The following is a 70620-nucleotide window of genomic DNA, read 5'->3' as shown; positions in this document are numbered from 1 at the left end:
AGCACCAAAGGCACTTTATAGTGTATGGGAATGTCTTTATTTCCTGTAATTGGCATGTGACCTGTCCTGTATCTGCCCTACCTCTCACCCTCAGTGAAGCTCCAGCCCCTGTGGAGAGCATAGAACACAAATGGATGGATAGAATTAGTATAAGACATCAATCCACTTTAGAGGAAATCCATGGTAAGACGAAGAGAGAATAAGGACGACTGCTTGTAGGCGTTCTAGCAAAAGCGTTTAAAGTGATTCCGTTCAAGCTGGATGGGGTTCTTATCATGTAGCTTGTCGTGAGCTAGTGAGTAATTCCCTTTTTCTTTTTCTTTTTTGCCAACAGTGAGAGGGATGAAAATTGTTGAGCGTGTCGGAAGCGAGAACGCTACAATTTGTTGTTTGACAGATGAGAGTGCACTTTTCTTACATAAAATTGATTTGTATCTTTGGAGGTTGGATTTTCAAGTGAGCACAAAGAAACATACTAAAACGAGAAGAGCAAACATAAATAAACAAACACACGATGATGTGTGGATAAAATAATGAGATTACTTTCATTGAGTCGGCCAAGAAGCTGATCCTGTTATTTCTCTTCGACATGCAAATTAGTTAAATTGGACTTAATTCCACATTACCTTGGTCACAGAAATTACTACACGTTTTTTGGCTCTGTTAAATTATTTCCCCGCAGAAAAGAAGATTTTTTTTTTAATTGGCACAAAAAATAGTTCTACCAGTTGTAACTTTCAGTTCATCTGTCAAAGAGTTGGGTTGATTTTGCATTTCAGTGGTACCCCCCACCCGAAAAAAAAATATATATAATAAAAAAATAACAGACAGTTTTTAACCCTATAATGTTAAATGTATCATTAAATACAAGGTATTTTGAGGCCTCTACTTCATGAGTGTAATATTTTTTCCCCATTAAAACCCTGACATATATAATCTGATGCATGCATTGCACGGATAATCCAGCAGTATCACCCATCTGTTGGCTTTTCCAGCGACCTTGCAAGATCGCCACAATTGAGAAAGGAGAGACATCTATTCTTATTAATAGTGGGAAATGTTCTTTCAGATTTTTTGGAATACTAATATGTTTGATATGTCTGTTTAATATGATTTTTTTGACAGTTATAAATGTACCAATTTAAAGCATTGTGACCGGTTGTATCAAATATGACACGAATCAAAAGTCATATGTGGAAGCCAGATTGATTTGTGCTTCACTCAAGGGAGTTCTCCACAATATCAGTCTGGGACTGCTCCGCATTGATTTGCTCGGGAAAAGGCGGGGCATGCTGTACAACACTTTGAGCTGATTGGACGAAGCAGAATCGTGTACCTAACTTTTGTTTCGACCAATCACGGCAAAGGATGAAAATGTCGTCACCGACAAGCGACTGTTGTGACTAGCTGATATCATGGCGTTTATGTTGTCGGTTTTGCAATATTGATATGTAGATACAAGAGAACCGAATTGCAGCGTCCACGCATTCGTCCACCGGTGTCGCCATGTTTGTTTCGTCCCCAGGCTTCTGCGCTTCTTGTTTTCGTCACAGCTGCATATCTCGGCCCCAAATACAATGTCGCTCTGTGGTTGGCCCGAACCACCAGAGGTTCGTTTCGGTGGAAATCAATGGGAGCGGTACAAGATGGATTCTCAGGCGTTTGTGAACTCACAAATACCGCGAGAATACATCTTGCGAGAGCAAGGTTAGAGAAGAATCACGTGGAGGGTTTTTTTTCTCTAATTTCCGTCCTTTTTCTTTTTGCCTTTGTTTCAATTTGTGCCTCGCGTGTGAGTGACAGGTCTTAAAAACAAACAAATATGTGTGATGTGTGTGTGTGTGCCTGCTTGTGTACACGTGTGTGCATTCGTGCGTGAGAGACAGAGGGTGTAAGGGAGAGCAGGAGGCTGCAGAAGCAGAGTGTATCAAGAACAAGAGAAGGCAGAGTATTGGTGTAAGGGGGAAGGGAGAAGTAGGAAAACTGGAAGTCAGAGGAAAAAATACACTTGGGAAAAATTGATTTTGAATAGCCAAGAGAGGTTTCTCAGGAAAGGATTTTCGTGGTAGATCATCTCAACTATGTTCCCAAGAGGTGGAATTTAGAAAAGGGAATGACGTACCCCATCGATAAACTCGACATTTAGATAGCATTTTCATCACGTCTGACTTCTGAATTATGTGGATTTCTCTCTAGTTGATTGAGAGCACACAGACGTTCGTGCAGATAAAGGCCCATTAAGGAAGGTTTCCGCCAGACGAATACATCGCATGAAGAGGGCAGCTGCTAAAACGCTATTACAAAGCGGCAAATAGGTATTTGAAGCTGCTGGTGCCTCTGGGGTCCTGCAAGCATCAATGTGTAGGGTCCACCAGGGGCTTGCAGTTGCACGGAAAACTCATTTTCGGCCAGCCCAAACTAATACTCACAAGCAGAAGAGGCTGCTTCATTCACAGAATGAAGACTCATTTTCAAGCAATATTGCACATGAGTGCCATGTAAGCCTGGATGGTCCACATGGATGGAGTAGTGCTTGTGGCAAATGTATGGCCCGTGGGCCACAACCGGCCCGTCACGGGGTGCATTCCAGCCCGTTGAGATTGTTCTGTCTGTCAGGCATGTTCAGGGATGGGCAGCGACCGATAATTGGGAAAAATATATATTTTAAGTTTGTTGTTATTATTGGGAGGTCTGTTCAATAACATCAAAATTATCCTGCAATGGCTGATAATTAAAAAATTATGCTGACAGTCATTTGCATGGATTAGTTAAGAAAATCTGAGCATATCACGCAATAATTTCTGTTCGTATTCAGCCTAAAAAAATCTGTTGGGATGACACTAATGAACCGAAAGATAATGTCAAAATAATTGGCAAATAGTTGACGCGCTCATCTCTGGCCAAATCAGTGCCCAATTCAACATGCTTTCCATACGCATAAATAGAACATTAATGTCAATCCACACTAAGTCTTATTTATGTCTAGGCACAAAATAATTATAAAGCTTTTGTAGTGGGCCTCATTAGTTTTTTGCAGTTCTTAATGTGGAGGCCTATTGCTTAAGTTGACACTTCTGAGCTGAAGGAGAAATAGTAGTATTGCTCCAAGGAAATTGCCACTCAAATTCTAGAGGAAATGTATGCTGTAATGTGGATTTGTGCGACTCTATCCACATGAAAACTGTGTAAGCAACTCATGTCAACAATAGAAGCAAAATAATATCTATTGGTTTCCATTTGTTAAGCTACGGCTGTCCATCTAAGCACAGCCAACGGGTGATTGTGTCCGAATGAGCATTTTAGATGCAACCGTCCCTGAATGAATGTGTAATATACAACAAGTGCCTTGAGGATAGAAATGTGCTTTGTAACTGGAGACTTTTACCTTTTACAATCCCATGGGTGAACATCCTGCATGGTAGTCTATAAACAGCTGTTGTGAAGAAATTAGATATACAGTAAATATGCACTAAATATGCACTGACCACTTCATTAGGTACACTTGAACAATCTAATGGAATCCAGTAGAATACAATCTGAAAACTGATCTGTACAGAGATAACGAAGCAGTTTTCAAAACGTCACAAACCCGCATAGAAAGAATTCGCTCGCATCGAGTTGAAGGCAAAGCAATCAAGAGGCGAGCAACTGTTGAGCGGGAAAACAGCACGTCACTGAGATAATCAGCTGGTGAGTGGAAGCAGGTGTGTCAAAGTGGACCCAGTGGGCCGGTTGTGGGGAAAAAAAACACTGTTGGGAAATAACACACAGCGGTAGCAATCGGAGTGGCACCACAATGGTTGGCAATATGTCGTACAGTGCATATAAACCTAACTATTGAATCGTAAATATCGACATGGTGCATGCGTCACAATCAAACGTTCTGTGAGGAGTTTGCATTTCCTCCAGGTTCCTTCCGCATTCCCAAAAACATACATGCGGTGTTAAGGAGCAGATCCCACTCTGGATTGTTCGCCAGTCAGTTGCATAGCCAATCACTGAGTGGGAATTTTGCCTATTACATCTGCCATGAAATATTTCACTATGGTCTCTTATTTCCAGCAAATACGAGTTGACATGATCGTTCAATACACGAATACAGTACAGTACAAGGTTAAAAAAAAAATGTCATGAAGACTTATCCAGGTGTGTTTCACTGATATTTTTTCCATTTCAGAAAGGAAAAAGTCTAATTACTTTGGGATTGAGGGAGATTGATCTTCCCACCCATCATCCCTGCCTGTGGGATTGGCAGACGACAAGCTCGGCAGGGAATGAGTTGTGTTGCTCTGCGAGACACTGTTGCACCTCACGCGGGAGCATTCTAGAAAAAGGTTAACACCTGCTCAACCTGCTGAGGCCCATGGGAGGACGCTCTTAAAGAGGATTTAGGCAGGGGCAAATATAAATAAAAAAATAGAAGGACAGACCGATATTCACACACAGATTCAGGGTGGCTTTATTATTCATTTTTACCAAGCCGAGTTGCAAAATAGCTAAACAAACAAGAGTGTGTTTCATGACTTCAATCGTGCACAAAAGCTTTAGTGGACATTTGCGTTTTACGGTCCTGTTTGCTCTGTTGTGAATATCTTCAATACACAAGGACGACAATTCCTGAGTTACAATTTGTATATGGTTGTGCTTATGTGATCGATGCCTTGGTTACAAACCGCAATGCTATCTTGAAAGTATAATTCATTCCATGATAACTCAGCATGGTTAATCAAAGTACCGTGCATTGCACTTAATTCCTGTTTCCCTGCATTTGGGTCCACCATCCCTCATCCACTCACGTTCCACCCTGACAAGTTACTCATTATCAAAACACATCATTGTTACGGTGAGCTCATTAGACTTACCACAACTCATAGCATCGCACACGGAAAGGCAATATTTACCTTGGCATTTGTGATTCACACCCAACAAAGTGTTTTTCTTTTATAAGGCCTCTATTGATTGACTTATGAGTGATAACCAAATGAGGCTTGCGGTCCAGTGTGTATATAGCATTTTTCGTTGTCTCTTTGCAGAGCCTCAGCTGGCCTGTTACATATTAGAAAGACAGAACTCAGTAAGTCGACTCTGGGGAACGGAAGGCTCGTCGAAGCCTCTGTTGTGTTTGTAAGCGCTCACGTGTGTGCTATCTGTATTATACATGTTCCTGGAGTGTACCGGCTGTAACAGGGGACCTAAGAAACACCATCTTATGTTTGCTGCCATGTTCACAGTCAACAAATGGAATCTGTCCTAGTGTAGTTACTCCCTGTGGATCCTTAGTGTTGTGATTGGTGTCCTGTCTGACTTGTAAGGTTTTGTTCGCACCTGCACTCGTCATCCTGTTCCCTTGTGTCATTCAATCATCTCTCCCAGCCACTTGTGTCTTGTCCAGGTGTCTCTCGTTGTCTCGTCAGTTGGCTTGTATTTAGTTCCCTGGTTTTGTTCAGTCTGGGTTGGATCATTGTCGCTGTCACCACTGGTGTTTTGTTTGTTACTTTGGTTTTTTGGTCTTTTCAGATCTTTGTTTATTTAGAGTTACCCAGTACCCCTGTTAGTGTTTTTGTAAAATCAATTATGTTTAGTAGAACATGCATTCCTGCCGTGGTCCTCCTGCCTCCCTGCGTTTGGGTCCTCCACTCCGTTTCGTGACAGAGTCAACTTCAACCGTGACACTTAGGCAACATGGCTAGCTTTGTCGCATTTCCTGCTAGACAGTGGTGCGATAAGGGGAGCCCAAACTAATGGCTTTATAAACATTTTATTGTGCGTCATCATGTTGAAGTCATAGCACAATTCTGTGCTTGACTTGATATTCATTTTTATGATAGTTGTGTTAAACAAGCTTAACTGGGATGTTTTATTCAGCGTGTAATATGTTATCTCATCATACATGTTCCCTCTCAATCTCCTGTGGCTCTGTGTGACTAATCAACCCCACACCCCTGCCTTGTAGGTGTCTGGTCTTTCCCAACACCATTGCAACATTGCATCTTACAGTCAAACACAACACGCATACGCACACACACAACCCTGCATGGTGGGTTGCCACGGTAACAACGCAGCGATTACCTCTAGCGCTCGGTCTTTGGTTATGGCTGTCCACATCCATTCTTATGTGGAAGGATTGATCACTGTTCCGCTTACCAAACGTCTAATCTGGGTTGGCGCCGATGCAGAGCACCTGCAAATGGCTTCTGCTTGCATAAAACCACTTTCTGCTCTTTACGGGGCAAAATGAGCTACTTGAAGAAGAACTCCAATTTTACTGTCATATTGCAAAAGGATGAACGTTTCTTCTATTCTCAGCCTGTACAGAGTGATTGCATACATAACCTCAAAAGCCAGGATGCTCCAGTTGATGGAACAGGAAGTGTGCATTTCTGAGCTGGACTTCCTGGCCGCGTTATCTGCTGGAACGGTTAAGACGACTTACTGCGAGCATCACAGAAGCTAATTAAGGAATTGTGTGTTTGCGCAATTGTACAGCAATGATAACAGTGTTTTGTCGCAGGGGGCGGAGCAAATAACCACAAACTGTTGATTATTCTGACACGCGTGTTTGTGTGCGGAATCGCCCTCAAGAGTAGTGTGTTATTTACCGTTAAATAAAAGGAACCATTTCTGAATGCTTGCAGTGCTCTGAGAGGACGGTCCATGTCTGAATAATTCATCCTAACGACTCAAATGAAACATTTGTGCTCCAACGCCATCATCTGTGACTCCATTAAGCTCCGCTCATGCTTCATTCACACTCAATATTTTGACAACATGGAACTCTAGAGGCTAAAGTCAACTAAGTTATCACCTTTTCATGAAGCTATACAGTTTATATAGGAATTATCTAAACGTTCCGTTGGACAGCATTGCATATTTTGTGTTCAGTGAGTGAATCAGAGCTCGTATTCATTGTCCAGCTGCTTTATCTTAAATACTTCTTATTCGGCATATGACATAAACATATGTGCACCTCAGGCTTGTCCAACACTATCAGATGATATGGTTAAAACAGCTCAGAGCCATGCAGTTTAATAGAATACCAGTAAAGTCAATTCAGGAGAAATTAACAGGCTCTGAGGAAGTGGCAGTAATATAAAGCATACCTCACAAATTAAAATGGAAATGCAGGGTGGGGGTTGGGCCTGGACAATGTTGGAGAGCACTAGTAGGAGCAATCACATGGTCGTGTGCGGGAGCCATTAGCTTGTATAAACAGGTGCTTCCTCCACTGAGCCCCATGAATTGATTTACTGATTATCTGTCTTTGCTATATGGGCTAACATTACACTGAGCGAAGGCCGGTCACACTTTTATTACCCATCCAGCAAAAAAAAAAAGAAAAAAAGATTTGAATACTGTCAGTCAGTAATGATTTGTGCAAGGGTAAAAGAGCAAGAGCGAGTAGATCGCGGTAGAAAATGTCAATCCCGCTGGGTTTTATACTTAATGTTGAATAGAGGTGAAATTTGACAAATTAATGAGTACTACTATACTGTATACTTAGCAATGAAACATTTACCATAAACTGATAACATTTCAAACAGTATTATCATTACAAACACTTTTGAAAAAAGTTATAGAATACACAGATTATTAGATTTAACATTCTCAAACGTTTTGCACAAATTATCATCTAAAAAATGTTTTGCTCTCAAAGTACACGTTTTACATTAAAATCATGGAGACCAGGATTCAGATGTCTTCTGAGTTGACCTCACGGAATCGATTTTTTTTTTTTTATTGCCAATCATAAACTTTTAGTATTGTAAATAGTACATTTGCTGAATTCTTGCTTTCATTTATAATTGTCTGCACCAACTAGTTTGAAAGGGGGGGAAAAATCACTTGATCATTTAACATGTCACACTTCAGTATAATCAGGCCTTGCTGACTTTGGTCAAAAGTGGGGAATTGGTCTTCAAATCTAACACATTAAGTTAATGTGTTTACTCCAATGTAGCTTTGTATGCTGAGTCATTTTCATATAAAAACACTGCTTTGATTAAGTTTGGAAAGTCCGCAGACCATAGGATCCTCTTTTCATTTTATAATCCTTTGTACAAAATTGGACTTGACAATAAGCCCTACGAGTAAACGTCCCATAACACTGCAACCATGGAAACATTACAGCATGGGTATCATGTTAGTGATTGTTTTTTTGTGAAGCAGGTGTTACCTTTGAGTACATGCCTCATTAGCGAGCTGCTTTTATCCAACGATCACCCGCACATCTGTTGAGAAATTGTGTTGGTGCTATTGATTTTGTTTCAGTCATTGTTATAGTGTCCATCCATCCATCCATTTTTTTTATAGTACCTGTCAGTCTATATTAGGGTTGCGGATAAGCTGGAGCCTATCCCAGATGCCTTTAAGCGAAAGGCAGTATGCACCCTAAACTGATCCCTAGCCAATATCAGCCATAGTGATAAAAAAATTAAAAAAAACTGCCGTTCCACTCTATAAAACGTGCTCCTAAAACATTCATGTCATCAAACAAATTGACCATACACATAAATAAAACTCAATGTGCTGTGCTGTAATTGTGGTTAACTAGTAACAAGAGTACTCAGACAGAAATGAAAAGCAAGAGAATATCTTCCTTCTTCCAAGCTGCAGTTCCCGTCCGTCTACGAGGCGAATGCTGTGTTCAGTGAGGCGCCATATCACCATCATCATTAATTTCACAGGAAATATCACAGGGACCTTTGGTGCAGGCTCAACAGATGGACGTGTGATTTTCTGGTTTTCTCTGCATCTTTCCCTGATTCATTGGGGTCCAAACCAATCTGGACGGAGAGGATTGGACACGTTGAAAGAGAATACATCAGTGTTCCTAATGCAGCAACATCAAAACACGAGATAACACATACCCAAATAGCCTTTCGGCGCATGTATCTACAATGTTTTTGCTGACGTTTATTTTACAAGTACAGTGTTAAAACTGATAACCGTGATAATTTTGGTCAATTTGGTGTTATTAAAAATTCATATAATTTCATCTTTAATTAATATTGTATATGAATCCATCTCTTCTCTACCATCTGGCTCTAAAATGAAATCAGCACATGTCGGCAATAACTAATAACAAGCGAGGCATGCCAAACAAGTTTTACCGTAAACATTTCTTGACAAAAATATGCTATATGTGAACCTCACTAGTCTAAACATAACATTCTGATTAATATTACATTTGTGGAAACATGAGTTATGCAGCAAAATCAAGCCGTTTTTATCCATCTTAGGGCTGTCGATTGAAGATGACGTCACAGTTGCTCAGGGCTCAGTAAACAACCAATCACAGATCACCTGTTTTCTGAAGCTGAGCTGTGATTTGTTGTTACCTAAGCAACTGTGATGTCATTTTCACTCGACTCGACTCGAAGTAGCAAATTGGCCGCCTTCTGATATGCTGGATTTTGCTGCTTAACTCATGAATATAAGTAAATCTAATCATAAATAATCTTAAAATAATCATAAATATTATTGTTCAACAATTTTTTTCGGGGTGGGGGCAACTAGTGTGCCATAAAATAGCAGTTGGGAATCACTGAGGTTAGCAACTAGCATACAGCTAGCTTCAACAATTACATTTGTTCAAAGCTATAGCCGGCGGGCTCACAGAACATTCGTTTAAAAGGCTGAATTTCAATTCGCTCACCTGGACTATATGTGATTTAGCCAAGGAGTGCATTTAAGTTCCTTCTGATCTGACTAGAAAGGCAATTTGCTAGTGTTAGAGTAGACAATATTTAGTATTGTACTCTTTGCGTGTTCAATTAACTGAATGGTGAGATTCTGTTGAAGAAGTTCCTTTGCAAAGGTTTTAATTACCAGAAGCTTCTGGTCCACATATGACAGACCATCCAAGCGATGTCTCTGTTCTGATGTGGCTCTCTCTCCCGCTCACATCGTTATTTATTCACAAAAAGGGTTCTAAAAAAAGGTCAGCCCACAACACACCTGGTTACAACTAAATACAAGAGAATCCGTTCCCATGGATATAAATCAGATTAAAAGAATACAATAATAATAAGCCTGACTCCCTTGGTGACACAGCAAAATCCCCGGAACCTCCCTTTAGATTACGGAATGAATAGACAGACCCGTTGCTCTTTCTCATGAAAGTAACACAGATAAGAATATAGGTCTATTCATACAGCCATACTGAGTTAACATAATTATATACGGCTAAAATATAATTTAAAACTAAAAAACAATGTTAATAACTCATCATTCCCTCATTTGAGCTCTTGAGAGCTCAACACATTAAAACATATTTTTTTTTCAATGGTTGTGTGGTAAAAATAATTATCCTTAAAACATCCCTTTAGCAGAAGAGGAGGTAGTTTAGCAATCATATGACATTAAAAAACAATTTGATACATTTAAAAGATTTTTAGTGAAATAAGCATAGCATATGTGAGGCTTAACATAAAATGTTGTTCATTAAAAAGTGTCGCAATGTATCGGCAGACGAATATGTGTTCTTTGAAGCCATCTTGTGATGAAGTTCTTTGAAGGTCTTTTTTTTTTTTTTTTTTTTTTTTTAATGAAAAGAGTGTCGCAATAGTTCGTCTCTTCTTTAAGAATTTGGGGTAGACTACCCAAATTCTTCGATTTGTCACCTGGGATTATTCTGCCCAAAATGTGACTGATCAAAGGAATGATTGCCCAAAAAAAGGCACTTGCTCTTGATCCGTTGACTGATGTCCTCAAACGGCAGCTCCGGAACCGGGCACGGATTCAGCTGACGTGGCTCCAGGTCGGAGGTGATAAGATTGATGCTCCAGTTGTGGAATTTCGTCTCTCCTTTCAACCTGAGAGCATCAGTTGATGAGATGGCCGAGCCTGGCACGTCTCCTTTCCAGTTGTGGAATTTCTCCTCATCAACCCCCTGGGGCCGTTCTCCTGAGTGCAGAAACTTTTCATTTTTAGTTTCTCATAAACTCACATAAATTTTATTTGGAGGAAAAAACCCTGATAGTTTTTGTTAGTTGGGATTAGTAAATGTTATTTGATTAAGATCCGTAGGTCCTGTGCTGTTGGAACAGGAAAAGATCTATTTTTGTGACATTAAAATAGAGCCCAGCCCTTGATTGAGTTGAATGACATTCGCTCATTCATTAATATAAGACAGAGCTTATAAATATTTATCTTTCAAATAGGTTTTGTTCAATAATAGGTAATTTTTTACCATGACTAAATTTGTTCTAAATTTGCATAACTGTGCCTTTCATATCTTATTCTCTTCCCAGAATCCCATGACCGGCCGAATCCTGGCATGCTGGGAAAAACTCACATATATTCATATTATCTATACTCTTTTGCAAACACTGGGCTCCAAACATTACATTTTTCAAATGTGATTCTGAGATAAAAGATATAATATAATATAATTACCTTCATTCGGCGAATATGCATTATTGTCCTTGCTTGCTTCAGACTTACTTTGCGATCGATTTCCTCTGATAGATTTCTTCATATTCAAACTGTAAATTATCATTTTCAAACTCATCCTGTCAATTGGAGTGTAGGCCGATACCCCACAACCTTTTTAATTTCGTTTTTAAGTTTGATTTTAATTTTCTAACTCGTCTACATTGGTTAAATTCTTAAACATAAACTCCCTCATTTGACAAAGATCCACTGATTTTTTCAAACACGTCAAGATAAAGGGAGGACAAAATAGAGACCTCATGACTCAAAAGACGTCATAAATAACTCAACCCTCTAAATCAGGCTATGAGATAAACAAAAGAGCTACAAAACACTATAAAACTAAACATAAGCAGATACAACTTAAGACACTAATATATGATGACTTTGGGGCCATAAAAATAGAGGTAACCATATTACTCTAATTCTCCTAGAGTCCCGAAAATTATTTAAACTGCCAATCAACCTCACCTCTTTTATAGATTAGTGGGGCGGAGGATAAAATCACACAAAATTTACAAATATCTACCATTTCCTAGATTTAATCAAACTAAAAATCATCTTCAAACTGCTAATCTTTCACATATTAGCGGGGCTCATAAAAAACACAGCACACAAAATATTTCTGGGATTTATAAATCACAGTGCTGTTAAAAAAAAATCAAACTTAGCCATCAAACTCTTAGTTAGTCTTTTACTTGTTACTACTCATTTTATTCTATTATTTATTTTATACTATAGCTGCAGCTGGACGAAGTCCAAAAAAGTTCCTCACGGGGAAAATAAAAATATATCATATCATAACATATTAATAAAATTCCCATTGTACCAATTCAGAAACTGATTCTCCCAAAAATATAGGCAAAAATTTAGTAGGCTATAGATTGAAATAAATTTTCTCAATCCCTCATTTCAAATTTACATATGTCGTTTTCAATTTCCTGAAATATCTTGCTATAGATCACAGCTCCCCACTCAACACATTAAAAATGCCTTGCATATCACCATGTAGCATTTTACTGAATGGATCACATCTCATTCCGACCACCAACTTTCTTTGTCCAGACCCCCAGCAAAAGGCAGGACGGCAGCTGTTGTCAATGTTCAGTCCTGGCCAGCATGGCGGCTGTTGTGGCAGCAATGTTCAGAGCAGGCATTTAGATTTCCTCTGGATGCAAAACAGCCATAGGGGAGAAGTCACTAGAATGAGGCGTATACACAGTCACTGGGCATTGAGGTATTTGAACATCATGTTTTTCTTAGGCACAGGACGAGAAGACTGTTGCTCTGCGGCTTTTGACCTTTGATCTCTGCCACATCCATTCAGACGCTGTCTGCAATGTGGATCCGATGACACACAGTCTTTCTGAGAGCTCACCTGATCAAAAAATGCACATTCATTGATACAATGCTTTAAAAATGCCAGACTGAGGATATGGGATCATAGCAAGACAGTTCACTCCCTGCTTTCTCAAAAATGTTTCGTAAAAAACACAGCCTCTTTATTCATTTCTCTTTTTTTTTTCAATACCCCTTCAAATAGCTACTAGCCATACAACGTATCAGCAGCTGGGGCGCATCCCGTTCGCAGTTTGTAATCAGTGAAGGCCATCAAACCCTCATCTGCCTTGGAACTCAAACATCAGTTTCTGAAATGACACACTCAGAGAAAAAACAAATATTAAAAATCATTATCAACATGTCAATTTCAAGAACATTCATAACTCCTTATTCAACTATCTTACTTCCAGCCACAGCTATAAAGATGTAGGCATAATTATATCAACTCTCAAACAAAATGCCATTATTTTATCATTACTCTTTATTCATTTGTCCCGAAAAGGGAAAGTTAACAAATTAACCATCGTCATCAATCATTAAAATGTAAAGATTTATTAGCTCAGTCAAATACTATTACTTATTTTATATTATTTATTATTCCTCTCTTACCATTTTTACAAAAAAAGAGTCCCATTACGAGGACACATTATGCTCACAGCGCACAGCCCAGCCCCCACCTTTTTTTCTAACCTAGAAACGGGGGAAGGGGGGGGGGGGGGAATCTTAACATTATAAATCGCAAAACCTATTTTATCATATTCCCATTAATAAAACAAACGCCACTATCACAACAGTATCATCTCACACAAAACAACACCAAACTTAGTTAAAATATTAAAGAAAAACAAACAAAATCCCCATATGCACACTTCTCACTTACAAACCCCCACCTTTTTTTAGAAGCTAGGTCACACACTCAAATGCATACGCACACACTCTTCAGTCATTATAAAAAAATAAAATAAACGGTGTTATTCCTTCAATTCGTTGTCTACAAATCTTATAGCATTTAAACCGCAGCTTCGTACGGTAATTTCAGTAAACGGGTAACTTTAAACAACCCATCCGTAAACTGCTCCACAAATGCTGGAGTCATTTTAGCATCAAATTCAGCCTTTTTCCATTACCAACAAAGAAAATACAAAAGTCTGACATACCATTTTGTCCAGCGAAAGCTTTGTATACAATCGATCCATAGTTCGTTTTTTCATTGTTCATCGACGCTTTTATTTTTCGCTGAACCGGAAGCGCATTCAGGACAAACCATTCTGTATCCGGGTCGAAATCGCCTCCATTTTGTTTATAGTTTTTGATGTATACATTCGGTTTTAATACAGTGACGTCTCACTTTTAATATTAATAGTTCAATATGTTAACACATATGGCCACACACAGACAGACATAAGAATTACGTGACCTCTCGTTTATACACAGCGGTTACCCAATCCCGCTGAGCTAAACTGTTCTCCATACATTGCAAAATTTCTGCAAGGCGCTCATTTTCAAAATAAAATGTCACGTACCATCGAATTTAACCGTAGAACAAAAGGAATTCATACGGTAATCCTGACCCCAAAACTACAAAAGTAGGAACGCCAAAACTGAAATAAAATCTTTCACGTAATCTCTCGATTGCAAATACAGTGATACAAAAATCCAATCATCGCTGTAATCAACCTGGACCCCTTTCTGTTCAATTTCAAACAGGCGCTTTTTCAAATAAAAGACATATTACGTGTAGAGAACTTTCACACCAAGAGCCATGAACAATTATGTTACTTGTCCTCAAATCCGGCCAAAACTGCTTAAAAAACAGAAGCGCGTACCATAATCTTCGCGATCCTTAGTAACAAGAAGGACTTGTTACGTCATCCGGCAAACCCTTTTATTCAATATATATTATGGTCTAAGGATTCTTCATAGCGTTGACGAAAAACAAAACAAATCAAAAAATTAACCGCTATTTCTTCCTGTACAAAAAAAGCTTCATCACTTCGAGTCTGCATTACGTCACCTTCAAATGCACCACTCCACGACGTGTTTAGTTCAATATCGTCGGAATTATCACAACTCACAATAGAACGACATCAAACTACACTCGTTCACACAGATCTCTTTTTTTAAAATTTAGACAATTTTGGAAGACGAAAAAACCAGCTGCAGCGGACCAGACAGACAAAACTTCTTCTACGTGGATAAAGATCTCCACTTACCGTACTTTATTTATTTAGGCCTAGAAGTTCCGCCCGTCTTTGAACGCCGCAGCTTGTTCCATGTCAGAATAACACCTTCCGTTTGGTTCAACGGAGGAGACCATTCGTTATAATTCAGCGTCGGCGGTCACCATTTGTTAGAGTAGACAATATTTAGTATTGTACTCTTTGCGTGTTCAATTAACTGAATGGTGAGATTCTGTTGAAGAAGTTCCTTTGCAAAGGTTTTAATTACCAGAAGCTTCTGGTCCACATATGACAGACCATCCAAGCGATGTCTCTGTTCTGATGTGGCTCTCTCTCCCGCTCACATCGTTATTTATTCACAAAAAGGGTTCTAAAAAAAGGTCAGCCCACAACACACCTGGTTACAACTAAATACAAGAGAATCCGTTCCCATGGATATAAATCAGATTAAAAGAATACAATAATAATAAGCCTGACTCCCTTGGTGACACAGCAAAATCCCCGGAACCTCCCTTTAGATTACGGAATGAATAGATAGACCCGTTGCTCTTTCTCATGAAAGTAACACAGATAAGAATATAGGTCTATTCATACAGCCATACTGAGTTAACATAATTATATACGGCTAAAATATAATTTAAAACTAAAAAACAATGTTAATAACTCATCATTAGCGACCAGACAATTTCAAGTCAGCTACACCAAAGTTTGTTTGCTCAAATCCAGCTAGTTTATAGCCAGCTAGCATTTTATGCTACATTTGAGACTTCTGAAAATGAGGAGAAAACAAAAAAAAACTTGATGCTCAAAAGGCCACATTGTTACATTCAAACATAAATGACAATCATGGCTGATGGCAGATACAAGCCAAGTCTGTATTTGCTTTGTTAGTGAAGAGACAATATCACTTGACCTTCCTCACAACAATTATGTTTGTCCTTACAGTAATTTGCATATGAAGTGACATTTCACAGATGTTTTCATTTTCAAGTCAAAAAAAAGTTTTAAACACAGGCTGTTGTTGGTTGTCACAGTCTATAAATTTGTGGAAAAGAGTCAGCCACCACATAGATTTTTCTTTTGAGGTTTATTAGTTTATGAAATCCAATATTTCCACTACGTCTGTGGCCATGCCGAAGAAGTGCCCTCAAAGCCAAAAGCAGCTCGCTCTGATACAATCTCGTTGTATTTCTCCTTCTTTTTTCTTTTTATATTTAAGAGCATCTTCGAAATGAAGTCATGGAATTTTGTGAGCTTCATCATCACTCAATGATCATTTCTTTGTACTATTATTGTGGAAAACTGTTGGTGACAAGATTGGATTATTTAAAGTTCTACTCTTTTATGTGAGGATGATTTTTTTTTTCCTTCAAAACAAATCTCTACGAATCCATTGACAATCCGTAACTCAATAAGGGCCTGCACACAAAAAAATATTGCAAGTTCACTTTGTGGTTTTATTTGAATCAGGACTCATTAACATGTGTATATTACAATAAAAATTGTGTCACGCTGTGGGGAGAAATGAAGTGAGCTAAAGTACTTGCCAGCTTAAAAGCTTTCATTGGCTCATAATTATATAATGAACAAAATGTGGCTAGTAGGTTGTCACAAAACCTATTTATGCATTTTTGACACGTATCAAAATGAAATGCCAGAATAATTAAAGCCTCTTTCACACATCCATTAGGGAAAAGCATTTTCACCAACATCATCCATTTTCAAAATCTGAAGTGTAACGTTCATGCTAAATTGGTTTAAGCAGTTAACCAGAATAGTGACATCAATCTACAGTTGCTTTGTATATTCTATTAGCACAAGCTGTCTTGTGATTAAATTATATTCAATGTTCAATATTCAACAGTTAAAATGTTAGCTTACTATATTCATGTTCATCTACAAAACTTTCTTTCACAGGTCCGTACAGGTCCAAATAGGAAGTCTGAAACCTCAGTACAACATTAGCAAAGCACTTTTGGTGAAGATTTTGAAAATAAATACTTAACGTGTTAACAAAGACTTGCATTTCACTAATATTACATTTTACATGCCTGTAGTGTTTGAGGGTGGGCTTAATGTGTAGCTTGTCATGATAATTGATGTAGTAAATTATGTCTTTCTTATACCTCAACGCCCCTGTATGGTTAAGCTGTGAAAATATATTTGCTAAAACTCAGCTGGAATACATCCCACCAGATCGTCGTGGGCTTTCCACACCACGAGAGGCGCTAGCCGCTAGCTAGCTCACGAGCTAGCTCACGAGCTACCAAGCCTCTTATCTGGCCAGCTGGCCCGCCTGGGAATTTAAATAACATCAAACTGTTCTGTAAACTGTGGCACTCAGCAAAGATGCAAGATTTTGGAGTGGAGGCTTAGCTAGTGATGAGTTATTAACATTGTTTTTCAGTTTCAATTTATATTTTAGCCGTTTTGGATTTAGTTATAGCAGTATGGCTCAATGAATAGAATTGTATTCTTATCTGTGTTACTTTCATGAGAAAGGGCAACGGGTTTATTCCATTTGCTATCTTTAATGGGAGGGCTGGTCTCTGCCGGTCGGAAGAAGGGAGTCACAGGCTTATTATTATTGTTTTTCTCTAATCTGATTTATACCTATGGGAACTTGTTGAACTTGCTGATGGGAGGAGAAGGGGGATTTTCTTGTATTCACTGAGTTGCAAATAAATGTACTGTGGGCTGGAGGAGGAGCAGACTTTTGAACAGAACACTGCTTGGGTGACTTCAATTGTGTGATCAAAAGCTTCTGTTATAACTATACCTTTGCAAAGGGACTTCTTCACCAGAATCTCACCATTCAGTTAATTGAACACGTAAAGAGTACAATACTTAATATTGTCTACTCTAACACTAGCTGGCTAACTGCGCTCCGTAGTGGTACAAATGGGCATAGAAAGTACGGTACCTAATTGTTTTAGCCACGCCAAAAAAAGATCAGGAAAACTGGAATGGTAGAATTTTTTTATGGAATTAACTTAATCTTGGATGTATTTTGTTTTTGAGGTTTTTTGTGTTGTTGTTCTTTTTTAGCAATATACTAATGCAATCACACATGAAGGCTAAGTGTTACTTTAGAAACACATTCACAATTCTCCACCGACCACATTTTGGTTGAATTCTGAATTGTACAAGTTCAGGACCAATTTAAGGTTCCACTGTTAACGCATCAAGAAGAGGCAGTGACAAATCTTAATAATTAGCTTAGGCATTCTTGCAGGGACGGAATTATATAGTATGACAGATTCCTTGTGTATTTTCTTGCATGAAGTCATCTTTGAGATGATTTTGAGTTTGGAGCTGGAGCATCAAGAAAGGCCTTAAGAGGAGTTTTCAACCAGATTGCTGCCGAAAAAACAGACACATGCATCCTCAGAACATGCATCATTTTCAATTCTTGTCAGCAGATTTGTTTCAATTTCTCCTGCAGTGCGTGTTTTAATAGCTCAATCGCGGCTATAATAATTCACCCTGCATGTTTCCAAATCCTGTGGAGTGTGTAGGCTTCACATGTGTGGTGGTGTTGGCATGGAAACAGGATTGGCATTGCGATGGATCGAATTTTTCACCCTGAGCCCCCAGTTCCACACTGAGGAATGCATGACACTATCCCCTCCACCCAGCTGTTATTACGCCATGAAGGGGAGTGGGGAAGTGCGGTTGGTAATTGGTCAGGGTTTCAGCAAGTAAGCACGTGGATCGTCCACAACCTTGACAGACCTTATTTTTACCATTCCAATGGTTTTCAACTTCAGTCTTTGAAGGTGTTTCTGGAAATGTTTTATTTGTTGTGCCACCATTTTAAGAATGTGTTTATAGTCCCTCATCTAAGAGACACAAAGTGTTACTGAATTGAATTACACGTATCAAAATTTTGAATGAAAATTATTAATAACCTTTGGAGTCTCCAACAAGGCATTTGGAGTGCAGTGCATAGCTCCCCCCTAAAACAAAACTATTGATACCAACATTTATAATAAAATGTAATTAAAATCCAAATCAATAATTTATGTATTTTTAAAATATAAAAATAAAAACAGATATATACACAGACATTCCATCACAATCATACAGACAATTGACTGTTGAAAGAATAATCAATTCCTTAGTGACATCTAGTGGTTAAACAAGGTAAGTACAGCAATTGGCTCATAAATTATGTCGCATCCGATAAAAACAAAAACAGGTACGGAACTTTGAAGGGGGGGGGGGGGGGGGGCGGTGGGGGCACATATGGATATAGAACGTTTTCATATTTGTGTGACCTTTCTTTTCTTGACATTATGCTGCAAATAATAATTAAATGAAATAATAACAATAGTAATAGTAATAATGGAATAAAGGAATGTTGTGCATGATAATCAAAAGTGACTTAATGAATCGCCATCAAGCCAAGAACACAGTATACAATATACATTACAGTACACTAATTACAACTTTAATTTCTTCCTTTTATTCTTAGTAGTGGCAGCGGAATTAGTAGTAGTATACAATTACCAATACGATATCAATATACCCCAACAGACTCGTCTATCTCAAATTGCTGAATAGAATAAATAAAAAAAACTAAATGAAAGCAAAATCAATGTGCTAACCATTTGCTTTAAAAAAAGAAAATGAAAAAAAGAGACTTTTGACTTCCAATATAGTAAGTATATATAGCAAGTATTTTATACTTCAACTTTAGGTACTTGCTACTTTGTCATGCTTTTTTGTTGTTTTTGTTTTTTAAATATATTAAACACTCATATACAATTTTAAATATTAGCCATTCTGAATAAAGTCACAGATCCAGTTGACAAGTTGTCACATTTACTTTTATTGTAAAGGCAATGTTATTCCAAAATATTAACATGTTAGAGAGGGGGGAAAAAGAGGAAAGGGTGAGGAAAACAGTTTATAAACATCTACACAACACTTAGGTAAGAATCTTAAGATATTATAAAAATAAAAATAAATCCACGAGGAGAGGGGGGGAATCTAAATCTTTAAGAATGTTAACTAATATCCATTCCAAATGTGGTGCATCTACTGAACGACATTGTAGGGTAGAAATTCTATATTGTGTGACCCTAAAACATCAACAGAAGGCAGTGAAAAACATTTGGAATGGCTGGGCACCTGTGCTTTAAATTACTATTGTATAATACTAAGAATACCACAAGATATAATAGGTATTTATTTATTAAATCAATTCGAATAGTTCCAAGATATATTGTACCACAACACATTTACAGTAATCTTGCAAAAGTGCATCAGAGCTATACAGCACAGAAGAATCAGTCTTGTTTGAAGTGGCAGATCTTCATGTTTGTCTCCTGATGATAACTTTAAAACTTCTGCTAGCCTTCAACAGGACGATGGAATGAAACCAAACCCGATTTGGTTGCACTGCTGAATTGTAATGTCACAGGGAAGAGCCCTGAGGAAAGTGGAGTGGACAGCAGAGGGCGTTATTAGAACTTTAAACCAACAACTTCAAATCCCACCCACCCCTGCCATTGCCCCCAATCAGAATCATCAAAATAAACAGAAATTGACTTTTATTACTAGTAGATGTATAGTATGTGACATTAGAGTGCCATCAAAGCCCTAAATAGAGTGCACTGGGCCGTCGGGTGACAACAGACAATGCTTGGTCTTGTTCTGAGCCCCCCATGCATCCTTCTTAGCAGGGGTGCACGTTACAAGCTCGGATCTCCTTTCTGTCCTTGCAGCTGGACAATTGTGCAGTCTTGAACCTTTGCTTCACAGTCATGAGCCGTTCTTGAATACCTCCGCCACACACTTTGGTGCATTCCGTCCAATTTGACCACGGCCGCATTTTACATCCTAGATGAATGACAGGAAGATGGACAGATTGACACAGATGTTTTGTTGAATATATTTGACGTGTTTGTCAGTGAAGAATGTGAATAGCCTGAACAACAGATGGATATTTATACAGACTTCCTTCATAAAACAACACCTATATAGCATTAAATTAATGCACAAATACAGATTTTTTTTAAAAACTGAATAATACACATCTAACCATTTAAAAGATGCCTAGTTAGTCAGCCCAGCAGCTGAAAAAGAAACGATTGAACATGTTAACATGCTAATTAAATAGCGATGTCTCTTTATTTAGCAGTAGCTTTATTTACAACATGTAATGTTACTGCTTTCGGCCCCAGCAGAAACCCTTCAGACAGCAAACTGCTTGGGCCTTAAATACTGGCACCCTCTGCTGGTTGCTCTAGTAACATCAATTGTACTACACTTTAAAAACATTTGGGTAAAAAATAACTCAATTTGGGTCAAAATGAGACCGACCAAAACTTGGGTCAATTTGACCCAACTTTTCATTTGCTTTATACAAACTGATCCATTTTTTAAATATATATTTGGGGGGGGGGGGTGTTACAAAACAACCCCCCCCCCCAACCCCCCCCCCCCCCAATGGGTCAGTTTGAAGAACAAGGTTCTGTACAAGAGCAACCTATAATTACTATTCATTCATTCAATTCTGCATGAAAATCTGTTGGTCAGTAACATGATGACGTCTGTTTGCTTCACAAAAAAAGCTTGAAATGGAAAGTAAAGCTAAAGTGCTCTTGTGGGATGAATAGAGTAGATTAGATTACAATGACTTGATGAGAGACACCAACCTGGATGCTCAGAGGCGACCTCAGTCCTGCCCTGTTTGCTCCTCCTTTTTTCCCGCAGCTCCTTGCGTCGTTTCTTCTCCTCGCCGTTCCCCTGTCCTCCCCTGGTGCACTTCCTGATCTTACACTTCTTCCTCTGGATGCTTTCAGGACAGTGGTCCCCCCCAAACTGAGGCTCCAGCTTGACTGTGCGTGTCCTGATGGTGTGGCCTTTCCCGCAGGACTTGTTACACTCGGACCACTCGCTCCAATCGGACATGAGGCAGTCTATGGCTGACAAGTGAATAAGACAATTAAGATGGCGTGAGGAAAACTGACTACTAGTTTAATTTACATGAAGGTAAGAATCCTGTAAAAAAAAAAAAACGTGAGCTTTTCATCCAGTATTTTTATACCACCTGTCACATACAAATTTGAAGATGTTAAAAACAGATATATACCCTTTCAAGCATCTAAAATAAAATGGTGGTACCGCATGAGGAAGTCTATAGTGGCAGAGAAGTATAGGTATGTTAGAATAGTACAGGTGAGTAGATGTGACTGAGGAGTTTAAGATGGAGGTGGGAACGCATCGGGGATCAGCTCTGAGCTACTTCCTGCTTGCAACTGATGGATCATGATATTCACAGATGACTTTGTGATTCCGTAGTGAAAGCACGGAGCAGGTGGAGGAACATTTAGAAAGGCGGAGCCATGTGCTAGAAAGGAGAGGAATGAAGATTAGCAGAAGTACAGGCAGTACAGTTTGTGCATGTCCAGCTGGGTTTTCGCCCCCATTTATAATTGTAAGTTCTAAAATAATCATAGTAAGTTGACATAAGTGTTATTCAAATTCGAAATGTTGCTGTTTGTCAACATTATCAATATTCTGAGCCCCACAATAGCCTACTTTAAACCCTCTTCTGTCTCCTGCTTCCACAGCTGAAAAATAAAGTTGTTAAACTGACTCGTTAAGCCAAATACAAATTAAGTTAATTAACTTTTTATTACAGGAAACACAATTAGCACCTCATTTAAAGTGACAAACAAGTGAATCTAAGTGGACTTTAAATGTACTGAAGAACTTGGGGTCATCGACTTCTTTTTAGGTCTTGGGGGCACAACGTCCCCAAAAAAATTCTTGACAATAATATGATCTATGCAGCCCCACTAGTCTAAATACAGTATTAATAATGCAGCAAAATCCAGCCATTCTTATCCATCTCGGGGAGGAGGCCATTTTGCCACTTGCTGACAACTGAAGATAAGATCACGGTTGCTCAGGTCTCAGGTAACAACCAATCACAGCTCAGCTTCAGAAAACAGGTGAGCTGTGGTTGGTTCATTGTCTGAGCCCTGAGCAACTGTGATGTCATCTTCAGTCGACAGCAAGTGGCAAAATGGCCGCCCCCTGAGCTGGATAAAAACGCCTGGATTTTCCTCCATAATTTATATTCCACAATTGTAATATTAATCACAATGTCATGTTGAGATTAGAGAGGTCACATATAACATAGTATTGTTAAGAAATGTTTAAGGTTGACTTCCACTTTAACATCAAGTGTACACTGTAACGTGCTTGCATATTTGCAAGTAACCTATACTGTACATGTCAAGTATTTACAACTTACGACATTCCGGTAGCATGCACTTCTCCACCTGATCCAACTCTTCGGTGCAGTCTCCAAGCTCAACAGGCGACTTGAGCATACGCTGGCGTGTTCGTAGACCCTTCCCACACGTGACGCTGCAGTCGCTCCAGTCGGACCACGTAGTCAGCATGCACGGGATTGTATCTATACACAATTACAGTCGAACACATTTGATCTTAAAAAAGATTTGTGATGATACTTGGCCATCATTGGCTGCAGGTGACATGTTACACTTATTGGGCGATGTGCGGTGCAGGAATTCGGTGTGCTCGGTCGTCGACATGTGGCTCTTGTGATGGTACGTCGTGTGATTTTTTTTTTATATTGTAATCCATCTCCCAGTCAATCCTATACCTATGTCTTAAATTGAAATAATTTGAAAATAAATAAATAAATAAATCTTATTTAATTTTTCAATAAAGAATGGTTCAGTGAATGTGCATTAAGTAAGTTAAGTAAGTAAGTTTCATATTTGATGAATATTTTTGCATAAGGCTTTTCTCATTTACTCACGACATTCTGGCATCATGCACTTCTCCACTTCGAGAACCTCCGCTCCACAAATGGAACCATCTGCAGGAGGCATCTTCACCATGCGCTCCCTTCGCTTCATGCCCAGACCACAAGTGGCGCTGCAGGTATCCCATTCGCCCCATTCAGTTACCAGGCAGCTGCTCGGAGCTGAGCACAAACAGGGAAAATTAGTTTAAAAATGTCTGACATTTAAGTTTTACGTGTTAAAAGTTGGGGTGTCAGGCAATTATTTAAAAAAAAAAGTAATTAATTGCATGATTTCAATGGTTAACTCACAATTAATCGCACATTTTACATATGTTCTAAATGTACAATAAAATATACAATAGATTTTTTTTCATACTCTTAACATAAAAGTGACATTTTTTAAACTATATATAATAGAAATATGGCTGCATCTTTTAGTCATTGATACAGTAATTTCATAATAATTCATGAAGTCGAGTTAAAATTAAATATATGTACAGTTATGAGTGTGATATTCATTTGTGTTGAGGTAATTTTTCTGCCACTAGATGGCATAATTGCATTTGTAAGACGTAGGTGACAGCTCAGTACATTTGTCTTTTTTTCCCTTTTAATATTTAATATTTTATTTAACATGAAGTAACTTGTGAAATTCTGCACATTTTTAAAATTGCAAAATACAACTTAACCCCAGTCTCTACAAATATATGCATTGTTATGAAATTTATTACTGCTAAATTTTGACGTGGACGTGTCTGCAGACTGGAAATCCCCCAGTACAGGCTTTCCATGTAAGGGGCTGTCATTTATCGCGTGGTGTTAAAAGAACTTAAAAGCAACTCAAAATGAACACTAATTTTGACACCCCTAGTTATGAAAACAAAGGCAAATTTTCTCCTTACAGCACTCCTCATTGACAACACAATCTTCAGTCTCCTCTGTGGTCAGCGTGCAGAGTGAACCGTCGTCTGGGAATTGCTTTACGTAACGTTCCCGGGACCGTTTGCCTTGCCCACATGACACACTACATGGAGACCAGGTGATCCACTCTGACATCATACAGGTGGATGCATCTAAAGAGTCAAATAGAAAGTGAAATTATACTTTGAACAAACTTTCCTAAGTGAATCACGCTCACAAAGCACATTTAAAAGTCTGTTTAACGGAGTCTGCAATAACATTTAAAAGCTTCCCAAAGATACAACAGGTTCTCTTTAATTTATGTCTGACTTTATGTATCGCACTACACTAATAAACTATGGTCATAACCCGTCACTTTGTAAACTGTAAAAAGGAAGTAATAATCCATAACTCTCAATAAGAAAATGAGAGCGACATCAAAGTGGTTGTAAAGCATCTTAGGCAGGTGTCATCCTTCAGACTGAGTGTCTGGAATGATGACTTCATCATATATATGTATATATATTTTCTGTTGTCTCTGGGACCTTGAAAGGTCAAATACATGCCCTCATCACTGCATCCGGGCCCCATGCAAGGCTCAAAATCTTGTGTGTGAGGACAGGGAACGCTGAGATCCAACTGGGCCTTGAGCATCCTCTGCCTCATCCGCTTGCCCTTCTCACATGTAGCCGAGCTGCAGGCCGACCACGGAGACCAGTTGGAGTAGATGCATGTCTCAGGGGTGTCGTCTGCTGGGAGCCAAATAAAAGAGATGCTATAAACACCTTCTGCTGCAAATGCAATGCTGGTGTAAAGAGAAATAGTTTCGATCCAGACCTTCCTCTTTCTCCTCCTGGGCAATATCTGCCACAATATCATCCACATTGTCTGGCACAACGTTGCACTGCTCACCCTGCGGATTCAAACGTAACACTCATTGCTCTTTTTCAGTTTTCCTAACCTCGCGCAGATAAACTAATTATGGCAGAATCATGACTTGTTAGTAGTAAGCAGGATGGAATATGGTTACAGATAACATTGAAATAAAATTCCCAAACCTGCCACTAGATGTCACTCAAGGACTTATATTACATAAATCCATCCATCCGTTTTTCTACATGGTCGCCAGTCAGTCACAAGAGTACATGTAGAGCAGGGATAGAGAACGCTGGTCCTCGAGAAGACACTGTCCTGCCTGTTTTCCATGTCTCTCTCCTCAAACACAGCTGACTCAATTGATCAGCTAATCAGCAACTCTGTAGTAGCCTGATAACGATCTTGTTCATCAGTCAGGTGTGCTGATGGAGGGAGACATGGAAAACAGGCAGGACAGCGGCTCTCGAGGACCAGGGTTCCCCCCCACCACTGATGTAGAGGCTGACAACAATTCACATTCACACCGCTACTAAGTGGGAATTGAAGACACACTGCTGGCACAGAGAGGGTGTGAGGAGAGTAAACCACCAAAACATCAGGGTTTTAAGATTATTTCACCTGCATCTCTAGTTTCACCCTAAACCGTGTTGACCCAAGCCTTTATGGCACATAACAATCAGAATCATCTTCATTAGCCAAGCATGTTAAAACACACAAAATAATTTGTCTCTTGTAGTTGGAGCCACTCTAGTAGCACAGCAAACAAGCCGCTATAACAAAATATGCAACAATTAATTGTCCAGGCTACAATATTAAAAGGAAGGGAAAAAAACTACACATTTTAAATGACAACTTTTTCATTATATTTGTGGTTGTTTAAATTACGTTAACACTAGCATCCCAGTATATATTGTCTGTTCGAAATACGCGCACTTTTCTTTTCAATTGGGGCAGCGCAGCAGTGCAACCCACTTTTATTAATACTCATGACTTTAACGTTCTGCTTTTTGACCACAGCAACACGTAACACATCCACCTCTCCACTTTGATGGTGTAGAAAGTATAATAAAGGGAAGCCAATTCCACTTTTATGTGAGTTCTAATTTGTTTTTAGTAGGAGCGGGATAGTGCATTAGGCTTGGGTAATAAAATAATAATGTGATGTACCTGTAATAGTCCCGTTGTAAATACTGTAGTTTTTAAATGATCAACTCAATGTAACACATACACACCAAACTATAAAGACGGTATACAAAAATGGCAAAGTTGATAATTAATCAAATATTTATGCATCCTACAGCTTCTTACTCAAAATCTCCTTACATCAGCTGTGTTATTAGGTCACACGATAATGTCTGTGCGGTTAAATCAGGTCTGCATAAGGTAGAACTAAATCGGTCAGGTTCGTGTGATAGGCCAAAGCTGACAGTGGCCACACACAACAAACAAAAATATAGGAGCAGAATCAAATATTCAGGACTTGTCTTGCATCATGTGTAGCATCATATCCCACTTTTATATTCTAATTGTTTTCGTCCAGGCTTGTGACTAGCATGACAACCGACCTTTCTGGCAATACGTTCCACTATGACCCTGGCCACAGGACTGATGGCTCCTCCTTCTGGGTCATAGAAAGGACTCTGAGGGTGGTCAAGACTGGTCAAAGAACGGATCTTGTCTTCGGGCACCGTAGGCTTGTTGGGAGACTAAAAGAGACACACAATAGGATTAAAAAAACAACAACACTAATTGCATTGGCACTCATTAGAGCTTAGACGTCAGCTGAGGTATAACAATGCTGAACATGCCAGGTGATGCTGTTCCACCCCAGTGCTGTATGTGGCAGTAATGTGCATTGAAGGGTGATAACTATTCAGTGCAAGGAGAATATAACGTTGAAAAGTTCTGTTTCTCAACCCAAATCCACTCTAAAACTACAGTAGAAACTCAAATCTATTCTGTTGCTTGTAGTATTTGTTTGATACTTGCTGTCACAAAGTGTTACTGAAGTTGACTACAATATACGGAAGTAGCTGAAAGGGAAAAAGAAGAGTGAATTTATTCCTGCTTGATGCCAAGGTAGGATAAAGAGGATCACCGAGGATTTCACACATGGAGCCATGGAGTTTGCTCTTACTCTAACACACACGCATATCAATCTCATAGTGTTGACATAAGGCACATAGTAAATAGCGCCTCAAGGTGAGGGCAAGAGAGGAAGATGTCCTTGTCGGTTCTCTTGTCGGAGAATTTGATGGGTGATGATTTGGCTTGATGTGTTGCAAACTGGCAGTGCATGTATGAAAAAGTGGGGCGGGCAGTGGCTGTCAATGTGAAAGGTAGGCAGGTAGAGGAAGACGGGGTGTACTGACAAGGTCAGAATGATTCTGAGTGAGAGAGAGGCGGGGTCGGGTTATTCAGGGGGAAGAAGTGGATAGGGAAAGTTTTTGTGACTTCAGTGGTTTGATAGGGTCTGAAATAGTGCAGAACAAGAGCACTCAATTGAGAGGAGAGGCCATAAAGGCCAAACACCAGCGTCGTGTCACTGGCGATAATATATTTTATGGGTCAGATCTTTCACAATGATAGATTAAGGAATCTGCTATAACTGGAGCTTCACCAAATGTAATATTGTGTTCTTTAGTCCTTACTTTGCTAGTAAGATACAGGATAATGCCGGTGAAAATAATGATACAATATTCAATTGCCCTCAGATTTATTTTTATTTGTATTATTATATTTATCTATTTCAGGTTTATAAGACGCACATATTACATGTAAAAATATGAGTGAAAACAAAAAAACGATCATTGATTCGTTATCTCCAAGCTTATAAGCAACCGCTCGATTGCCTTTTTTGCAACAGCCAGGTCGGTCACCTTCAACTTGAAGGCTGCATTACGTCGTGCATGCTTTACACTTCAACATGGAGGACATTGAACATTTATGAACAGTATGCAATTTTTTGAGGGCAAGTTGACTTGAGAAGAAGCTTGGAATCGTTGTGTTTTCCATTTTTCATTACGCCTGCACAGCAACTCCAGACACCTCCAATGACTACCATGCATGTGTGATGATGTTGATTCACTCACAAATCTCCGAAGATACATGCCTGTGGGATTTAGTCGCCTGGTGCTGGGCCACACTCTAATTGCTATACACGGCCCTTATGATTATATTAGCTTCCTCGACTGCCCTCTCATTTGCACTCAAATTGAACTGCATAGCCACTCCCACTATACACGGGTAGCACTACCTTGCTCATTACTTCTCTCCTGTCCTTCCCTCTCCTGCCCTGTCCAATCACTTCCAACCCGGTCCACAGAATAGAGATAGAATCCAACTCCTGCATAACATCACTGTTGTCATATAACTTTTTATACGGTTAATGTTCTCTGTTGCTTTTTGCTTTGTTCTCTCTTTTCTCTCTGTTAATGCCCTCTCAAACCTCGTTTTTTTTTTCAAACTGTGTTTCCAGTAACTATCCATCACTACTACATCAACACAAATAATAAGCCTAATTATCATAAATACATACAATTGTATCTCACTGACCTCGTATGACACACCACTGTCAGTGCCTGCATCCCAAGGGATGAGATCCTGCACTACCTTTTGAGCCCATCCACACTCTTTGGTACACAAGTCCTCTGCAGACAGACCCACGTTCCAGTCGGGACTGGGCCCCAGCATGGTCAGGAAGGACATGAGGTGACGGGTCCGGTCAACCGAGAACTCTGCAGATGGTGCAGCCCGCCTGGTGGGAGAAAATGAGAAAATATGAGTTGATTATGTTCTATTATAGCTCCCAGAAGGCAACTAAATAAGATTTAGACTCAGTCGACCACATCGACTGAGGTTGCTTAACAGTGAAAATGCAAAACAGAACTTCTTCAAATAGCAGATAAAGAAGTACAGTATATGGATTTAAAAGCCTTGTGGGGTATGTGTCCAAATTTAAAAAAAAAATATTATTAAGACTGCAGTGATCAATCAGCAACGAGACTACACGCTGTCATCTGTCATAGTTTTCTTGTAGATTCCAGCACCGCACCGAGTTAGAGCGCTCTCACAGCAGGGCTCTGACAACAAGCTCCATGCACAGAAGGTGACAAAGACAGCTCTCAACAATGCAAAATTGTCATCAAGTCAAGCTTTCAAAGCATTTTTCTCTAACTTATAATTAAATATGCATTTTAAGACAGCGTTTATGAGATCAGAACACAAAAGTGGCTTCTTATTGTTGCATCTCCAATTGATGGGGAATAAAAATATCCGCTTGTCTCTCTGGATCTATGATTGGCAGCTAGAGTAATTAAAATGATGTTCAAATTAAAAGTGAACCCATACTTAGTGTCATATAGACAATTAACAGGCCACCGTTTTTTTCCCCCCACGTGTCATTTTAATGCATTTGACTCCATTGCACTCAGTCCTGTCCTTGAGCACTTTTGCTAATGATGGCCCCTAAAGGCGAGGAACAGCCGTCATCCCCCGGGAACGTGCAACCCGAGTCTACACTCAGTCGCCTTTTACTCCGCAAACACTGGAACTCTGACATTTATCTTCGACACCACCTGGGCTCCACAAGACGTCACTGACAGCAAAGGAGAGACAGAGCAAGGCTGGTCGCACACAAGGAGGCCGTTAATCACCGCAGACTACCTCAGCAGACCACTTTTGTTATTCCAAAATTCTTGCTCGCCTTTCAAAAGTATGAACTCAGGTGAAAATGTTTGTCAGTTTGTTGCTGAAAGGTGAGAGAGGCACTTTCCCGCAGATTCACGGCAGCTTCCTCTGTGCTCCAGTTTGATTATTCAAGTTGGCCAATGCAGGCCTAACGAAAACAAACAAACCAAAAAAACATGTATGCGGAAAGGAATTCAAATGTCAAGATTTGAATAAAATTCTCATTCTACTTCAACACTGTCAGCAAATTGAAGTTCATTTCAGTCTACACTGATTATTCAGCAGTGACTTTTCAGTACACACTAAAATAAAATAAAATAAAATAAAAAAACACCCACGTGTGGAATGACCAATTGTATAGATTTTTGAAGAAAAAAATGTATTTTGCCAAATTGTGACGTTTCAGCACGACGATCGATGGACGGATGGTTGGATAGACAGACAGACAGACAGACAGACAGACAGACAGACAGATAGATAGATCGAAATATATTGTATTGCATTGTAAGACATTGTCTAAAGATTGACCAATCAAAACCAGTATTTGCTCTTTTTATGCCCAACATTACCACCCACTCTCCTACCTATCCCCAGACAAGCAAATAGGCACTTGCATTAATGCATATCACATACAAAGATAATATAAAGTTGTGGGTCTTCACAACCGTATTTCTCCATTTTTTAGTAAAAGACACACTTTTTCTTTATAGTTTTTCTTTTATATGGACATACATCTCATTTTGATGATTTGCTGTCACAGCCATTATTGTCTCTGTACAAAGTCTCGGAATGAAACAATGAATTGTCTGCGTATAAAGCGTAGAGTAAGCAAATTATTCCCGGTGGATATCCTCAATTCTAATCCTGGCTATGCAATACTCTTTGGAGATTAAAGTCATCGGCCTTTTGGTTTGGGAGTAAACAACATCGCGCAGGTTGTTGCCATTGAAGTTCTTTGCACGCTGAGCCAACAAGCATCTTGTTTTTCTCATGAATAAGAGATTAAATAGCTTCAGGGGCTAATGAACTCTGTAAGAATGCGGGAGACGGCAGTTTCAGGGATGAGTTTGTACTGATCAGCAAGTACTGGGCCCAACTTGTTAGATGCTTAACCGGCCTCAAAAATGTAGTTCCTACTATGTGTTCTCACTATGGTGGTCCAAACTGTATGCCTATAGTCGATTTATCATTTCATTTGTTTAGTTGTTGAAAAAGTTGAGGGGACATAATTAAAATCCTTTGACCATCGTCATCTCTTTTTTACAATTTAGAACAAAATTTGTTTCTGGACACTGGGCAATTTTAAATTTCTTTTTCAACAAGGAATAATACAAACTGTCAATATCATAAAATCTTATTAACTTTGGAGTCAATATGTTATCCTAACATTTAAGCAAGAGTCTTACAAGTGTTACAGTAAAATAATCAAGCAGTCTTATAAGATAATCACTGTAAATAAAACACTCTACCTTAAATTTGATTCAGTCAACACCCTAGCCTTGCTGCTTTGTATGCTTTCCAAGTAAATCCTTCTCATGTTCTTATTCTCTTAACACACATTATTGAGACTGTTCCTTCCTTTGGAATACACCTGTATAAAATCAACAACAAATCAAAGAAAATAAAAGAAGAAAAAAAACATACCCAGGCAACTGATCAAATCTGGAGGAGCACTAAGATCTAGTTTTTTTTTTTTGTGTGTGTGTTTTTTCTTGCAATCACAAAGTCCAAACAACAGATGCTGATCATTTTTTATTTTATTTTATTTGAATTTTTCTTTCTTGAGCACTAAGATCTTGACATGATGGTGATCTATTTTTAGATAAAATGTTGTAAAGTAGACAACCCTCCCCCCCCCCCCCCCCCCCCCCAAAGAAAATGCAGAACACGTGCCCAATTACGGTAATCCTTTGAGGTCTTGCGAGATTTATTGAAGTCTTATGTAACTTTAGAGACAGATTTTTCAGGGGCACCGAAACCTCCCTGACAATACAGTACGTCATTCAGAAGAATAATATCACAGACAAACTTAGTTTAATCCAAATCAGAATCCAGAATGGTTCAGAAGTAGACATTGAGCAATTTAAAGATTGCTGCATCTACAGTTGCCTTCAATATGTGTGTATTGAGTGAATGAGCTGTTCTCTCCATAGCAACATCTTCCATCATCATTAGATGAATGAGACCGAGTGTACTTTAGCTCTACGGTAGAAAGCTGTTTCATATGTGCACTGACCAATTACTTCTGCAGGGTGGCTCGTCTTAACAACAGTGTCTATCGCTGACTCACTATCTTTAGGCGGAAAGCTCAAGAGAGGTTGTTAGTTTCATACCGCCACCCCATCATGGCACAGCCCTCTGGTAATAATATGACTCTTTCACGCTATTGTGTCTCACTGCTGCCTCTTGAGGGGCAAGTAAGTAACTGGAGACAAAACAAACTGCCACAAGCATGTTAAGATACCACGAAGTGATCAATATATGTTTGTGCAGAAGTGTAAATGACAAGATACGTACACATTAAGTGGCTGCCAAGCCGGCCACTGCGCCTTCATTTTGATGACGGTCAGGACATCATCACCCTAAAAGAAAAAGAAACACAATGTTAAACGATTCACTTTCGCTGGTGAATGATTAAATATAATTGATGTGATGTATTCATAATGCAAAACAATTACAGTCGGTTGTTGTGGACTGAAGTTAAAATATAACCCTAATAAAAAAAAGATGACATCACCAGAATTTCTAATGCTTTGGTTTATTGAATTCCACTGCAATAAATCTGACAGGTTGCAGCAGGCATGGAAGACTAATCCTATTTCAAATTTAAGGGTTTTACTGAGGGCCCACTACTCCTGTGAGGCAGCTGAATTGTCTGAGACTCGAGGGAGGTGATGTCACTAATCTTTCTAACCAAACTATGATGGCCCATCTAAAATGTCTGCACCACTCAACTACAAGCACAGTTTAGAACAAGGGTTTATCACTAGGATGCTAACTAAGTTGCTAACTGTTTCGTGCAGATTAGTTCTTTGGAATGATTGGTTTTTTTCCCTCCTTACGCTCACTACTTGAGTGGATCGTATTTTGCATCACCAACTTTACAAGGTGCCTGCCCTTTTCCAAAGACTTTCTTTTGGCATCTTCTTAAATGGCTTCATCAAAACCTTTTATGAAATTGTTGATTTAGCACATGGGGCTAGCCTGTTTATTTGCCAATTGATTTGATTTTACACTACAAGTTTACTGTGCCAGGGTTTGTTTATTGTGTTAATACGTGATTAACTATAACTGTGGCTGAGACAAACTAACTGAAGGGAGTAAAAATAATAGTTCTGCAGCATATTAGAGAGAACCATGTCTGACATTATAATACACTAATTATTTTACTCCTCTACTTTCCTGTTGTGCAACAAACTGAAATGTCAAGAGGAGCTTCACTTACTAACAAAGGGACCAATTTTAGGTTCTGCACTTGTCTTTCAAGACGTTTTCAGGTCAATATGTTACTTTTAAAGCAACTCGTCAACATAACTATCTTGTCATGTTCTCTTAACACATTTACACAAGACATTAATTAGTTGTCTAATTAACGGAAAGAAAAAAAATACGAAAAGCTCCCTGCTCATTAATATGGAAAGTCTGATCTACCACAAGTCTACAGTTTCCACAATGTCTATCATAAATGACAACATTTGTATGCATGTAATATATTGTCATATATACACTCACTTCTACTACTTGACACAACTTTGACATGAGCTTTAATGACTTGAATCATACAGATTTATGGATTTAATGACTTTATGCAGCACATCATTACCTTCCTTGCACAGACAGTCAAGCCTCTGATCACATTTCCCATTTAACAAGTATTGCCAAGTGACTCCCTTGTTTTTATTAAAACCATTAATATCAAGAAACTGGTGGTGATAAAAAAAAAAGGCATCTTGTACCTCCCAGTAGTAAACATCTGGAATTAAAAACAGCATCGCAATATTTCTATAGTTGATTTGCTTTGTATTGCTTAATATTTTCAATTAAGAATAACAAAGTGATAATAATAAAATATTCTCCTCGTAAAATGGGCTTCGATAATACAATGACGGCAGACGCCGCCACAGGCGAACGTTTCACCGCCACTTTAGGCTTCTGGTGTTTTTCTACATCATTAAAGCTCCTTTCATTAAAATATTTGGGCTTGATAAGCATGTAAGGAGCAAATATATTACCTTCCAACTACAAATCAACAGCGTTCATTGGGACTATGTTCTCTCCCATAATGTGAAATATAGCTGTGATAGACATATGTTGTTATGGTTAAATGCTTGGTTGAAAATGAAGCTGCCTTCATTTATTTACGAGAAGATGTGAAGTGTGCTGATATGACAAATTTCAGATGAATAAAGGAAAACACTTTAACAAAAGAGTGGCCATTACCTTACATCTGTCATCTGAATGTGTCTACAGGCCCTCATACAATGATGCAGTTAACAAAATATTAACTTTACTTCTGCTTCAATAAACAAACAAAAAGTTTATTCAGCATTTCGGTTCTTTGGCGTCATTGCTAAACAAGTGTCAAGATCCAACTTCATGTTGAAAATGACAACATTTGAACCATCGCTAAATTATCTGTAAGTGTCTTGAGTTTAAAAAAATATAAAACATGTTTCTTCATTTCCAATGTTTTAATGTGTTTTGTTGTGAAATTACTATTTTGTTTATGTCATTTATGTCACCCTGTTGAGCTGTTTACTTTGGCTCACTTTAGTTTTGAAGGACAATAAAGAATGACTACTAACGCCACTGAATTGGATTTTTACTATCTATATTATTTGAAGCTTTGCATTTCTTCCCCTCTTTGCGTAAAAGCCAAGTGGAATATAGGATACAATTTCAATAATTATAAGTTGACCTCAATTCTGACAGAGGTCAACAGTGATGTCCCTAGCGCTTCGTGCTCTACAGGTTTAATTATCCGCATTGCTTTTGTCAATTTAAAATAGGGTCAAGTGAATATATCACTTGGTTGCAATTTATAAGATAGCAGCTCTGTCTGTATTATTGCAGCAAGTTTCACACTTTTAATTTATTTTCTTTTTTTTGTGCCAGAAGAATAATTAAGCTTATTTTAGTAGTCTTGTAGCAGTTAATTAAACAAGCGATGCATTATATTGGATAAATTGAACTCTTAAAGCATGTTTTGAGGATTTGGGACCAGTCTGAGTCTCGGATCCCTTGACTTTGAGACACACATCCTAACTACTATTTCACTGCACTTCCTTAATTTAAAAAATAAATAAATGTGTCTGTTATTTGCATTGGTCATTTTTGGACGGAAGCATATTGTATATCTTCCCAACTGGGTATACACTCACACCTTATTTTCTACAATAACACAAGAATGCCTGGCTTGTGCTTTTGTCAACATCAAAACACAAAGCATTTCAAAAACGTATCTAAATGCATAATCTTAAGCATGATCCTGAATTGTGAGTTGCAAGGCTGCATATTTTAAGATAACCACATTTCACAACGGCTTAGCCAAACATTACATCATGTGCAGAGCTACTAAGCCACTTTATTATTTACTGCAATCGAATGGAACCCGAGAACGCTGATAATAAATCATCATGTTTTGGACATTAAACATCTGTGATGGATTAAAATACAGTACATGACTGAGTAGCCATATTCAATCAAGGCATGGTTTGACATATTTTAGTTGACCATTATACAAGAATGTTTTAAAATCATTTTTATTGCAGCGCTGAAGCCTAACAGCCCAACAATATCACTATAAAACAGTCAAACATCATACAGAGACAGAAAAAAAAGATAAGACATGTGTTCCCATCATCAGTAACAAGTGCAGTGGAGCATGATTGTTCAGTTAGCCAACAGGGAGCCATTTTGCCTCTCAGTCTTGCTTTGAAGTGCTGCTTTAAAACATCTCAATGTAGGATTCAGAGCGAGATCAAATTGAGAACAGTTACTCTGAGCATCTGGCAGCTTTTACATCGAGTTTATACATTTATGACTGACCGGAGCCCTGCTGAGACCTTAACAGAGTCATTTTATTCAGCCAAGATAATAATCTGGATACTCGTCACTGGCGCCGCATGCATTTTAAAAGAGTGCTTTAGTAGAACACTGGCATTGCGCAAGAAATATGAAGACAAATGTAGGCTATAATGATTGTATAGTCACAGGTGTTGAGTGTGCAGGTGTTCTCTCGTGCAAAAATAGATCAGATCAATTTATAAAAGACTCTGTGATATGAGTTTATAGATTTGTTTCTACATACATTGTACATGTTTGAAAATAATTGCTGAATCTGCAAAGACTGAGGATTCGGTATTACTAAAATGTGGAGATGTAGCATTACATTGTTTTTGTTTTTTTTAACAGAACAGAATTGTGTCAATTTCAACAGTGAAAAGGCGAGCACCTCTTGTCGTGCAGTGAACAGTCCCGTGATGACCCGGTGGCATATATTCCAGCCACTAGAGGCTTGAAGCAGATATATTGATTTCATTATGGTGGTGATGGCTGTTGACATCGCCCTTCTCTGTGCTGTGCCAAATTTACAAGATCAAAATATATTTTCCTTTTGAACTTATAAGCAATACATGTATATTTTTACGTTTCCATGGGGGAGATTTATGTCCACTGCACCTGAGTCCTTTATTGACACAAAGGCCGATTACATGCATGCTCGTGCATTAATGTCCTTCCCAATGCCTACCGTTCCACACTGCAAGTCATTCTGAGCTGGGGTGTGCGTGTGTGTGTGTGTGTGTGTGTGTGTGTGTGTGTGTGTGTGTGTGTGTGTGTGTGTGTGTGTGTGTGTGTGTGTGTGTGTGTGTGTGTGTGTGTGGGTGTGTGTGTGTGTGTGTGTGTGTGTCGCTGATGGAACACACTCTTTATGCAGTCGCAGGCATCTCAGTGGATCAGAAAAAGCTAGAGGGCAAACAGACTCATCTCAAACATTTGAAGGATGATGTAAGCGGTAGTTATACTTTTATGACCTTTGGACCCTTTTACGTGATTTGACCTTTTGCATCTTTCCTTGGTCCATTAAAAATTTGAAGGGGATAAGCGTATGGTGCTTAAAATCATTCTAGCTACAGTGGAATCAAGATAGGGTTTTGTTTGTCACACAAATGTTCGCATCTTGCACCAGACCACAGTAAACCTGACATGAGTTCAGTGAGCATAAAGCATTACTATTGGATACTGTTCACATGAAAAAAAAGGTCACATTCGATTTTCCAATCTAATAATTGTTTTGTCATATCAGTGCGAGCTATTTTCCAGTTTTCAGTGCCTCCCAAATCATGAAAAAATACACGTGTGAGCTGTGTCAGTGTTAACAGAATAATTATTAGATTTTCTTTTCTTTTCTTTCTTAGGAAAATATCCCCAAAGCAATGCTTAGCGCATGCTCAACTCAACTTTGTTATACATTTATGCCTCCAGCTAGTCGTTGTCAATTCAGTATGGCCAAGCTTCAGTGAGAAAAAGACCAAACTGTGTTTGCACAAGACACAAATCACGAACAAGACAAGTGGTGAGCAGAGTCCGAATGAGAGCATGATTAGTTTTATTGACTAAATGTTGTAACTGCTAAGACATATTGTCTTTGTTTACTGATGTGTCGTTAGGCCAGGGGGGGTTTAATCAAGCTGACTTGACAAGACGAAGATGGACACATTCACGTTGCATGACCTTGCATTTTAAAACCAAAAGCAGTTTTTTGTAATGGAAAGGTGAGAAGTTTCAGTTTAATCATTTCCTGAAAGTGTGTTTCTTTTATGTACACCTGCACAAAAAAAGATGTAATAGTACTTCTTTTTTAGTTAGATTAAAGGCAGCTTTTTGGAACAAAAGAGCTCCGATGTGGCCTGCTGGTTATTATGTGGCCATTGAAAAGCAGACATGTAACTCATCGATGATGCTACAATCACAATGCATTCTTACTGAGAGGAATATGTGACAAAAAAAAACACTAGACATAAAAGTGTGTTTGTGGTACACGGTTCAGATAATTGATGGATGTTTCAAACAAACAGTGGCGAAAACATGATCATTTTGTTTTTTTCTTGTAAGATATACTGATTTTATGATATCATTTTAGTGATTATATCATGGATGCGTTTTCTCTAATATATTGATTATCACAGTATGAGGATCACATTTATAGGCCAAGGTTTTTGTGTTTGCAGTCACACCCCGTCGGAGAAACAAACACATGGAGACAGAATGAGAATTCTGCTAATTAGTGCCCCGAGTTTCTTCGATGGAAAGAGGAGACATAAGGAAGAAAAAAAAAGGCCCGTACTATTGTGATATTGCTGCTTTTGCTGCTCCGGATTTCCTCTCTGTGTCCACCGATCTTAGAATTGTCTGCAAGTCCCTGGACACCAGCTCCTCCAAATGTGTCTACATGCTCACACCCTCTTATTGTTATGATCTGTTTAGTGTTTAAATGAGGGGTGTCCAAACATTTTCTTACGAGTGCCACATACAGAAAAATCAAAGGATCCAAGGCACACTGATTTTTTATTTTTATTTTTTTTACTTTAAATAATCAGTTAATCAAGCAATAGCATATTGCTTATATATTAGTGTTTTTTTTGCAAAATGGCTAGACGAGATTTAGACCTTGCAACCTACCACAAAAGCGGTATTATGCATTTACAAAATATGAACTCTCGCTAAACTTCAGTGGAATCTTCTTGTAACTATGAGAGGAGACACACCCGAATGAACTGAGCTCTCAAAAAAAAAAAAAAAAGAGGACACACTCGATTATCTTGGAGGGAAAAAAATCATATTGCATGAATAATTTCCATCGAGTCCTGACAAGTGCAGTGAACCTTAATTTGCAATGCTTGATTTAACATTTGTAATTCCCTCTTAGGCGAGAGGCGACATTCAAACTTTCATCATCCCCAAAACAGATTTGTAGTGTTAATATGGTTTAATAATGTCCGCTTGTTACACCGGCACGTTATAGCTTAATATTATATTCAGGTGACAAAGAAGCCATTTGTCGATCAGAGCTGAAAATCAAAACGTTCCCAGTGAGAATTTAGTAAGAAATCTACAAAGCTTATGGTAAAGTCACTGTAAGTGCAACTTTGACTATCATAAGCCTTATGCATGAGATTAAGTACTGTGTGTTCTAAAGATCCCAAAACATTACAAGTGAATTCATTCCATCTCTTGCATGTTCGTTAGCGTGTAAACCGTTAAATAGTTGACCAGTGTGTGCACATTTAATCAACGGAGTGAATTTTCTATTTTATTTGTTCTTTGTGCTGCTTTGTGTTGGGTGTAAAGAAAGGCTGTGATTTATCTCTGAATGGCGAATGGAATTCCATTGTGCAAGCCGTGTTCATGGTTTGTCTTATTTCTACTTAACAGGTTGCTATTTCAACAAAATAAATCTGCTGCAAGTGGCGGTGGCACCTTTTGTGAGAGTGGGTGGGTGGATCGAATATGTTGCTTCACTTGACCAGTTAAATTTTGAATTAATCAGTGTTTACAGGATCCCTTGGATATATCTGCTAGTCGCTAGCTTTAAAAAAAAAAAATGCACAAGCTCTCAAACAGACACCCTTCAAGTTTGTGATTTAATATACCGGTACACAGACGATAATGGTTCTCCAAATTTTACAAAAAGAATTGACGTATGGTAACAGAATCACTGGATCCTTGTGCAAGAATGAAAAACATTGAAAGACAAATTGCCAGTGACACAGACACTCGATGTCCTAATGGCTCTCTTCCTGGTGCGGTGGGAACAAACATGGATTTTGATCTGTAGCCCTTACAAGGTCGGAACCTTAACTCAAAAGTCTGGATTTTGCAACCCTTTAAGTAACACATATTAAGACACAAATGATGAAACAACACATGTAGACAGATGATGTAACATTATCACAGGCATATATTCTTTATCCTCTATGAAAAATTACCAATGTCACGGAAACTGGGTTGGTTAACGCAACGTTAAACATTGATGCAGTATTTTGTGACTCCTCTATATGGTTCTCTAGGTTTAAAAATAAAGTCAAGTACAATGGAAATTTATTAAATTTCCACTGCATTTTAAAACCAGTAGTGCCATCTAGAGGAGTCAAAAAATATCACAAGTGCTTCATGAAGCTTCATTTGCCCGTCACTACTTGATGCAAAATGTGTTTAATTTTTTCCCTTCTATTTATATTACTACATATACAATTTGATTGGAAAATTCCACCAATCTGATCGGCTGGATCGGAATTGCATTTTATGCAAAATCGGTGATCTGCTGTAATGTCGGAATTTTCCCAATCGATCAATGACTTTATTGAGCGGCTCTGCAAAATAAGACACAACATGTTATATTCAATGTGTATCAGTGTTTTTTTTAAAGATTTTTGCGGGACTATTTGCATGCATTTCAATTGGCATCAATTATACATGAGTTTTTGCTATTTGTGGGCTAGGCCAGTCGCTATTCCCTGCAAATGGCGGCGGTTGACGGTAGAGTAAATAAAAAAGTTGTTTCAATTGATAGATTGTTCAATGTTCTGACTGAATTGATTATTGTTTGTTTTTTTTCAAACTCGCTGATCGTGATCAGTCAAAAAATCCTGATCGTGTAAAGCCTAGCTTTGTCTTTTATAAAGAGAAGCTCATCAGGGATACATTGGTTTGAGGTTTGAAATGAATACTGTGTAGTAAAAGTGGGAGGACATCCACATGAAGCAGAAGCAGCTGGATCTTTTGCCTTTCGCTTCCCCTGTGGAGTATCCTGCTCAGCACATCCTCATATAATCACCATGTGAAAAAGATCATTAGTGCTAATTACCATGCAAATACTTCTGTTATTTCTATTCTGACGAGTCATATTATTTGGAGATTATTACCTTGGAGCACCGAACTATGCAAATAACTAATTCATTACTAGATTAGAAAGACCTGGCATCCTGTCATCTTTGTGGTTTAACACAAAAAAAAATAAGCTCAGTTTCCCCCGAAGACAAGAAGTAAACAACTCTGCTGATTTGTGTGCATTTGGCAGGATAACTAAAAAGGATTTGGCAAAGCCCAGAGATACTTGGAGCAGAGCACTTATCCAAACTGGTCAAATATCCCTACGGATAACACAATTATGTGGAATTATTGGATGTTTTCTGCCTATAAGTCAAGGTCTAACTCGGTCTAAAGATGTCTTTTCTCCGGATAAGATGGAGCTCCTCTAGAGATGTAATCAAAGTTCTGTTGAGGCATCTCTGATCCGTCTGTCGCCGCGCAGGCTCCTATTAATAGACACCCAATTGGTGCAAAATTCCAACGGGATGCAAGCTGGCTGTTATCAGCGCCTCGCGCAAAAGGTTTGCACAACCTTCAGGTGTCAATTAAATCTCCACTGACATTCCCTCACGCTGCCCTGCAGAATCGGCCGCAGTTGAATCGAGCAAAGACGGCTCTCATCCCACCCATTTGGCTCAAGAGAGGACGGTAGAACGTTTCCTGAGAGCAAAGAGAATCGGCTCAGCTTGAAGTAGGCGCTCGCTACGTTGCTGGAGAGTTGGGAATTGATTTTTCTGAGCGTGGTCAACCTCAATGGCGGTTGTGGAGCCTTGAAGTGCAGCCTGGACGTCTGTAGTGCTGCCTGGCACGCACGCACGCATGGCGGCCCACAACCTGAGGCCTTGCACATGTGCGCACACACACACACACACACACACACACACACACACACACACACACACACACACACACACACACACACACACACACACACACACACGCACACACAGCCCAGCAGGCCCGGGGCAGCGAGGTATTATTACAGAAGAATTGAGCAAACGGCCTTTAATGACCCAGTTTAAACTGTCTGCCACTCTCTCTGCCTTTCCTCCAATTTAATAACTTCCTTTCTATCTTCCACAATCCTCGTTGCGCAAGGGGATCGATGGTCGCTGACTATTTGTGGGGCAGCAAAAAGCAATCGCTACCAACTCTGTCTGAACTTTACAATGTTATTCCATGTATGTATCACACACAGGATACCCTTGTGTCTCCAGGACCATGCACCAGAATACATAATAGTTTAATTAAGTCCAAAACTCACATGAGACATAAACTCTGCATTACCTTGAAGTGAGAATATGCGTAACATAAACATGAATATATTACTTTGCATAAACATATGCAAGACCACAGATATGTGAAGACATTCTATGCACATATGCAGGATGTTTTGCATAAAAATAACCAATTATGATATTGTATATTGTTATCATAATAATTTGACAGGAAAAAAAAGGTTCCTCTACACAAAACAGTGTAACCTCCAAAAGTTGTCAAGTCATTCTGTGAAGCGGGTTTGCTTCAAGGTTAAAACCTTTTTTCATAGGAAGTATCGTTTGGTGAATTAATTTCTTCCAGACTTAAACTGTCAACCATTATCAACTAAACAGGCAACGTTAATGTAACATTTTAACAGTCTTATGTGTGTAAAATGAAGTTTAATTCCTTTCCTGTAGCGCTCGTCCTAATATAGTTGGCAATGAGATGGACCCTAATGGGGCGAGAGACTGGGTACACCTTGGTCTGGCTACCAGGGCACATAGAAGAACAAGCCCCTTGAAAAATCCTTATCCCCCTTAAATGTTTTATTTGAAAGAAAGAAAGAAAGAAAGGAAATCTGGTGGGGGCGGTCAAAATACTAAAAAATATTGAAAAAAAGGGGGGGGGGGGGAATCTGCGAATATGCATTGACTGTAGTTTTAAATTGTAATACCAGGATTCACTGCTAGATGGCAGACAGCTTAGTTGCTCTTACACCGGGTCTTATACACTCTTAACATGAGTAGGCCTAATATTTTTTGGTGGATTTTGATTGATTTGCAGGATGAGCATAGTATATCAATGATGTTAAAATTGTTAATGATTTTTGGTTTTAAAAAAATGCCCAAAATGAATTTTGCACTTATTGTTGGTGTCTTGTTCAGCAGTTTTGTGCCATCCTTGAATGGTCATTTTTATACAAGGGAGCCCTTTGCACCGGAAAAAAACAAAATTCCAGTATATGTGATTATTTTGTTTCCTGTTTCGAACCCTTTGATGTTAGGTTAGGACAGTGGGTCTTTTGTACATGCATTGAGAAATATTATGAAAAAGAGAGCAACATATTATATTTTCCATACATCCTATTTAAAGTTTGAGTCAACCTTAAACATTTCTTGACAATAATTATATGTTATATGTCACCTCACTAGTCTAAACATGACATTTTGATTACATTTGTGTAATATGAGTTATGCAACAAATTCCAGCTTAGTGGTCGGCCGTTTTGCCACTTGCTGTCGACTGAAGATGACATCAATGTTGCTCGGGGCTCAGGAAACGACCAATCACAGCTCATCTGTCTTCTGAAGCTGCCGAGTAGCACTGCCAACAAATTGTGGCCCCCTCTAGCATTTAAGTTGCCCATCTCTGTATTATAGATGTTGAAGGTGTACGTAATGTTGTAGTAAGTGAGTGACTTTTGTATTTGGTCACGACTTCATCAAAATTACAGAAAACTCAGTAAAGGGGTGTCATTGGGTGGAAGGAGCCATGGCCACGGTCTCATTTACATAAGGACAAGATAACAAGCTCGTCATTACCGGAAACAGATTTATCAGGTCTAGCTCATGAATAAAAGACCACAGAGATTTATATTGGCGTTTTATTGTGTTTAGTTGGCCTTGATCTTATAAAGATCTGACAAATATTCAGGACACATCTCCTCCATATTTAAGCAGCCCGTCCAGCAGAATCAGTGCGTCTAATCTGAGATCTCTATCTGCCTGTTCTCGGATTGCTGCTGCAAGAACTTTCAAACAAACCGTTTTTATTATGCTGCAATTAGTGCTGAACATACCAAATGTACAGCATGTTAAGCAGCGGCCGCAGTTGCTAGCAGATGGGTTGGAAATGACATGCGATAATCATTTCTTTCATCTCATCATGCTCATTTACAGCATATGCCCATGTCCCTTAAAATGCTGCCAACTTTGCACTCCACTGTCTTCCATCACTTTTTTCTTACATATAGTTTATATTCATGGCTTTAAAATTGGTAAACATGCTATTAAGATTTCAATATGAGTAAGGAATATGCATAACATAACATCAAACGAAATTAAATCCAATTTACTCAATGTAAAATATTATTCTATACAAACGTCAACAATCAAATGTCCTTTAGTTCCCCAAGTTTTATAGAGCCTGGGCTCACTCGTTCATGTAGAACCAGTCCAAAGGCCAAATGTGAAAGACCAACCAAACACACAATACCTGACATGAAATCATGCAACCCAAAAGCTGACATGCAAATACTTATGCAGGAATCTGTATTGGAAGCAGAATGCCTTTTAATGAAAAAAATGTATAATTCATTAAAGTGTACTATAGAAATAAACAAAAACAAAAAAAAACATCCACATGTGAATGTTAAATGTGCCAACAATGCACATGTTGGCTCCCGCATCCGTTTCAAATTGTACACGCCTCTGGCTGCACGACTCGATTTGAGCGATTATAATGACCGTCCTGGGATCCAAAGCATGCACGTAGGCTTTTGGAGTGCTTTGTTACCAAACAGAGAAATCTGCAGGGCTCGTGAAGTAAGTGAACAGAGGAGACTTCCCGCTGAGATAAAATAATTATCCCATCCCTTGTCTCGTTTTTTTGTCTTTTTTGAATAGACTAACGATGATGCTTCTCTTGAACCACGTAGTGATGTTCCCTTTCAAGCTACCCTTTAACATTTTTAGCGAGAAGAAAGGCTCCGGCGAAAAATTCTAAACCGTCCAAACTGAACCACTGTGAAACTTCTTATGAAAGCCATCTCCTTTGTGCAACATTTACTTTACTGCAAGTACAACGTCTAATATTCAAATGTCTGGACTGTTTTGTGCAAAGCACTGAATGCACATCCACCTATTTTTAATTCAAAATAGCAACCTATGCTACTATATTTTCCCGAGTTTATTCTCCTTACAGGAGACTGAGAAATGTAAAGTACTTGTATAATATCACCATTGTCTGTCCACATAGGAGCAATATAATACACAAGGGATACGCATTTTAGTGCTCTTGTGAAACTATAACATCGGTGCACAAGCACAAACAAAACATAAACATCAGCTCACTGACGGGTAAAGGACCCAAAGGAAGCTTTTTTATGAAAAATGTTATTTCTGGCTGATGAACTACAAAATAATTCTTTACATCTTTGCTAGGTGTGAATAAGGTGCAGAGGCTTGAAAGACTTGGAAGCTTCAGATCCATCCCAAAATATCTAGCAGAACTAGCAGAACACTTTTGTCTGATGAAAAACTGGTACGTCCAATGACTTTGACGGAAGGAAGGTTTATTTAAAAAAAACTAAACTAAACAAAAATACCACCCAAAAAATAAAATAAATAATGATAATAATAATAATAATAATAATAATTGAAGTCAAATTATAAGAAAACATCCATCCAGTTTTAGATACACTCGTAGACTGCCACCTCTGGCCCAAAGTGTAACTGCAGCATTTGTGTCAAGCTTGTTCATGGTGCGCGTGCGAGTACGTGCATGATCTTAAAGTGATAGCCACAAAAAAAAAAGAAAAACTCCGCCCCCTCCTTTTCCCAAAGAAACTGTGGAGTGTGCAGGGTCCACACACTCTACTATAAAGGAAGATAAAAGCTGATAAGTGCAGTCAGAGTAAAACAGTCAGGTCTCTCCGTACTCATCTGGGGAGGAAAAATCCAGGGAATAAGTTGCCAGAGATATTTGCACTTTTGTTCTTTATACACAATCCTAGTCGAATACTCCTCATATATCATGTCATGCATCGCAGGCTCTGTCATTGACTGCTTACATATGCAGTTCGCTCCCTAGTCACGGAATGGCCGCTATTTCTTGTTATCCAAGGTAGTATTTTTCATTTCATGCTTTATGATTTGTTTTATTCAACTTACTTGATTTGTGTGTTGGTTAAGAGTATTTGAAAGTAAGATATGTGAGGTATCCTTTATTTAACTGTTGTTATACATCAAGTTGAGTGTTTAACAGATTTTTTTATTAGTGGTTTAAGAAATATGAAATAATCATTTATTTTCTCACTTGAACAGCATTAAGAACGTGATAATGGAGTGGTACTTAAAACAATTTTTTTAGCTTGACTCTGGAATGGATTATTTATATTTGAATTATTTTCTATGGACGCTCAAACAAATTGCAGGTTGTCAAGAGGCTCTTAGAAAATGTTACGCTGACTTTGGAGCCCTGTGCATTGTTTTCGTTGGATAATAATATGCTCTTTTAAGACACTCAATGGTCAGTTCTTACTAACCACAGAAAGTCACCAGATGAATTTGAAGAACAGACACAAAGTCCCTCACAGATGTATTCAATGGCACAAATCTGCAATTAAACTGCAATTTCTGTTTTGGCTTCATCCTGCATCCTCATTCTGCGTTCCACCTGTGGAAGTGAGCGGCAATGGAGGGATCAGTCAACGTCTGTGTTTTGCAATCACGAAACGAAAAAAAAAGAAAAGAGTCCCACGCTGCGAGAGGAAATGGGAGATTTCATAGTCCACATGAGCTCTTGGCCCTGGTGTCTGGTCTTTGGAGAGAGTCTCATTAGACTTCTCATTACAGACCCAGCGAGCTCCTGTAATGACTGCTTGCATTCACAAATCGTCTCAGACATAAAAGGGGGTTTGACAACGATGGACCCAGGCAATCTCATTGCTGCCAAGTCCTCTGATTAGAACATTTGAACAATAATGCGTGCTTACACAGCTTTGTATGCTAGGAACAATTAAAAAAACATCCCACCATGTAAATCACCTAGCAATGTGACTGCATGCATCCTACCCTGAGATATTTATTTGACATACATTACTGACTATGGGATGTGTTAAATAAATTCAAATGTGGGCAGCATCTCAGGTGGAAAGCTGCTGTGAATTAAATTGAAGGGACAATTGTCTGCTATGTTCAGTGGAAATCGCGGCACAGAGGCATGATTGCTCACTTCAGGGGTGCGAAGAATGTAATGGGCAGACTACGTTTAAGAGGGTGCCGGCATGCAATTTTATATTTATTACCAGGCCATCACATTGTAGTATATGTTTAAAATGAGTGGGCCAAGCTCATACGCTGGAAATAGAATTCTTGCACTTAGGGAAATTGCCTTTTGTAGAATAAAGTCTAAAAACAGGATACTATGTGTGTATTTCATTTGTACCTTATTGTGAAAGTCAGTCAGGCCGCAGGCTGGAGTATTAAATGTAAAAGTATTACATGCAGAAGTAAAGGCCAGGCGACGATTATAGCCAAAAGAAAGTAGTACATTTCTGTGTCGTCGACGTGAACGCTTGTGGTACCCTGTGTGGTGTTTGGCTGTACATGTGTGTGTTTTCTGAATGTGCGTGTCTGTATTTGCATGTCTGCAAATGAACACTGTGATCCGCATGGCCCATGGCTGGAGTGGAGCATGACTATGAATATCAATTTTGCACTCATCATTGACTGCGCCACCACCAACGACCCTTCCGACAAACCGACCACTCGGACGGCATACCTGACACAAAAGCCAATCAGCTTTCTGTGTGGGGCAGCATTCTGTACACTTCAAAAGAAGAAAACTCCCGCAAATGTACTACTATACTCAAATTCATTGACAGCTTGTGTGTTATGAGTTTGTTTTTTTGTTTTTGTACTGTTTTTATTTTACCGGTTACAATTAGAATGTGATGCTAGTCTCACCTAATCATCAATTAGATTTTGTACGCCGGAGATAGATATAATATACTGTAAAATATATATATATAGAGTAATATTTACTTGAAAAAAAAAACTAGCATGTTTTTTCATTCAGAAATTCTAAGTAAATTTTACAAGGAGAATATTGAGTACATTTTACTAGTTATATATATATATATATATATATATATATATATATATATATATATATATATATATATATATATATATATTTATATATATATATATATATATATATATATATATATATTTATATATATATATATTGAGGAACAAACTCATGACCTTCAGCTTGGGAGACAACCACTCTACCACATGAGCCGTGCCACTCCATGTACAAGTGACTCAAGCTGACCTCAGCCCAAACACCCAAAGTGATTGATGAGAAATCTGATCTTAACTCCGGCTTCCTTAGGCTTCTTATTTAACGTAACTGTTAACGCTGTTATTTCAAACACCTGTAATTATTATACTGCTTTGCTGTGACCAAAAATGCTCTTGGAGGTATGTTGATTCCATCTGACACCAGAAATATACTACTGTAATACATTGCAGGAGCAGCATGGCTAATGTGGTAGAGTGTTCGTCTCCCAAGATGAAGGTCATGAGTTTGTTTCTCAATAAAAAAAAACTAAAAATAAAAAAAGTTAAAAATATATATATAAAAATTGACTCAATACTCTCCTTGTAAAATGGACTTAGAATTTCTGAATGACAAAACTTTACTAGGTTTTTAAAAGTAAATATTAATTCCTTTTTTCTTACAGTGTATAAGTGTAAAAATATTTGACTCAAGTAAAAGTGAAAAGCAGTCCTCCAAATAATAAACAGTGTAAGATTAAGTCATCTTTTTTTTAAGATGTAACTAATGAATAACTTCTGATTTATTTAATTGAAACATATAAATAGGAAATTATTCACATAATTGTGTCTTTTTACGACTTAAAACTTTGAAATAAAACAGTACTGAAAATGATTGATTGCTAAAGGTTATAAATAATAACACTCAATTTTCAAGTATTGAACCAACATGGATCTTGTGTGTAATCACCAACTTGCATTACAACAGAGGAATTGCTCCCGACTACCGCAGATTTATGTTATGCATCACTTTAACACTTAGGTACAGAAACAATATATATAAAAAAAAAAGGTAATTTATTTTCTGCCATTTCAGTTTAATTTTTCTACAATGAAACTAGCAGAGACACAATGTCAAAATCCAAACCGCCCATTGTGCTCATTTAAATCTAGTGCCTAATCACTCCCTTTACATAGTTTGAAAGAAAAGTAATAGCAGCCAGAAGTCAGCAATGGCAGAGATCCCATTGCTCACACTGTGCTCTCATTATCTGCTGTGACTTCAGGTCTTCAATATTAGCCAACAATAAGCACTCTGCAGGACCATCTGCTTTGCCAACACCGGTTATTTTAGGACCGGGTGGGAGAGACAGCCGTGGAGAGAAGGGAAAGAACATAACGTGCTATTTGTGGAGATAATAAAAAGACATGAGGCCAAGAAGGGAGAGAGTACAAGACTTGGAAATGACTATATAAATGCATGCAGACCTCGACTATGAAAGCCGGGGGGGAAAAAACTACCAATCCTTGTTACGTCCAAAGTAAAGATGTGTAGTCATGAATTTCAGCAATGGTTGGCAGATTTGCAAACATTTATGTCGAGTCCACACTTTTGGAATATACAAAGGACATTTCATCAAAGGGATTCCCTTGATATCCATTGGGTTGGCACCCACAAGAATATTTTAAGAACAGCATAGCTTCGTGAATGATCTAACCAGTCTGGACCACAGTGTCACACTAATTGAATACTGGCTTCAGATACAGCAGATTTATTAAGACCAAGCAAATCAATAGCCCTTCCTTCGCTTGCTACTGTATGTGAAATGCTCCATCTCAGAGCATTTTACATAAAGTATATACTGAGACACAATTGCTAATTACTCGGGCAATTGGACAATTTGTCCTGAAATCAAAATGTGGATAATTTTCTACTATCAACTTTCCAGCTCTCAGTGCACAAAACAAGATTTGTAAAGGCATGCTTCTTAAAAGAGTGGCTACAGCTGTTAGAGCGGATAACATTTGTAATGGACAGACAAAAAGTAAACAAAAAAAACGTACCTTTTGTCTGATCTCCTCCTCCATTTTGACTGGGGATCCAAGCTCAGCTATCTGTCTGACCCCCCCACTGGACAATCCTCCATATTCCCACAGCACATAGTTCTTCGAGTGGGATGCGCCAATAATTGCTGACCAGTGATTGGCACGACCTGTTCAGGAGGTCATCTCATTAGCTGAGCATGCACACACACAAAGTCCGTCCCAAGCCATTCTCCATAAATGTTGAGGCACAGCTCAAGGATTGAGATTAATTAGGTTTCATGCCTCTGCAAAGCTAAGTGATAGTAGTCACTCTTTGAAGATATTTAAGTAGTCGGGCCTTTCCAGTTGACCAGTTACATGACATCGACATAAGTTAGTTGTGGCAGTTGGTAGCAGACCAGATGTATTTATTTTACTTTTGGTCATCGTAAGTAAAGATCCAGCATTGATTAAACGAACTCAGTCAGTACGTATTAGTTCATCATCAACACGCTTCTCTGCATTCTTACACGACGTCTTACTTAATAATGCCATTGGGTGTTTACGTGTAATTTTTTTTGTGCATCACTGCAAAAATGACAGTAGAAAATTTAAGAAAAATAAACAGTAAAATAAGAAAAATATTACTTCAAATAAGAAAAAAATATCTGCCAGCAGAACAAGAACATTTTACTTATAAGAAAAATAATACTAGGCCCATATCAACCACAGTGGTCTTGGAAATAGTATTTTTAAACTAAAAACTAGTAATATTGACTTTTTTTCAAGCTATAATATAGAACTATTTTTCTTAAAATACATGAGTATTTACTAATGTTTAGCCAATTTAGCCTAAGCTGGGAGGTAAAGGAGCCCATTTTTATCATCTTTAGTATGATCCAGCCAGTTTTTTGCAGTGTGGACATCCGTTGGGGTTTTAGTTAACTTCAATTGGTCCTTAATCCGCGCGTCATATGTTCAATGGTATTTTTTTCAATTAAACCAACACCAAACTGGTAATTCTATGGGTATGGGTTAATGGAAAGCCTTCATGTAGGCCTGGTTCCAAGTATTTTACAGCATAAGTGTCAGTCCTGCAGGTTTGGATGTTTCCCTTCTCCAACACAGCTGATATATGATCAGCTCGTCAGCAAACTCTGCATAAGCCTGATAACGATCCTGCTGATTGGAATCAGCTTGTGTCGGAAGAGGGAAACTTCCAAAACCTGCAGGACTGCGGCCCTCGAGGACCGGAGTTTGACACCTATGCTTTACAGTGTTGTCTCATTCCTGTCTTATAAGCCATGACCCAGCCAGTTTTTGCAGTGTGGACATCCCTTGGTAAATTGCACATTATTTAAAACACACACAAATTATCTCACTCAAAAGCTGTTTAGTGCTTGCAGCAAACCATTTGAAGGGTCTGTCTGTAGATTGTTTTGTAAGTATTATTTTACTTTGATCTTTTCTTAATGCCAACACCATGAGCACACATTGTGAGCCGTGATGCCAGTTAATGGTTTTCGAGATATCCCAAATGTAAACTTCAGTGCATGAGTGAGCCATTAAAAAAAAAAATGCCCTTAACAAGTGGTCCTTGGATACTTTTCAAGAACTTTCATAGAAATGGCATTAAAAAAACACACACACAAAAAAACGGGTTTTTACTCTACTACTAAAAGCAAAAGAGAGGAGCAAAAAGAAGCATTAAAACCACCTGTTGACAAAAAAAAAGTGTTTTGTCTATTTGTCTTTTGAAGTAAATTAAATAATAGTACATTAAACAATATCTTCAGAAAAGTCTACATCGGATTAATTAATAGTTCACCTGCATTCGTTAATCCAATTCTTGTAATTTGCAAATACGTGCCAGCTGGTCTTAATTAGCATAAGTAAACACCCTCCCAGCACATAAAAGCAGATAGCAGGGCGGTGTGAAAAGAAAACACACAAAAAGGGAGATGAGAGAAATTAAAATGCCTGAATGAAAAACTAAAGCAGAGCAACAACAAAAATCTGTCTTTTTGAAGTGGCTGCACTGCTTCAGGGATGTGAAGCATAACGTTTTGCTGTGCCAACGCGTAGGGCTCATGTCAATGTACTGCCTGTTAACAATTTCTCCGTAAATAGGTGTACCTAATAAAACGACTAATTAGGGTTCCCTTTCGATCTCAGGGTTTATCTTCCTCCACTCTCAACAGTATATTGATCCACTGGGGAGGAATTTTAACAAGACAGAGGCACGGTAATCCCTGCATACATTCACATCCTGGTAGTGAGGCGCAAGGTTATGAGCGCGCACACCTCCCAGACCGGCAAGCCTGCGGTTTCCGAGCCATGATCAAGATAAAGAGCAGATTAGTTTTCGCTTACGTGGGTAGTCTTTGGGATGAATCTTCTCCGACCAGTTCCCAAAGAAGGTGACTCTGTACTTGGCCGTTCCACAGGCACAGCAGTCAAGCAGGGGTTTATCTGTAGCATCTCCATACAGGGATTCTGCATTCAAATGAAGGATTGGGGAGATTGACAGGCACTCAGCGAGATCATTATACAGAAGATTGGTCATTTCACGACTGTACGTGGGAAGCCAGGAAGGGAAAAGTTGGGCATGAGGAAAGGAGCATAGTTGTTTTATGTCAGGGTAGCCTCCAATGTCACACATATCCCGGGGGGTCAATCCCAATTACAGTCATTCACGCCAAAGCCCGGCAGCTGAGTGGAACATCATCAAAACCAAGAATGAAGCAGAGTGCAATGTGGAGCCAAAGTGAATTCCCGCTGGCAGGCTGAAGCATCCGGCAACTGGCGGGGAATCCTACCTTTCTCGCACATCTTCTTCGTGAGTGAGCCTTCATCCTGGAAAAAGATGATCCTCTTCTGCACAATGCTTGCCCTGCACAAGAGATGAGGGCAGTGAGAAGATTGTCAGAAGCTTCCCCAAGGACAGTTAAACACCCGGGACCCTATTTTCGTGCCCAGCGCAAAGTGCAGTCTAAATGCTTGCATGGGTGGGATTTTCTTTCATTTCATTAATTTCTTTCATTTTCGTGGATGGGCGCAGTTGAAATGGGTGTTTACGCCAAATTGTCAGGTGTGCCGTGGGGGGTGTAATAGAAAACACCCTTGGTACGCCAGAACACTGAGCGAGGCGCAGCCCAAACACGGTAAACTAGACTTGCCTTGACACGAAAAATGAAGATGTGCCACTTTTTAAATGAGTGAAACGTGTGCCTGTCTATGAATATAAAACCCTTTGTAAGTACTATTGGAACACATTGGGAAATATTAGGAATTACAAATACTGTATATTTGGATGAACTGTGAGAGAAAAGTTAGGTGATTTCAAAATTTTCCTGAAATAAAGGATGAAGAAATAACCCCTTAAAAATACCCAATTTTTGCCACCATAAAGCTTCTAATAAATGCACAGTATTTTTTTTAAAGTAACATTTTAGCAATTTTAAGTACGTATTTTTGCTGTTAAAACTTATCTGTTTTATGTGTCGTCACTGATAACTTGTGAAAGTATAAACACGTAAAACAAAATGATGGTGATAGAGACAATTTCATAACCAAATAACATAACATAAGCAAACATCGCACGCACGCACGCACGCACATACACATACTCACCCACACACACAAAAAAAAAATATATATATGTATGTGTGTATGTATGTATATATGTATATATGTATGTATATATGTGTATATATATATATATATATATATATATATTTAAAAAAAAAAAGAGCAATGATGATGACATTTCCGAATGAACAATACTGAGCTCTTAAGAAAAAAAAAAAAGAAAAAAAAAATAATAACATAAGCAAACATCACGCATTCTCCAATTGTATTTATTTTCGGTAATGTATACTGTGTATCGTATACTGTATACATAGATGCTTGTCACCAAAAAATTTTTTTTTAGGTCAGCTCAAACTTAGCTGTGTCTCGAACGACATTGAATCAGTACTGTTAGAACTGCACACAATTTGAACTTGACCCAAATAAAACCTGTGACCTGTTCTGCACACAAAATCATCTCTGCAGCAACGTATACCCTGGTGGGATACAAAATGGCGAGTGGGAAGCAAGGATGAATAAGGTTCTCGTTTTTTAGCTTATTAAACTTTGAGTTCGATGCACTTCACCTGACGAACTTTGAGGTTTTGAGGATCAACCATACGTCAGTAAATCAAACGTTTGCTTATATTTGCTCTGACACTCAAGCCCACCGCAGTGCGTACAAGGTGCAAAAGTAATACTCTGTGAGATGGAAGTCGAGACCTTGTGCAAATTGAGCTGTCAAAGAGACTTGTTCGTCTAACTGGTAGGGTCTTGACATGTAAATCGGTCCCAAACAAACCTATTCAGACACCAAACAGCTGAGGATAGAACACAAGGCCCCTGCCATCTGACATTCTAACACAAGCCCTTCAGACAGTGATGGCTGCCGGGATGTTTCCATGGCGATCAACCGCAAACAATGTGGTGTGTGTGAATTTGAATGGAGGGCCTGGATGGTCCAGCTGGACTGGTCGCATACCAATTATTGTGGAGTATCAAACTAAGTTTAGCTGAACACAACTCACATTCCTGGAGAGAATGGATAAACACGGTGCATAAAATTAGATGCACAAAGTGAATTGTATATTGACAGATATAGCATTCCTCTCTTGGGAGATTTACAATTGTAAAGTGAGAGCCTCGTTGTTTTGGTTGGATTCCAGTTTTCCACATCAAAAAGATGAGCAAAGCAGTATTGGTGGACCTTGTTAATATTGACTTTGAAGCACTGCCACATGTAATATATTCCTCCATTAAGACAAGATGATATTGGATTTGGTTTCAATAGACTGGGAAGTCATAACTTCCTTCCCTTACAGACAAAGGGCTTACACACTATATTGCACATTCATTTTCATCAATTCTTTGCGGCATTGCCACCTTTCACTGGTGCTCTCATTCGCATATACGCTACATAAGAGCTTGCAAATATACGGCCCGCCTGCCAGAATCGGCCTGTTTTTGCTAATTTTGTCTACGAGTGGGCACACATCCTGAAATTTGGCCCAAAAAAATTGCACTCTACTTGCTCTAGAAGAAGATAATAATAAGTTGGAATATTTATTTACACTTTAGGTCATATTTGGGTGAGTGGGCCCTGAATTAAAATTAGTCTGACACCGCTGCAATACATAGTTTGTTAGGTTTAATGCAGTGCGCAAAAAGTAGCCTATATAATACATTAAATACTGTATTTCTAATTGCTGTTGAAATAACAGTAAGGAAACAAATATTAATTATACAAATGTATGAATGTTACAAATACATCACAAAATACGAATGACACATTTTAATAGACCGACTTTTCTGTTAACTTTGTTTTGTTTTCAAATTAAAGACTAATTATGACCTTTTTTTAATCTTTTTTTTTTTTTAGCCAAGGGCTAAAATTTTCACTTCCAATCTTCGTTATACTATAGGCTACTTTCAGTATGTGATTGTTAGTCAAATCATCTTGTTTCACTGTTTTTATTCAAAACCGAACAAATTATATTTACTTGCCAAATGCCAGATGGTCATTCTTGCAACTGTGTGCAATGATTAACCTGTAGAGTGACATCACAACTGCTGCTGCTGCTACAACAACTAACAACAACTTACCCAATGACCACACATCACCAGTGAGTGAAAATCTGACCAATGACAGTACAACTGAAAAACTGAAATAGCATTACTTTCGTACCATGTTATTCCACCATAGGTTAAATGACAGCAAAATGTATGTAATGGAAGCATCATTTTTTATTTATTTTCAAACCACATTAGATCTTGCAAGTGTACCTAATAATGTGTCTAATTTGCAGACGTGGGCACTTCCGTCAACCGCCAACTCCGTTCAATGACGATGCACACTTTTCAGTGAGTGCACAATGACGCAAAGTAAAAAAAAAAAAAAACACACGGACTGAGCACCGACTAACCGGGTTTACGTCAATTGGGGTGAGTACTGACGGTCCTTTTTAGTCCGTGTATTTTTGCGAGGCTTCACATCATAAAGCATGCTCCGAAAATGCGGTAGCACTCGGCAAAAGCTTGAGCTCGTCAGCAATGGGAATTGACTAATAATGGAAGTGCCCAGCTCTGCTCATTTTTATGTGGCAACATGTTGTTTCTGTGGAAAAGAGAAAAAAAGATACCCTTTAAATGATGCCCCCCCTCACTCCTAATTGTTCCCACTTTAATCTCACCCCAATTTCATATAGCTCATGGAGAGTCGCACACACTGCTGCACCTTCGCCCACTTTACTGGGCTGGCCAGACAATCAAGTGGAGTAATGCTTACTTAACATCCAATTTAAATTCTATCTCACTTTGCTAGGTCCACACCGCAACCGATCACAATCATGCCTAAAGTGCATTGATTTGAAAGGGTGCATATGTGTGTGTGTCCAGAGAGAGAGAGAGAGAGAGAGAGAGAGAGAGAGAGTTAAAATGATAATTTTCTTTAAAAAAAAAAACTCCTTCCTTTTTTCAAGCTAAAGAGATGTGAAGAATAAAAATTCAATTCTCATTTTACCCTACCAGAGATTAAGAGAATGCATGTATTTATTTTCGCTTCACCTGTAGATTAAAGAACAAAACAGCAACTTTGAGAAAATGTGTTGCAAACAGTGCACAAAAAAGGGATGCGATAATGGTGGCCGGTGTCCTATCGCTTTGAGTTTGACACCTGCATGTGGTGGGATGTTCACTGATTTGCTGTCTCACTAAGACCGCCCATCAGAGTGCAACACACGACCCCGCATATCTCACAGCAGACGGAGATGAGGAATAAATTGCCTCCCACCTACAAATGGAGAGAGAATTGATGGCGGAAACTTCACAAGTGACTGCTGTACTCGCACATGACTTATTAAGGCTTTAAGAACCGCGATGAATAAAGCCTGCCGGTTCCGCTGTGGCAAAGTAGTTTCACTTTAGGCGTTTACAGGTCACATTCAATTTTATGAAGAGGTGACTCCTGGTGAAATGCATAGAATGCAATTATTCACCGTCCACTACATAGACACATCAAATTGAAGTGTTGGCTTTGCTGCTAACAGTGAAAAGAATGTCATTTATGTTATCCATCTTATCCAGTGGTGCCTTGAGATACAAGTGACACGACTTGGGTTTTTCGCGATATGAGCCGAGATATCAGTGCTGTGTTGTGGCACCTTAAATGACTTCAAACCAAGCAGGAGATTGTGAATAATAAAAAAGAATAAAAAAGCTTCAAGACATTTAATGTCATCCCCGGTTAAAGTTTACAGACAAAACAAATTGCATAACACAGGGAAATAAATGTTCATTTACAACAACATTGCTTCAAAAATGCAAAAAGCCGTAGATGGTCTCAGAATAGCATCATGTCACTGTGTTATAGCCCACAAATTGAGCAGCACATGTCTGAAAGAGTAACACTGAAGGCCCTATTTTCGTACCCAGCACAAGTCTAGTCTGGATGGAGTTTGCTTTCTTTTGATATTTTGCCAGACTAGCGTGCATAGAAGAGTGTGTTTGCTCTGTTGTGGGGTGGAATGCAGCCGACTCCCGGCCAATCAAAGCGGCTCCCCATAGCATAAATTGACTCGCTGGAACTGATTCCCACTCATTTACAATCGACCAGACGAGTCTTTACTCCACATTGCGCAATACATAAGCATAAGTCCTCAACATCCTCAGCGGTAGATAAAATAATAATGTTATCAACCAACAATATAGAAAATGAGCTCAAGTTAAGACCCAGCAGTTTTGGTTGAGAATAAATCCCAAGTCCTGAGATTCCCAGACAAAATCGAATAATAAAACTGTGTTTCCTAAAAAATAGTCTAGAGACCAATCTTGAGGGCTACCACAATGAAAACTAACAGCTGTTTCAAATGGTCAAAACACTCCTCAGTGATGTTTGTTTTTAATGGAATGTGTTGAATATGAAACAAACTCTTTGTTGGCTGTTGATGACAGCTACGCATTTTTGAACAACAGTATCCCGCTACTAAGGCAGTGTTCAGTGATCAATAAATTCATGTTGACACTTTCAAACGAATCTACTGGCCTTTGCAAACTGCTAAAAAACCCAACTGCAAATACGTACGTTGCATCACCAGATATCACATTGACGCATGGCGCTATAACTGGATGCCGAATGGCCTAAAAACATCATTGCTCAAGACTTAGGACAAGAATAAGCACCGTAGTCCAACTCTGTCATCATGATCCCAACCTTAAGCCCAACCTAACCACCACGCTCAATCTTTCCATCTGAAAGACAGCAACTGCCCACCAATTATGCTGCAGTAAACCAATCGGGAGGGGCGACATGTGAGTCACGGGGAGCTTTTAACAGACATGCTTTTAATTTCAAGGACATATGTTGTTGTTTTTTTTATAATGGCATCTTACATTTAGACTGACAGATGTGCAGCAGCTCCGCTCAGGGAACAACATTGAAAGAAAAACAAGTATTGGACGTGTTAGGCTAACCAAAGTCACCCTACAATATTTGTGATGAGTTGCTTTATTTTCGCCAATGTTAGTTGCTTCGTGTATTCACAGATTAGGTGAAAACTTTTACATACCACAATGTTTCAACATTGGTTGAGGTGTGACCGCCTGTGTATATTCGTTGACTGCATCCGTCTGTGTGAACATCTCTTCTCTATGAATAGCTCTCCTATTAAAAAAAAAATGCTTGAAAGGACGTTACATGTGTCGATCAATACGACTTCATTGAAACTTTTGTTGCGCTGCTACCCAGAGGCACACAAGAACCTTCGTTTTGACATCTGCAGGTAAGAGAAGAAGCCAAGATAAATACCCAGTGCCAGCCTGTAATCAGGATTTCCAGAGGTATCTCTTTTGAACGCTAAGCCTTTTCACGCTCTTCTTCTTTCCTCCCCCAATGTCAGGGTATTGCTATTTTTTCTTCTTTTGAGTGTATCCATCCAGGCTGCACACTTAAAAGTCCTGGGAGAGAACTATGACAAGCAAATATGAAGAAAAAAAAACAAGTTGACTATAATGACCAGTTATGAGATGTGTTGAATTGAACATTGGTAGCATAGAGGTTCATAGCTGCTTTATGCGCATCTTATGCAAGATCATTTCCTATTCAACGTCATTGTTGTGATAAGATGGGCCTTTTATCATCCCTCCCGCTCTTGAACAAATAAACTGCGGCGATGAAAACAATGCGGTGAAAAAAGGTAAAATAACAATTACGCAATTGATTTGTTTTTCAGCTCTAAGGTATCTTTTAGCAAACTACCCCTCAATACTTCGCTATACTCGTGAATTAATAAAAGGATATCTGCCATGATTTGTCTTCAGCTGAACATGAATAACATTGTTTCTGAGTGGGCCCGGAAGGCACACAATGAAGACATTTATTGCTGTCAATCAACTATAAAAACCAATACAGGTTAATGAATAGCTTGAAAGGTCAAGTGGGAAAGAAAATGCTTTTCACTCTGCTTCAAATGTGTGAGGGGGGGGGGGGGGGTTGATGTAACGATACAGGATTATTATCAAGGCTTGATATGTGCTAATAGCAGTGGTCACTGCAGAAGAGTTTGAACTGCTACTCCTCCACGTTGAACATGTGTAAGCAACCTTTGTTGTAATGAATATGTCTAACTCTGTTTTGCTGGTGAGTTTTCATCTTTATTTGTTGATGTTCTTATTATTATTATTGTTTTTTACAGTAACTGTATTGTACTGTAGGCTACTCTATTTTTTATTCAGATTTGAATTAAATAGTTAAAAGAAAAACTTCAATGCAGCAAAATGTTGGCCAACAGAAAAGTAAGGGAAATTGTGGGGTAATATTAAAAATTAACAAATGGGACAGAATTCTTTTTTCCTTTTGTTTTCTTTTTTTCTGGGGAATGATAATGGTTTCACCATGAATTAAAGAAGAGAAAATTAATTCCTCCCCCCAAAAAAATGATGGGGAAGGGAGTAAGCAAGATGTTGGATTATGATGGACAGGACACCACCATTACAGTACCTCTTAGAATGTCATAAAAATGTCTCACAGATTTTGCAATCAAAACATTACCATTATCCTTTCATCTTGACCACGATCGTGCACCTACTTTCAGGAACATAAACTTAACATCCTCTTGAGAAGATAATAGGTAAAAACACTTATCATGAGACGGAGCCATCAAGCACTCCACAATATTACAATGGATTGAAAGGGCACCGCAAGAACACAAAATTACACACAATTCTTAAGTAACCAAAAATTGCAGCAGTATTCACCTGGGAAGTGTATAAACCAGACAACCCCAAAAAACAGACAATGTCCTCTATGTTTGCCCAACAAAGCATTTGTGATGATCCCGTAACTATCAACTAACTCTTCTGTATGTCAAAATGCAAATGTGAAAGACACTCCACTTGTATACTTTAATGAGGAACGAATATGTCATTTATTATGTTGTATGTTCAATTTTATGTGCGACACTATGTTACAGCTTTAGTTATTTTTGAAAGTGCTCTATAGATAACGTTGAGCTGATACTTGACATACATACTTGAGAAATACACATCCAGAGCCACTAGGGGGCGCGGTCCAGAACACCTGAATGCTGGTGCGTCGGCGAGGTGTCCCCTCGGTCACTGCAGGTGGGCAGTTGATCATAAACTGTGTCTCCTCTTCATCAATTATCTGTAAAAACAACAAATGTTTATTAGATGAAAATAATACTCAGACTTGGCACATTTAGTATAATTGCATCGATATTTCTTGCCATTGGAGCCCTTTAACTGCATGACATAAAGGTGACCTGTCTTTTTTCAATATTTATTGAATCATCTTGAAATAGAAGCTTTTTTTCCCTTGGGAGGTGTGACTTGTACAAAAGATGTATGCGCGTAATCACACTTGAGGTGAGTTCAATTGCCCATCAGTCTTCTAAATGGTTATTCATGCCACAAATGTTATTATTCAATTTTAATAATTAAAATGGGCAAATGGGTGAAACATTTGCAGTCGTTTCATTTTCATGCTCTTCAAATGTCAAGCGTAAGGTAAAGCTGAAAAAGCATTTTGCAACAATTGGGTTGTGTGGGGATACACAAATGTGAGTCTTCACGTTTGTACTGACGCGTTCTAGTTTGCTGGACTCCATGGAAATTATCTCCAGAGCCTAAATGCATTTTACTGGTGAAATAAAGTAAATTGAATTGCAAAGATCAATAACAAGGTCCATCAGAAAAATAAACTCCCACGTTCACAATCATCACACTATTGACTCGGCGTCATTTAAAAAGGGTGCAGTCTGATGCATGCAGATGAACTGTGCACTATATTTGCGATTCATATCACAAACAATATCAGTATGAGAATATAAAAAATGTGTGAAAGCCAATGCTAAAAAATCTATATTTTAGAAGAGGCAAGCAACATCAGGGCTCTAAAAGCGAGAACTTCCTGCCGCCATGAAGCTGTCAGCAGGGAATTTTCTTTGTCAGTTCATGTTATGAATGATTCCCCCTGGAAAATGGATGCTGCAAGGTTTAATGTGTTCGTGCGTGTTTGTGTGCGTGTGAGTGTGCATGTGCGCATAGGTGTGAGTACGTGTAGTGGACTTATATCAATGTGAGGACATACTCTTCAAAACACACTGGTGAATGCATTTTTAGAATGTGAAAAGTCTGTTGGACTTTGTGTATTTTGTCTGAATGTGTGTCTCTGTATGCGGACATAGTAGACTTGGAAGAACATGTTCCCGAAACCACGCACATTTGGAATGGAGGACATTATGTCTTCCCTCACTTAGGGCCTGATTTACGAAAGTGCATTCAGGATTGCGTCCTACAAATGGCCACACAGTTCTTTTTGCGCATTCTCAAAGGCGTATAATTATGCAAAGAGATGAATTTAGCACACATAATTTGTGATTTACCAAATGTGAGACCAACTGTGTGCAAACATTTTGGAATGCCAGAAACAAAAATTTAAGAGACTACTTGAGCTACTGATTGATACAATCACAAGAAGGAGTCATGCCATATCACCTATGACTGAACTTATTTCAACTCTACATCCAAGTGCTGTGAAAGTTCAATAAAATAAAATAAACAGCACCTTTATTTTTCACTTCCGCAAAATTATTGGAGCAATAGATTTCTTTTTATGTTGTTTGTCTTCCACTAACACTTCTAATTCCATCACTTCAAGCAACACTTTCAATCCCATCACTTCAAACTTGATTTTGTGCTTATGATGCTCTTTCAAATGTTCCATGGTGAAAACCATCAGATGTAGGGGAGACTGGGGCTAGTTGCATCACGGGTAAGTTGTCACATTACAATTTTCTTCTCTACCAGAAGGCGCAACGGAAAAGTGGAATACTAGTTTTATTTGTATAAATGGTCAGGGATTGTGTACTATCTAAGAAGAGAATAGCACATTGTGAGCGGAAATAAGTGCCAGTTATCTGTTTTGCACAACCAAGTAAATTTTTTCAACTTCATATATTTTGAAACAGGTGTTGTACATTCTATCAGCAAATCATGTGGACTCATTAGAGGAGCAATTTAGGCATCTAGTCATGCAACAGTCACTGCTCTGTTTTAAGCTAACTTTAAACTAGAGCAATAATTAGCCAACATGGTAGTTTGGGGCAACTTGTCTCAGTCCTTTTGGGGTTTGTTGTCACATATGCAAAGAATGGGTCAATGAAAAGTGTACCTGTGGCAACTCTGTTTACGTATGCCAGAATTGTTCTTCAGATGATGAGTCTGAAGAGTGAGGAAAATAGTTTGCCAGGTTTTGTCTCATTGTTTAAAACTTGATTTTCCAGTTGTTGGAACTACAGTATGCACACATGTCAGGACTGGTTTAAGTTTCATGATGAAACATCCATCCATGAATCAAAATGCTTTATTTATTAATTTATTTAATTCAATTTAATCTAAAATGTCCTGATTAAGGGAAGCAAAACAGGCACTTGAGGCTGAGAGCTATGACCTACATGCCAGCATTTTCTAAGGACTTTAATTAATTTCATAATATTTCATGTTAAAGTTTGCTCAATGACTTTATGGTAAATTTTCAAGATCAATGATAAACAGTTTCTCTGGCTGTACAAACAAACAACAAAAAGCAAGAGAATAAGGATATGTTTGTCCTTGTTTTATTAGTTGCAAAATCCAGTGTGCCATCTTACCCCATATGGTGTGACAACTTACCCATTGGTGTGGCAAAATGTCACATGTTCACTCCCTCTATTTGATGGCTTATAACTCTATACTGACACAAGGTATGAAAATGACATGAATACAAAAAAATATACCGAAGACTTTGGTCTTTTATCTGGTATACATTTTGTTTATATATGATATATTGATTCCAAGAAATATATAAAAGTATAAAAAAAAGTGATATAACTAGCCCTGGTCTCCCTATAATGCTTAAATGCATGTTATTTTGCATCTTAGTAAATCAGGCCAATGGTGAGTGTAATTGCATTCAAACTGTTTATGAGATGATCATTAGGTGATTGTTTTTTTCCCTCCCTCCTTCCTCAAGCATATATTTTTTTTAAATCTTAGAATCTCTGGGTGCTAATTAGTGAACCGCCAGGCTTCCCGTTCTGTCATCCTCTGTTGGTCATTATTACTTTTCATGCTTCTCGGATGGGTTGCGTCTGTGAAGACAAATTCCTTGTGTGTTTTTACATATTTGGCCAATAAATCTGATTCTGATAGTGATCATGGGTGGAACAACTGAAAACAACACTAAGTTGTGGTAGTTTGTGTGGGGTGATGATAATGTGTGCACTGTGGACATCCTTAAAGAACATGGGAGTTTGTAGAGTATTTAGAGAAAGTGAAGACATTTTCAACAGCCTTTATCAGTAATATGTGTGCGCACATGCGTGGGTTGCCTGTCAGCTTAGACCCACTCGATATATCCGTGGTTTCTTAAAGGAATCCTCGAGTGACCTGACTGGATGTCAGCACATGTTAAAAATCGGTGAAGCCTCATGGGTATCAATTAAGCAAAGTCTACACAAAAACAAAACAAAAATTGCTAAGTGGGGACTTTCGACCTTTTTTGTTTACATACTCATTCCTGTCGAATGTTACAAAAAAAGACTGGAATGATTCAATCGGGAAAAATGGTCACAGCATGTGGTAAAAGTTTGGCTTTAAGTACGTTCTATGATTTCAATGTCACGTCATCCCTGCCATGCTGCGCTAAAGCCTCGTGAGGTTTGTTGCCAACCTCTGATTTGACTGTCTTGAAACCCGCCTGACCCTTCACCCCCACCACAGTATTTCCCGAAACGTATTGTCCCATGAGATACCGCCCACCAGTTTAGCCACTCTAACATGCACACGCGGTGGCAGCTGAGTGTTGGATAAAAGTGTTTCTCACGAAGTCAGGAGCCGTCCTGAGAGGATGACGCGATGAGGCACACTGAGATTTCCAATGAGCTGTGCGTCAAATAACGTCTTGTGTTGTTAGCTTTTCGCTTTTTCTCCTAGCCTGGATGCCTGCCCACCCATGTAGGAAAAGAAGAATGGAGGAATTAAATGCGTGTAGTTGGCCAAGATGTGTGTGGGGTTGACAAAAGGCATAAAAAGCAAAAGATTAAGTGAGATGGTGACAATAGAGGAATACACTGTACTGCACTTCTTGACAGCAGTATATTTTCACATGACATCAGGAATAAGATAGCAGTGAAGGTTCTGCAGTGGTGCAGCGTGGGTTGCCGACGCCTGGAGCAATTCGGACAATTTAGGCCCCCTAGCCCTATTACCAGTCTGCACCAGGGTTAGAATAGTTTGGGAAAAGCGGTTCGGAAAATGGATGGATGGATGGTTGTAATTAGTTTTTAGTGCAAGTTTGTCTTACTTTTTTCTAAATGCTTCGTTTTAGTTTCTTTATTATTGGTATTAGCTTTATATACGTGTATGTATGGAGTATTTGACGAGCGCTAGATTGTTTGACGTTCGTACTTCTGATGACTTTGCAATAAATTAATACATTTAAAAGCTCATGTGTGATATTCATTGACAAGGATTAAAACAAAGGACATTTCGGCTATAATTATCTTTCGTTTAGAGTTAGTTTTATAAACATCAAATGTAGTTTCCGTTAGTTATACTTTTTCTTTTAAAAACACTAGCTATAACCTTGGTCTACACATATATAGGAATTGTATCTTAAAATGTGAACATCTATATTCTTTTTAATGTTTAAAATGTGGTACTACTGACACTGAAATGTGTGAGAGTGTGGGTTCTAGAAATCATTGAATACATTCGTGGCAACTTGTTGTGAAGTGAACCGCCTATACAGCGCTCGTAGTTTGAATTCTTGCTCAAAAGTCAAACCCAAAAAAAAAAAAACCTCAGTCGATCGTTGGCTCGTACCTTGAATTACTCGTAATTTAAGTGACTCATATCTCAAGGCACCACTGTATGTGTACAACGTTTGCAAAATAAAAAGCAAACAAGACAGATTGGCAAATATGTGCAGCTGGCCTTTTGCAGTGATATGAAAATCGGGATCCGCCGGCATTTGTGCCAAGGCGCAGATGCACTGCCTACAAAATTGCTTGCCGGGTCCAATGTCTTTTGTCCCCTTTGGGGCAATGTATGTTTCTTTGTGTAGCGTTCTACAGCATGACGTTTTAGCATCCTCTTACATCAAGCGACTCCAGGCTGGGATGTAAGAGAATAGAAAGAATTCCTGCGACGAGTCTGTGAGGAGTCTGCAGGGCAAAAATAGAATATTCTACTTTTTATGTCCACTAAATTTACAGGCTAAGTTCACAGCGAGTGCCACCGCATAGCAGTGCAACTCTGGTATATGTGGTCACTGTGCACAGCAGATTGGGTTGCAGTTTCAATAAATCAACAAAGAAAAAAATTCTTGCTAGGCGCACAAACATGTGGTTGTCTCTAATTATGTTTTTAACTGAGATTACAAAGACGCTGCATGATGGGCTTTAGCACTTCCAGTTCTACACTATCAAGTGTACACTTAACGAAGCATACTGTTAATGTATTTATATCAATTTAAATATCCGTGTTGAAATGTATAATAAAGACAGAACGATAAAAGTGACTCAAGCATATTCCGTGACCATTATTTCTCACACCATCAACCAATATTCTCCTGCTATCTGCTACTTGCACCGCATTAGGACTGCAAAGACTTATTTGGACCCTTCGCTATTGTCAGGTGTGTGTAACGGCACCCCGCTGTTTTTTCCTTCCATCTTCTTCCTCCGGCTGGATTTGCCTCAATGAAATGCTTAATTGGCCTCTAAACTCCAGCAGCTCCTTTGAGAGTACAGTAAACCACACACGAGACTGCCTCTATATGTTCGTTATGTTCACAGAGCCATAGAATACATCAAAAGAAAACGTTGACATGAACAATTCTGCTTGTTAGAGGAGTTGGAAATGTTGACGTGTCTAATAATAATGCAAATGTTTCTGACTATTTTATCTTACCTGGAAATTTCCAACGTAGTCCTCCTCCTTGTCTCCTGCTGTGCCGTCCTTCAATGCGATGAGGGTGAAGCCTCTGAAGTAGGAGGGGTTGGTCGCAAACAGAGACACTGGATGGAGGGGAGTCAAAGCAGCACAAGGAATTGAGATCAACTTTTATTCAGATGCCACAACCGCCTAACATAACATATAAATAATATTTTCTTTTTTTCCTTGAGGATGCAAGTATATTTCAGATTTACAGATGTGTGAAAAGATGTTTAACATGAAGTAGTGTTTATCAAGTTGGACGTTAAATCACTAAAATGATATGGAACATTTCAGTTTACAATGTAAAAAAGTATTATAATAACAGCAACATAACAATGGAACAAAGGAAACATCAGGGCTCAACCCCGACACAATGTAACATGTACTTTAAAATAGAGTAACATCTATGGCTTTGTTGAGCTACAGTCAATATATTTAATATTTCACATTTAGATTTGAAACCCACATGGGAGAGAGAAAAAAAGAAAGGGGGGTGTGAGTTGTCAATATGGGGCAGAGGACCACCCAAGATGCACAATGACAAAATCCCCCAAAATTCCGATGAAAGCCATAAATGTCTTAATTTTCTTTTACTGATAAAAAACATATATATAAAAAATAGTAGACATTGGGGAAATATTGGCATACAACATCACAAACATGGATTTTATTTGGAACTGGATCTATTTGCTTGCAAGCACTCGCTAGTGCCATTGAGCAAGGCACTGAAACACTTAAGTAGTTTAATTTACCATTGTCACAATTTTGAGCATCTTCTTTGCCCTTGCAGGACTAACACATTAAAAACTAATTAAATAAATAAAAGACAAGAATGCAGATATTCTCAAATGTGTGCATTCATTTGTGTTCATATATAGCAAAGTGACAGCAATAACAATGTCAATGCCTGTGCAAGAGATGGCTGATAGAGCTGTGCTCGAATATTGTAATAATATCAACCCTGTTGTTTTGACCACTTTTATCTCATGTGCTTTACTTTACAACCTCTTCTATTAATTTTTGCTCTTTTTTTAAAAACACGTCTAATTTTCCTCCGAGTATGAAATAACGTTTAATTTGAAACCACTTCCAACCTAATCTAACATGATACAGAAGTGTCACGTCATTGAAAGGTGCAAGGACGCGCGCTAACCTCTGTAGGTGCTCCCTGGCTGGTAGTTCTCGGGGTCTCCTTCCACGCGGAGCCTGAACTCGCTGTTGCCGTCCCTCCGGGCGCTCTGAGCCCGCAGGATGCGGCTGCAGTAGCCGTCCGACCTCGCGCCTGAGTCGGAGGGCTCCTCCGTGGACATGAACGTGTTGCACGCCGCCGTGGAGATCAGAAACAGCAGCAGCAGCAGCGTGACGCGTGGGTGCCGCCTGCGCGATGCCATCCTAAATCTTAAGACAAACTTGCGGGGAAGCCGAGAGGGGGGGGGGGGGACAAACTTCCGACAAAGGCCCCTTTTTACTCCAAAATTTGAGCAAAGTGCCGTCTGCTAGGCGGCTGGATCCATTCTGGGAGATGGCAAGGACCGGGGTGGGGAGCGACGATGTGCACTCTCCGAGGGAGACGCACACACTGGAGGCGTCTGGCGAGAGTGGAAAGATAAGCAGTTTAGGGGTCCGTGGAAATGGCCGAGCGTGCAATGAGTGTTGCGCGGCTGTCTCCAAGAGCACAGCTCGTCCTGTTGACCAACCAACCAGCAAAGGCAAACATCCTCACAAAGGAGAGGCAATGCGTTTGACATGCCGAACTCGGTGCGTGTGCGCGCCAGATTGCCACGGCCACACACACACACACACACAGGTGCGGGCGCGCGCACACACAAGCATACAAAGTATTCATAAGTTAGAAAGAAAAGTGGTCGTTGTCGCTAATTCTAGCAGAGAACACCAACCGGAAGTTTACATGTCACTGTCTGAACACGTGCAGAAAGTGGGCACAATCAATGTAGTACAGGTTTTAGTGAGAATGTTTTTTTTTGTGCCCTACTACAAAATCTGAAAACACAGATTTTTATCTTCATTAAATATATAATAATTGTCCATCTCAAATATAGACATATCATTTTTTAATATCAATTTCATTGTAATAAAATCATGTCATCCAGCCTCTAAGTGCACTTCATGAACATGACAAAAAACGTAATTGATATCGCATTTAAATTAGGTTAAAGCTGCATTGTGAAGTTTCAAATGTAAATGCTATTTTTTTTCTACATCATGCATGCTCCATATACAGCCAGAGGAGTAGAAAGAACCCCGACTTTTAAACTGTGACTGCGCATATCAGTTTATATCTTCCCTTCAAGTGACGGAGGGGCGGAGCTGTGCAATGCAAGTGCTTGACACATAGACTGCAGTTACGCTTGAGGCCAGAGGTAGACGTCGCGAGTAAAAAAGTGGCAAGTCAAGTTCCACGATGCACCTTTAAGGCCAATCGTTAATATCCCCTGCAAGCTCTATAGAGTTTTAAGAAGCATTCAGACATCTGTAACTTGCCCTACAACAGGAAAATTAGATTTATTTAATTATATATATTTTTTTAAATCAGTTGACACTTAAGGTATAACTTCAAGATTCATAATGTAAAATATGTCTGTGTTGACATTTGGAGAAATAAAGCATCAGAAAAGCAGGTACAGTGAGAAAAATAATAAAAACGTGACCCACACAAGAAAGGGAATATACAACGTGCATGTCTCCACTTGCACGCAGACATCGACGTAAGGCACAGAAAAGAAACAAGCACGGCATGAATTTCTAGCCTTGTGTTATATTGTATAGTCTGACAAAGTAGCGACTCTTTGTCTGTCGGCTCTGAAATTCAGTGATGTTTCTTTGACTTCTCAGCAGTCTTTGTGTGTGGGTTGCCCTTGTTTGAGGTCGCCGGTCTTGTCGTGGGTGAAGTTTGCGTGTCATGCTCTTAATCAGTTTGATGGCTTGCATGTTCCCTTCTGCTTTACAGTGTTGGGAGTTGTGGTGGTGGTGGTGGTGGTGGTGGAGTGGAGCCTCTGAAGATCATCCCGAGGGCTCTCCTCTGAACTATCTTCAGGAGTGTTGCTTGTTGTTTGCTGCAGCCCACCAAGAGTACATCTCAATTTTGATAGTTAGCCTATGTAGTCATTGAAGCCAACGTCCACAGTGTTGTGAAGGTCGTGTACCAAGTGGACATGTACAGGAGGAACAGATTTGGCAAGACCCATGACATGACATACGGCGGATCAGAAGCTATGGAAGCCATTCGACACGCCCCTCAGCCGTCTTTCTCCTATGAAGCTGGGTGCCGAGGCAGTGTATGTTTAGTGCAGCTTCATGTCATCCAGATGTTGTAGCAGTAGACAGAGCACCACCCAGTTGTGTGCCTTCAACACGTGGGCCAACAAGATGTGCACCATGTGCGGTGCTGGATTTTGGAAGGTATGCACACTGGTTGTTGCGTGCAGGCATCATTATTTTCCCCCAGGCGTCTCAAACTCAACTTATGCGGGGGCCGATGGAGAAAGAGTCCGGGTGTGACTGGGCTGCATCAAGTATTTGTATTCACCAAAAAAATGACATTATGTCTCCTGTTTTCTTTAAATTTCTCTTCACTTGGGTCATTTCAGAATTATATTTCGTCTGAGCTATGGTAGCTCAAAGGTGATAAAAATCAATCAAACAACCCCCCCACCCCCAACAATTTTTTTTTTTTTTTAAAGCACACGGCAAAGACACGGCCAAAAACGTTGATGTCAAGTAGGGGGCTGCAAAATATCATCCCACGGATCGCAAATATCCCCGAGCCACATGTTTGGATTTGGTTTTTCATTACGGGGTACATTGGAGTCATTTCGTTCATCTCGAGGAGCTTTATCGGGCCATTGTTTGGATTAAATGTGAGCGGTGATGGGAG

At 38.9% G+C, this 70620-nt stretch overlaps 1 protein-coding gene and 1 long non-coding RNA gene across 3 annotated transcripts; both read right to left on the bottom strand.

Annotated features, from left to right (window-relative positions):
• Positions 1 to 10520: 10520 nt before the first annotated feature.
• LOC147177050 (uncharacterized) lies at positions 10521 to 14876 on the bottom strand. The gene is made up of 2 exons (XR_015094288.1): positions 13932 to 14876; positions 10521 to 10905 (listed from the first exon to the last, which is right to left on the bottom strand). It is a non-coding gene; the product is annotated as an uncharacterized LOC147177050 (long non-coding RNA).
• A 4892-nt stretch (positions 14877 to 19768) lies between these two features.
• spon1a (spondin 1a) lies at positions 19769 to 68464 on the bottom strand. Of its 2 annotated transcripts, none has more exons than XM_086072067.1 (16): positions 67879 to 68464; positions 66699 to 66805; positions 60755 to 60888; positions 52979 to 53052; positions 52533 to 52655; positions 50199 to 50347; positions 32731 to 32795; positions 29080 to 29281; positions 27090 to 27230; positions 25486 to 25561; positions 25215 to 25400; positions 24651 to 24821; positions 23761 to 23928; positions 23227 to 23391; positions 21620 to 21889; positions 19769 to 20801 (listed from the first exon to the last, which is right to left on the bottom strand). In XM_086072067.1, exons 1-16 carry the CDS (start codon positions 68114 to 68116, stop codon positions 20638 to 20640), a joined length of 2433 nt encoding a protein of 810 aa, XP_085928193.1. In that variant the 5' UTR covers positions 68117 to 68464; the 3' UTR covers positions 19769 to 20637. The 2 variants fall into 2 exon arrangements, with proteins under 2 accessions (XP_085928193.1, XP_085928194.1); XM_086072068.1 differs by having other exon boundaries at positions 25215 to 25397.
• Between the last annotated feature and the right edge of the window lie 2156 nt (positions 68465 to 70620).

The sequence above is a fragment of the Leptonotus elevatus genome, chromosome 3 (assembly GCF_054856555.1).
Source record: "Leptonotus elevatus isolate MCC_2025b chromosome 3, RoL_Lele_1.0, whole genome shotgun sequence".
Lineage (NCBI taxonomy): Eukaryota > Metazoa > Chordata > Actinopteri > Syngnathiformes > Syngnathidae > Leptonotus > Leptonotus elevatus.
This window is presented reverse-complemented; position numbering and strand designations above follow the sequence as displayed.

Excerpts from the sequence above, each read along its gene's own strand:
- spon1a (XM_086072067.1), bottom strand. The coding sequence starts at position 68,116 with ATGGCATCGCGCAGGCGGCACCCACGCGTCACGCTGCTGCTGCTGCTG. Across the intron at positions 25,562-27,089 it reads TGGAACGTATTGCCAGAAAG|GGTGAGCAGTGCAACGTTGT; the intron begins GTCGGTTGTCAT and ends TTGAATCCGCAG. Across the intron at positions 21,890-23,226 it reads GTGCATGCTACCGGAATGTC|CCATAGACTGCCTCATGTCC; the intron begins GTAAGTTGTAAA and ends TTCACTTGTCAG.